A 68,323-nucleotide genomic window follows, 5' to 3' on the forward strand; every position below is an offset into this window, starting at 1 on the left:
TCCTGCCTGGCGGTCGTGGCACGTTCGGTAAAGATGACCAGGCTCCGCACAGTGGTAACACAGTGGTATCCTGTCGGGAGTGCACCAGACATCGCTCTTCCTTAGTCTCCTCTCTGGCGTTGGCTGCAGGGTGCTCGGCGGCATCGGGTACTGCATAGGTGTAGCCGCCGCGACGTCCACACGTCCTGGAGGTCCTCGTAGTAGCACATCAGCATACGTCATTCTCGTCTTCTGTTGTAGTGACAGCCCTGGCTGTGCGTTGCTCGAAGGTTCGCGTACCACCTGCCTGACCTCCTCACGGATAGCATCGGCTAGAGACGAAAGCATTGGAGCGTTCTGGTGAAGACGCTGCTTCTGCAGCTCTTCTCGCACAAGAGACCGCACCAGCCCGCGTAGTGCTTCCATGCCATTACCGAAGACTGGTGGCAACATGTCCTAGGAAGTGACGATCGCATCCCGGTTGTATAACCTTGATCGCTGTTGTAGCGTCCTTTCCATTGTAGTCGCCTCGGAACGAAACTCGGCGACAGTGCGCGGCGGGCTTCGAATTAGTCCGGCAAAGAGTTCTTGCTCCACGCCTCGCATTAGATGGCGCAGCTTTCTGTCTTCGCTCATATTTGAATCCGCTCGGCGGAATAAGCGAGACATGTCTTCCAGATACATGGCGACAGTTTCGTTATTTCGCTGATTTCTTGTCTGGAGCGCAGCTTCAGCTCTCTCTTTGTGGTCTGTGTTCGGGAAAGCAGCGAGCAGCTCCCGTCGAAAATCATTCTATGACCGGAAGGTAGCTTCGTGGTTTTCATACCACGTTTATGCGCTATCTTCCAGTGCGAAGTAAACACTTCCAAGTTTGGGCTCTTCCCCATATCCGTTAGCCTTTGCGACGCGTTCAAAGTGCTCAAGCCAGTCCTCTGCGTCCTCGTAGCTTTCGCCGTGGAAAGGCTTTGGTAGCATTGGCTGGTTTACTACAATGTTGGCTGGAGTGACCTGAGCTGTCATGTCGGTTGCGTACCCGTTCAAAGCCGTTGATGTTCCAAGCGAAGTCGATAAAAGTGAAAATTCAGGACCCTCACCACGTAGGCGTCGACTGCAGCGCTGATGAACAGGCGTCAGCTCGTTGGGTCGAAATCACTGTGGTTCTGGACTGTGCTCCGTCACTCGAGAGGGTCTTGGCATCACAGCCAGCACTTCCACTAGATTTGTAACGCACTATTCAATGAACTCTTTTAATAGGCTAACGTAGGCACGGCGAACTTGTGCCCGAGAGTAATAACACAGCTGATGATGCTGAGGCTGATGACCTCTGATGAATGGCGCTTACCCACAAAGGGGGATGGGCCAAGAACCGGGCGGCAGGATACTTAAATGAAACTAAATTGAAAATGAAGCCAATCTGAAAAAGTAGCTGAAAATATTACTACCAAAAACAAAAATGTTTGCTGAGTAAGCGGTCAAACCATCTTTTGTTTTTGAAAGACATAACTACGAATTATAAACTAAAAATCTGAAAAGGTAGGAAATCACTAGCATGGTAATCTTTTAGTTGCGTTGATGTAATCAAACACAGCGGAGCATACATCCCTGTGGCAGTAACCAAATGAAGTTCCGCCAATTGATAAAATTACTGGTAGATTTACTTGTATTCCTAGCTTTTGTAATGGGGCTGCTAAGAATCTTTTTCTCTGATAAGAATAACGATGACAAAATAAAAAGAAATGTTCAATTGTTTCAATTTCGTTGCACCAAATGCATAACGGTGACGCCTTGAGCCGAGCTTTTTTAAGGTAATAATTTAGTTGTGGAACTGAACAGCGCAATCTGGTATAAGTGACCTCTAACTGGCGAGATACACACCACTGTTTATTCCAGCAATAGCTCAAATGCTCGAAATCTTTGAATATATCCAAATTACCTTTTCCCCATTGCAGGCAAGCATTTCGGAACCTTATCGCGGTTACGTAAGCCGTATCTGGCAAAACTGGGATGGTGGGCCCACCCAGGGATACTGCTGCTAAAGAATCCGCCATTTCGTTCAAATATAATCCGCGGTGGCCTGGTACCCATAGCAAATGCAGTTTTTTTACGTTTTTCGGTACTAAATGCCGAAACGTATTCATCAGCTCTGAATTTACTGCCGCAGAAAGTGCATTACAAACTGATAACGAGTCTGTAATGATAACTGCTAACGATTCGCTTGAGGGTAACTTGCGTAGGGCAAGAACAATGGCCAATAATTCTGCAATGAATACCGGGGTATAATCTGGGAGTCGAATCTAAAAGGACCAGTCCAAAGAAGGAGAGAAGATGCCAACCCCAGCCTTTTCTTTTGACACAGATGCATCAGTCGCTATGATATTGCTTATCTCTAGGTGAGCTAGATAATCTGCTAACTGGTCATTTAAATACCTATATGCCAATTGTTTCGCGTTATGAGGAAATATATCATCGAAATGTATGCTAAGCATTGACTTTAGGTTGTGTATTGGACCAATATGTCTAATTTTTACATTCAGTTGCTTTAGTAGCGCTTGTGCAAATACTATTTGCGGGGTGTGTAGTCGCGACCAATGGGTTTCGAAAAATAAAGTCGGTTCTAGAATGAAAGCGTAAAATGAGAGTCTTTGTTGTGAACTGTATATCTTTAAGAATGCTTGCACAGTAAGAATTTTAAACCTATTTAGCAGAGAAGGTAGGCGAGCTTCCATATACAACACGTTATTTGCAACAAACTTTGGTAGGCCCAGACACAAATGCAGCTCTTCTCTTTCCAGAAGTATTAGGGGTCTCATTTTATAAACTGCGCTGCCAGAAAATAATACACATCCGAATTCCATGATGGGCCGCACATAAAGTTTATATATCATTATTAGCACATCTCTTCTTAAACCTGCTTTACGGTTTGCAAGCTTCTGTAGCCACCCCGTGGCCCGTGTTGCCTTGGAGTACACATCATCAATGTGACTTCTCCAATTTAATGTGTCATTATACATGATATATGTTATTATATATGATATATGATATATTATATATGATATATATGATGCTGTGAGCGTCCACTTCATAACAGGGCGGTGACATGTATGTGACCAGGCTCGCAAGGAAAAATGAAGAGGTAACTATTTTTATGTTGGCCTAATGTCTTATCTACTTCGAAAAAGTTGATCTTATCACAGCAAAAAAAAACATTTGTGTTACATCTGTATCTCTTCAAACAGCCTGACCTCATTTTTCCACAATTTCTGTCCTTTATCTCTACTTTTCTGTCACCAATACTCTAACCATCTCGTACTTGCTTCTGTCGCGGACGTGTTCAGCTTTTCATGTTTGTCCCTAAAACCTAAAGCCTCATGTAAGTTTACCCACACGTATACCTGGGTGTTATCGCCGCATTCCATCAAAACATGTTTCATCGTTTCCATACCTCCCCTACAGCGTGTACATTGTTCTTCCTCTTTATTGAACCTCGCTGTTCTTCATCTTCATTGAACCTCGCTCTATGACTATTGTTGGGCTCGAACTTCGTGCGTTCCCCGAATACCTTATTGTTACCCACCCCGCGGCCGGCGACCCCTCGCCAACAAGGAAGCAGTGCCACCGGAATGCTGAACGATGACTGTCTGCTGGCCACAAAGGACGCAACCAACGTTACTAGATTATTTTCAGTTGTAAAACTGGCCGGCGCTGCCCGGAACCGCCACCGATCTTTCTGTCTGTGGCGCTGCAGTCGCAACCGGCTCGGTTGCCGGGGCGCTCGCAGGCGGTTTTGCTTATGCGCCGCAGTTGCCGGCGCATACGGTGCCCCGGTCTCCGGCGTTTCTTGTTCGCGCGGTCGTTTTCAGAAGTGCTGAATGAGCGATGCCGTTCGAGTGGCACATTTAGTGATTTTCCAGCGACTGTATTTCATTGCTGTGGGCCTCTGCATGTGAGGCTGAGGCCGACAATGCCGACCTGCTTCGTTTCCGGGTGTACCAGTGGCTACAGCAGCAACAAGAACAACACGGACAGGCACTTCTTCTCGGCTCCCAAAGATGCGACGCTTCGCTCGCTTTTGAATAAGGCCATCCCGCGTGTGGATAAGGAGCTTTCACCGGATAAGGAGCTTTTTTTTTTTTTTTGGTGACGCGCATGCATTTCTATTCCAGATTCCTTCAGCGAGAGCGTGCCTTGAATGTGCAGGTCAAGTCGGCGCGCAAACGCGCTAAGCTGCTGTAAGCACGCTGGCAAAGTTGTAGAGTTTGTTGTAAATGAAAAAAAAAACCTTGCATACATGTATCTATTCATTACATTTTTCCTGTCAACATGATTTCGTATTTTGTAGCCATATTCACCGTAGGCAAAAAAGATGTGGAGTTGATTTGTAAATAAAAATGCTTGCATGTATCTATTTATTACTTACTTTGTTTCTCTTAACATGCTTTGGTATATTGTAGCAATATTCACCTCAAGCAAAAAAGGTGTGGAGTTGAGTGTAAATTTAAAAAAAAAACGTTGCATATATTTTTCTACTTCGTGTCTGCCGTAAAGTGTGCACTGTGAAAACCAATAAATTGCTGAAAAGAATATTATGCTTATTGACATGTAAGCTGGTTTAACTTCGTCAGTTAATTGACTCAATAATTCTTTCAATTAAAGCTATTTCGCCTTTTGCAGAAATGTCGCTTCTTGGTGGCGTTTGGTAAAGCTAACTGTTGTCAGGGCAAGACATGGAAAAGGGACTATTCCAAAAAGGACGTCGAGACAATTGGGAAGTTTCGTCTTCGAGTGGCCATAATTACTAGAGCCACTAAATGACGTAGCTCCAATGGTGACCTTGCTTCTTTGGCTGAAAACAAAATGAGCGGTTTCGTGATTTTTTATAAAATTCGGAAGAGACAATCAAAATAAGTTTTAACGGAGGCTTATTCCATGCTACCAGCTTGCGGCAGACCGTTCACGCTCGTGGTTGACTACCGGCGAGCAGCCGACGCAAGCGCGCGCAAACTACGATGCGCTTCGGCTGACCTGTTGTAGAAAGCAATGCAATGAGCCGTAACGGACGGCTTTTCTGCCCCACATTAAGCGATCCTGAGCAGCTACTGGAAAGTACTCTGGCCTAGATGTAGTCTGGACGCGGACAACTTGACGGGTAGCGGGTAATCTTTGATGTTATCGTGCGCTAACGTCATGAGAAGGCCGAAGCGGCGTTGGCAGAAGCGCCGTTGCACGCGATGAGCAGCGGCCGGGCAGAGCAAAATACGGCGGTCCCGCCCTCTCGCGGCACGCCGAGAAACGGAGACGCCGGCGGCGCACGGCGCATGGGGAGAGTTTTACAACTGAAGCTATCTAGTAACGTTGGGACGCGACAACTCCCGAGCCAAAAGGGGTTCAATTATGGCGCTTTACTGGAGACCAAACCAGGCTGCAGGTGGCCGGGCCAAGCTGCAAGGATGGAAGGTGCACGTGCGCGTCCGCCGGACAACCAGAATTAGCGGAGGCGACGGCATTTATGCACTGGCCAATTGTATTGATGGCCTGTCAGCTCGGCATCGCGGGAACTTACTCGGAGGCGATTTCCCACGACCCGGCAACGCCCATCGTCGATCATTCCGGGAACCGGGGTGAAAGAAACCTGAGCGACGGCGCAGAACCGATGAGTGGGCAAGAGGCGGTGGGTCTTCGAGGTTGTGGCGAGGGGAGACACATCCGTGCGTTCCGATTGGACTCTAAGAGTGGTTGAATGGGGAGACAGGGGATAAAACCAGGGGTGCAGGGACAGTGAGAAGAAGAAAAAGAAACGAATAAACATCTCTATATCCAGATGATGTCGGAGCGGTCGTTTCCTCAAGGTGCCAGCAGATGAAAAGTTCTCGTCTCCGGCTTCCTGGGCGGCAGCAGCAAATGTCGCGCAACAAGCGAGAGGCAAGTGGAAAGAACCAAAACGGAACGTAACTGGCGCAGTTGGCAGGATCTGCATGGCTGAACTGAGGAGGACAGCGGGGAGCGACATCGGCCGAGACTGACGACAACCACCTTCAACTCACTACCACGCTGCGGGATCAACGAAGCAAGGCTAGTTCACCAGATTCCGAGGAGGAAGAGCGCACCGCAAGGCTACTTGAGGCGGGTACCTCTTGATTTTCTGTTGGGCGCAGGCGATGACAAAGCATTACAACTTGCGAGACAGAGAAAGGGATAACTCGGAAATGAACGGGGAAGGGGCAGGAAACTAGCAGGCGTTGGGAGTCGCCGACAGCGACACGGGGGGTCATGGTAGTGGCACGTGAGATACGGCGTCGGAACAGCAGCTAGCGCTGCTCCAGCTTCAATTAAAAATTGCTGAGACGGAAACGGAGAAGCAGCGTTTGATGCTGGAAAGCCAGCGGCTACGAGCCCGTAATGGGGCAGAGTCCAACGAGAACGATGACAGCGTAGCGCTTGGCGGAAGGGCAGAGGAAGACAGGCGACTGAAATTCGCAAGCTTGTTAAAGGGTGTACTGGCACCAATGCCGAACCAAGAGGCGCTTGCACCAATGTTGTTCGAGGATGTTGAGGCAACACTCGAGTCGTATGAAGTTCCGAGCGAATGGTGGGCCGGGCTAGTTTTGCCACCGTTGAGTGAAAGGGCATGCGGGATGCTGTGCAGGCTTACAGCAGAGGAGCGCAAAGCTTAGGTTAAGCTTAAGTCAAGCATTTTGGAGGGTCTCAGGCTTTCGGCGGCAGAGTACAAGAGGCTGTTTGCGGGACCGAAAAAGTGGGAAATGGAGTCCTGGGATCAGTTTGCCGTGCGCCTTGAGAATTATTTCAACCATTACGTCCAGAGTTCAAAGGTAGGCACGTTCGAGGAACTCAAGCAGCTAGTCGTCGCTGATCGCTTGAAATAATGTTTGAGCCCGGAAGCGAGAGCGCATGTCATTTGTAAGCAACAGGAGTCCTTTTTCTGCCCGGTGGCATGGCTAGGCTCGCGGAGAGATTCGAGGAGAGCGAAAAGTGCAAGGCAGCACAAAAAAGGCAAATGTAGAGGAGTGGCAAAAGAAAGCTAAAACAGCGGTAGATACACCCACGGACGGAAAAGGGGAATGGCGATGTTTTGAGTGTAAGGGTGCCGACCACATTGCCAGGAATTGCCCGAATAAGGGCTCAGGTGCAAGGCAAGGCACTAGGCCAGCAGGACAACAAAACGGTCCAATGGTCGCGAGGGTGACGGCTTCTGCATTCGGGTCAGAAATAGCAATGACAGACAGTTTGTGGCAGCGTAAAGAGCAGAAACAACCCTCACTGGAAACTGTAACGCTTGAGAGCTCAGGTCGATCAATAAATGCCGTGGTAGACTCAGGAGCGGAGGTGAGCGTCATCAGAAAAGCAGTGGTACCTGAGTACGATGGTATGGGTTCGCAGATAAAGTTGACGGGAGCGTTCGGGCAACAGGTAACCGCTGAGTTGGCTTACGTGCCGCTCATAGCTACTGCCGGAAGTCCTTACGTGATGTCCGAGGCGGTGCAGTCGGCCGTGCTTTGTTCAATCACAGATAAGCTGCTAGACGGCACCGACGCGCTGATCACGCCCAACGATTACGCACAGCTTCTCGAGGAAAGGGTTAAACGTGAGATAGTGTCAGACGAGTGTTCAGCAGTCGAGGAGACCGAAGCTATAGTAGAGCTGTCAGATGAAGCATGCGAGGGGCAACGGGCGATGGCAGGCGTCATAACCGCGGAGAGCAACAGCGAAGGTTCCGAGCCGGTCAAAAGCAAACGACAGAAGTTTCGTGAGGCTCAGGAAGCAGACCCGGCTTTGCGAGATGCTTGGGCACAGGCAAAGGCCGGAACGCATGGTATGCTCGTTCAAGACGAGCTATTGTATCATCAGGAACACCTCGCGGGTCGCATCTGCAAACAGCTAGTGCTGTTTGCAGATGCGATCACACAGGCACAAAGAAGTGCTGAAAATGGCTCACGATTCACCAAGGGCAGGTCATTTAGGAGAGCAGAAAACACTACAACGAGTGAAAAGCTCATTTTACTGGCCGCAGATGTCGCGAGATGTAAAGGAGTACTGTAGGTCGTGCCATGGATGCCAGGTGAAATCGCCGACGAAGCAGATAGATAGGCTTCCGATAAAGCCCCTGGCCAGGCCCAGCGCGCCGTTTCAGACAGTAAATATGGACTGCATCGGTCCTACGGTACCCCCTTCGGCTAGAGGTCACTGCTATGCTCTTTATGTCGCAGACTTACATACCAGATGGCCAGAGGTGGTATGCCTCTGTTCACTAACGGCAAAGGCTACATGTGACGCGTTACTGCAGATATTTTCTCAACACGGGGTGCCAGAGACAATTTGCTCAGATCTGGGCACCAACTTTACGTCGAGGTTGACACAGGAGATGTAAAAACTGGGGGCAACTCCGAGATTTTCCACGCCCGATCACCCGCAAAGCAACGGCTTAGTCGAGCGCTGGAACGGCACGTTCATCAGAATGCTTTCTCACATAGTCAGCGAACATGGACGCGATTGGGAGAGGATGATTCCATTTTTTTATGGGCATATCGTGAGGTTCCACATGTGACTACAGGGTGGTCACCGTTCGAGCTCATGTACGGGCGGGTGCCCAACGGGCCCCTATCCATTCTCAAAAGGACTTGGTCAGGAGACTGGGAAGTGCCGGAATCATTGGGTATGCCAGCAGCGGAATATCTTGCGAAGCTCCGAAGTAGTTTGGAAGAAGCTAGCGAAGGAGCCGCCCGACAAAGTGAAGTCACCCAGAAGGAGTACGTAGGACGCTATAACTTGAGGGCCACAGACAAACAGTTTGTCACAGGGGACCAAGTACTATGACTCTAGAAGGAAGGAGAGGGGAAGCTAGTGGCGAAGTGGAAGAACCGATCACAGTTGTCGAAAAACTGCGCCCGTACAGTTATTTAGTTGAGCTCGAGGACGGTTCACGCACAACCATTCACGCTAACAAGCTTCGCGCATATCACGCCCGAGTAACTGCAGTAGGAGTGATATTCGAAAGCGATCAGGAATTTGGAGAGGTTCCGGTCCCACCATGCGGGCTAGAGGCGCAGGCGACGCTGTAGCTTGATGAGGTAGCACACCTGGAGCCCACACAGAGAGAACAGCTGCGAGACTTAATCGCGAGGCACCCGAGGGTATTCGCAAACAAACCCGGCACCTGCAAAGTGGGAATCCATAAAATACGAATCAAAGCAGGAGAGCAACCGAGGCGCGCATACCCATACAGAGTGCCGGTGAATGAAGTAGAGAGGCAGGTAAATGAGCTCCAGCAGTGGGTATTGATATACCCGGTTGAAAGTCTGCACGCGTATCCACTGGTCTGCGTATCAAAGAAGGACGGTGGCATCCGCATCTGTTGCGATTACAAGAGACTCAGCGAAATAACAGAGCCAGACGCATTTCCCATGAGCGTGGCGACCGACATGTTATACCAAGTGGCAAAGGCTAAGTACATAACTCTGCTAGAGTTGTTCAGGGGTTACTGGCAAATACCTCTCGACGAGGACGCGCAGGTTTGTGCCGCTCTTGCCCTCCCTCAGGCCGGTACGCATGGAGAGTGATGCCCTTTGGGTTAAAGAATGCCGCCAGTACCTATCAGACGGTCATCAATAGTGTACTGGCTCCACATAGACATTATGCTTGCGCTTACATTGACGATGTAGCGATATACTCTGAGAACTGGAACGAACACCTGGAACATTTAGACAAGGTGCTTCTGTCCCTAGCCAAGGCAGGGTTGACGCTCAACGTAAGCAAATGTCGGTTTGCACAACAAGAAGTAAAATTCTTGGGGCATATTGTGGGATCAGGCAAGTACGGGGCCGATCCAGCGAAGGTGAGGGCGATAAAGGACATCCCGGCTCCCGAAACAAAGGGACAACTTCGTAGTTTCTTAGGGCTAGCCAACTATTATAGGGACTACGTGCCCGAGTACTCCAAAGTCGTTCTGCCTCTGACTAACCTAACTGGCCGACGTATTCCGCAGAAATTACCTTAGAATACAGAGGCGCAGGAAGCTTTTGACAAGGTGAAAAACTGTCTAGTTCAGGCGTCGGCGTTGCAGGCACCAGATCCGAGGAAAGAATTTATCCTCGCCACAGATGCATCCGATTACGCCGTTGGTACGTGCCTGACACAGCAGGATCTGGTGCGGAAGGAGCGCTTTATCGCTTTTCTGTGCAAGAAGCTTAGCCCGGCTCAGACCCGACGGGCCACAATAGAAAAGGAAGCTTATGCAATCATTTCGGCACTGGGGAAGTTGGATGTTTGGCTGTTTGGCGCTAAAATCAAGGTGATTACCGATCAAAACCCACTCAATTTTTTTACTTTAAACACTCCGCAGAGTGTTAGGCTGACACGGTGGGCGTTGGCACTACAGAAGTATAACCTGGAAATTGAACACAAAAAGGGGTGTCTAAACGCAAATGCCGACGCAATGTCGCGGTTGGTGACTCCTAACGATGACGCATAAAAGGGACGGCGAGTTAAGGGGGCTGTATGCTTTGTTAGCGCGTGCGCGCGACGGAGTCAACGAGGTACTAGTGACAGTTGGTGCCTCACGTGTCGAGCCAGTGAACATGTGTGCATATGCAGTTGTGTTTGTGTCGCATGTCAAAGATACAGTGCAACACGGTTGGAGGGGAGGTGTTGGGCTCGAACTTCGTGCGTTTCCCGAACACCTTATTGTTACCCACCCCGTGGCCGGCGACGCCTCACCAATAAGGAAGCAGTGCCACCGGAATGCGGGACGATGACTGTCTGCTGGCCACAAAGGACGTGACAACTCCCGTGCCTCAAGGGGTTCAATTATGGCGCTTTACTGGAGACCAATCCAGGCTGCAGGTGGCCGGGCCAGGCTGCAAGGATGGAAGGTGCACGTGCGCGTCTGCCGGACAACCAGAATCAGTGGAGGCGACGGGATTTGTGCACGGGCCAATTGTATTGATGGCCTGTCAGCCCGGCATCGCGGGAACTTACTCGGAGGCGATTTCCCACGACCCGGCAACGCCTGTCGTCGATCATTCCGGGAACCGGGGTGAAAGGAACTTGAGCGACGGCGGAAAACCGATGAGTGGGCAAGAGGCGGTGGGTCTTCGAGGTTGTGGCGAGGGGAGACACATCCGTGCGTTCCGATTGGAAGATAAGAGTGGTGCGTTATGATTGGACTGTAACCGTGGTTGAATGGGGAGACAGCGGATAAAACCAGTGGTGCAGGGACAGTGAGAGGGAGAAAAAGAAACAAATAAACATCTCTATATCCAGATGATGTCGGAGCGGTCGTTTCCTCAAGGTGCCAGCAGATGAAAAGTTCTCGTCTTCGGCTTCCTGGGTGGCAGCAGCAAATGTCGCGCAACAAGCGAGAGCCGAGTGGAAAGAACCAAAACGTAACGTAACTACTATGTATTCTAAATATGGTTGATTTGGTGTTTTGGTGATACATGATTGTTTTGAAATGAGAGCGCACTACTTAGACGCGGACAAAAAGACAGGGACAAGCGCTTGTCCCTGTCTTTCTGTCCACGTCTAAGTAGTGCACTCTCACTTCAAAACAGTCATGTATTCTAAAGCTACCCGAACTCACTTCGAACAGCAAAGCACTTCCCCTTGAATTATCATGAAACCTCTCCCGCCTTATTTCGTTCTAGCCCTTTCGGTATACTAAGCGCCGGCTTCGTTTTCATCACTGTCATGCAATAAATACTCTCCACCTCTCTGACTTTTCGCTTGATACTGCTTGTGGGCATGTCACCCAAACTGCCAGCTGTATATTTACTGGTGAGCCTCCCAGCTATTTTTTTTCACTTAGTGTCCACGCTCTTCTTATACAAATACTATCTACCATCCTTTAATTTCCTAAGTCTCTCTTCAAATCTCACTTCGCACTGAGCTTCCCTTACTTTAAAGCCTGTCCATCCCATATCCCCTTTTAAAGCCTCATTCGTCGTCTTCCGGTGAGCGCCCAACGCGAGGCGTCCCACAGTCCTGTGATTTACATTGAATCTTGATTGCACCTCTGACATCATGCACACCACTGAATTCCCAAAAGTGGGCCCTGGAACCATTACACCTTTCCACAGACTTCAAAGGACTTCGTTCCTATTCCATCCTCATAACGCTCTGTGCTTCATTATTGCAGCATTCCTCTATCCCTTTGCTGTTAATGTTTTTTTCCTCTACCTCCATATATCTATCTCCCTCATTTATCCATACTCCGAGGTACTTGTACTCGCTTACCTTTGTTATTTCTCGGCCTAGTATCAAAACCGCCTGATCTTCGTGATTATTGGATACCATCAATATTTATTTCGTTGCCCTAAATCCTTGGCTTGGAGCCTTACCTTCCCTTCAGCATACATTTGCCAGCCGCTGTATAATGTCGTCACTGTCCGCAAATAATACAATATTGTCGAGTAAAATAGACCTAGAACTTCCGTTCAACCATTGCGCCAGGCTGTTTGGGTGACAGAATAAACCAAACGCTGCTACCTTCCGGCGCTTTTTCATCCGCACCATGTACATCATGAATAACAGCGGAGAAAAAGAGGCATCCCTGTCACAGCCCCTTGTTAATTTTAACGCTTTTGTTGCTACTTATTTCTTCCCATTCTATGCAAACTGTTTTTTCTCGGTATATTTCTCTTAAAAGTTGTACATAGTCGTCACCTGTACTCACTTCTTTCAAAATGTACCACCAAACATTCTGACTAATGTTGTAATACGCCCCAATGATGTCCAGATAAGCTGCGTTTAAGGACCTCTTTTTATTTTGGATATTTTTGTACACTGAGTAAGAACTAAGATGTTATAGTCTAAGCGCCTGTCGAGTCGGAATTCATTCAAAGTTCTCCCAAAATATCATTTCGCACTGCCCACGTTTCTATTTTAAAAAAAATGTTACTGTCTGCATCGCCAACCTCTATACCACAGATATAATGGTTAGCGGTTTCTTCGAGCGAATGTTAACCTTTCCTACCTTGCATTTAGAGATTACGTTCATTCTGCTTTTCCGCCAAGTGTGACGTATTTCCTTCTCCTGTAAGTACTTTTCCACGGATTTCACCAGTGCTTTTCAGTGCTATGTCCTACTTCAATGATGAGGCGGACAGGAATCCCATATAAGCCAGTAGTAGTACGCATAGGAAATTTTACTTAGGCCTTTTTCCAATCGAATTTCTCAATTACTACCTCTTCCTCGGTTGCACTCTTTTTCATACTTTTACACACCGGAGAATCCCTCTGGGTGACCTTTTTAAACAAATCTGCTGTTACCAATCGGATATTAGCTAGTGCTACGTACCCTTCCAATTTATTTTCTTCTTCACATACCATATGTTGTTGCATTGTTACAAACTTCCTACCTAGCGCTTTATGGCGGCTCCAAAGTATTCTAGGTGTAGCCTTCTTCTTTTCACAAATCTCTGTCAACTGACGTTCACTTTCACCTTTATTCTTGCCTCAACCAATTTCTGCAGAGTGACTTTTTCTCTTAATATATTTCCCATATTTGGTTGACTTCATCCTGTGGCCGCTTCTTTTTTTTTTTTGCCTGGCTGTGCTCCCGTGATGCCTCACGTCGCTTCTCGATCACATCCCGGATTTCGCTGTTCCACCAACTTTAAGACTTTCCCTTTCATATCCAGCAAATCGTTTTCTTCTCTCTTTCCATCTCTCATGTCATTACATGCAACAACCCACTATCCTCCCAGTGTTTACCTAGTAGTTATTCTACTTTGTCCTCGACCCTTGCATCTATATTTCTTATATGTGTGTCATTTAAACACGAGCTTCCAAACTTTGACTCCATGTTCGTATTGTCACTTTTATATCCCATCCCTAATGTTCTGCGTTTATAATCACTACACAAGCTGTTAATGCCTGCCTTGTCTATTCTCGTCAATCTACGTTTGCATAGATAACCTCTGTCATAAGACAGTAATCAATGCTCGATTCCGTGTGTGCGACTTCCCACGTAATCTGCCCCTCGCACTTAGGCCCCGCATTAATTATCCAAGACTATGTTGCTCGCAGAGATCTAGCAATATCCTGCTGTTGGTGTCTGAATGTTCGCGAAGGTCCTGCATGTGAGCATTCATGTCCCCTAGAAGGATTATTTCGGCCCATGCCAAAATTTCTTTTATGTCTGTGCTTATACCATTATTTCAGTATCTCCAAATTCGTTTCCTTCCAGTTGTTCCTCGCCTACAAGTAAGCTGCCCAAGGCTTTGGATGGTCCCCCCCTTCAGCAGCGGAAACCCGGTCGCACCCTCGCCACCCATATGGTAAGCTGGGCTAGCATTGCCTCCCAACCTGCTCCTATACATAATACAGGACCTACAACTACACACACGACCAGATCTAATAAGGAAACCATGTTAAGTACTCTCACACTGGAGCTGCGTTCACTCCGTGCGTTAGTACAAGAACTTCACGTTGAAAACGCTGCTCTTCGGAAACAACTTGCCCAGCAACCGCCATTCTCTTCTCTGTTTTACTCTGCTAGCCCCCACGCCAATTCCGCCCCCACCCCCACCCCCTAAACGAAAGGCTCCACCCACAGAAGAACCAGCCACACCATCGTCGCAACCACCTGCGGCCTCAGCACCAATTTGGCCTCTAGAGTCTGTACCGCAGCAGCAGGTCCATGACACGATTCGAAACGTACTTGAATGGCAGTTACTGCTAATGCTTGAACAAACCATTGTGCAAACGCTAGAGCAATCCCTCGATTCAATCCTCACAGCAAAGTTAGAGCACCACCTCACCTAATGCTCGACGGAAAGCTAGAAGCCCGAGCGACAATTATCCAGCACAACCTTGAAGCCACACTTTCGAGTCTTCTCGCCAGCTACAATCAGAGCCACGGAGCTTGAGTGGTGTACACATCGCTCAGACTCGCGCCAGAAGCCTTATGGACGCAATAACCAAGATGGATTTGAATAATCCACACACTCAGTTTAGCATCTAGCAGTGGAACTGCCGTGGCTACCGCCGTAAGAGGAGCGTGCTACAACAATTTCTATCGACACTCAAAGAAACAGAAACACCAGATATTATTGCTTTAAAGAAATTGGGCGGACAGGCTAAGCTAGTCGGATACGCCTTCTTTATGGCTGCTCAAGCCCATGATGGTCGCGAAGTCCTTACCACCCTCGTGAAACAAAATATCTCTGTTATTCAACACCCCTCGCTCTCTGATACAGTGTCACACAATATATTGGAAATCCTCTCTTCATCTCGCCGGGCACCCACCAATATGTTCTTGGTCAATATTTACAGCAGCCCACAACAACCACGTCGCTTTCACAAGCTTCTCTCTTATGTCAAGAAGTCGGCAAGAATTTCCACCCTGCTCATAGTAGGGGATTTTAACGCTTCCTCACCCGCTTGGGGATACATCCATGACACCAGAAAAGGACGAATGCTGTGGCAAGACACCCGCAATCTTGGCTACACCCTTATCACAGACCCGCAATACCCTACCTGGTTGGACCACAGCGTTGCTAGAGACACCACTCCTGACCTCACTTTCACTGCGAACATTACGCATGCAGAGTGGTCCAACCTTCATGAACATTTAGGCAGCGACCACTATATAATACAAACGATCGTCAAGGCTGGCCCGCAGAGCAGAAAATCTAAACAGCCTGCCTGGTTGACCAGAATGTCTTCCGCGAATTGGGGGCAACGGTCTCTCCAGAATCTGCCACCACAATCGACCAATGAACAGCTTCCTTACTACGAGGCGTTAAGCGTGCTACAAAGACTCTCCTAGAAGATGCCGTAGGCGACACGGTAGACACCAAGCTGCTGCACATGTGGGATGCCCTCACTGGTCTGCGCAAGTGCTATAACTCCAACAAATTTAACCGCTAATTACGCAAGCGCATTGCTATACTGACACGTCAAATAAACATTACGCTCTTCAACTCTCCCGCCAGAACTGGCATCAGCTTTGTAACGCTATGGAACGCTTACCAAATGTGCCCAAAACGTGGAATATTCTTCGTCGTATGATAGAACCAACATTGACAAAAGCTGCTCAGCGCCCCTTCTTAATCACTGCTCTGCACAATTATCCAGGTACGGATGAGGACCTTATCCAGGACCTATTTAGTTGGTACATTGTCAGTGCTACTTTGGTTGATCTCCCATGCTACACTGGGGGGGATAATCTAACGCTAGATTCCCGGATTACAAAAGTGGAAGTAAGGTTCGCAGTTTCACAACTGCGACCCCAATCAGCGCCTGGCTCGGATAAATTTACAAATAAAATCTTACAATACTTTCACGAAAATCACTTAAAACACTCACATCTTATCTGCAAATGGTTTGCGGCCGGGAGAAATGCTAACAGTATGAAAAACCACAACAGTCATTCTGATACTTAAACCAGCAAAAGCACTCACTATCGAGAACTTTCGGCCGATATCTCTCGCATCTTGTGTCGGCAAGGTACTCGAGCACGTTCTTCACACTCGACTACAATGGTACATGGAATAGCGTGCCTTCTACCTGCATACAATGTTCGGATTCTGCACTAAACTTTCGACACAAGACGTAATGCTGCAACTGAAGAGACATTATCGACAGTGAAGACGGCTCTCGGTATGGGACACGTGCTGTTCCAGGGCTAGACCTCTCCAAGGCATTTGACAATGTGCTACATTCATCTATCCTTGAGGCCCTGGCCACGCTCAACGTAGGCGCTCATACCTACCGCTACATTCACAGCTTTTTAACGGACAGGACAGCCACACTCTCGGTCAACGATTAACTTGCACCTTCCGTCACTCTCGGTGAGAAAGGGACATCACAGGGGTCGGTCCTCTCTCCATTTCTTTTCAACCTGGCCATGCTTCACCTTCCGCCACTTCTAGACGATATCCCTGACCTCCACCATAGCATATACGCCGACGATATCACCTTGTATCACTGATCTCCACTAGGGTTGCTGGATGGCGCTTCGCCGCTGTCGCGGCCTGGCGCGCGCACGGCCACCGGAAGTTCAATGGCTCGTCCCGGAAGTTGAGCGTCTGCTACGCTTCTCAACCGCTGATCAGCATTCCCATTGACGCATTTTGCATTTTGTTCTCACTTAATTGCATTTTGGTGATACACATCGCGTTCAGATCACAACTTATGCTATACCGAAACATGCGACGTTAATATGAAGCAGTTTATAATTGCGAAGGAGAACAAAAATGTCACTTAGGTATCGGTTCGAGAGGAGACGACGCAGCTCGAACGGAATTTATGCTGGCGAGTGGACTTTATGATTCGTGTTAGGATGCACGTCTTACAATAAATTAACAGTCATGAAGGGGCTTGTATTAGTCGAAAACAATAAATCAACAGCCGTGAAAGGCCTTGGATTATCGGAAAATCAACTAGCTAAGCGAGTTCGATAACAACGCGGAGGAAGCTGCCTGAAACAGAATAACCGATTTGATGTTTGCTACGTGCCGGCCAAAAAAAAAAAATCCTGAATTGGCTGTGCGCAGCTTGCTCCTGTTTTACCTTTGAAGGTTAGTACATCGGAACCCTTTACAATATGAATTCAAGCATATATGTGTAACCAGCAGGTCAAAGTAAATTCTTTTAAAACGCGCTTTCTCATCATTGCCTGACAAAAAGTATCGCCCTTTCTCTTGAAAGAAAATTTCTAGCTTATGAACACATTTATTGCTAGTTTTCAGGGACGCCCACCCATTGCGCACACGCAGTGCCTAATGCAAACTGGTCTATCCAGATTTAGATTTGCCTATTGGTTACGGCTTCAATTGGACATTTTAGTGTAACCCTTAAAGAATGATAAAGGAGGACGCGTGGAACTGCTTCATTCGAATTGAGAGGCCTGCAATTGTACGAAAAACTCATTTACTCAGAACGTTTGTGCACGTGTCCTTGTTACTGACAATGCAGTGCCTGGAGATGGTTGGCAATAGTGCATGCAGGTTAATATTTAAGTATGCTTGCTGCCTCGCCATTGAAAACAAAACAGGCATACATGTACAAAGATGGATTTCACGTGTTTATTGTACTCGAAGCACTTAAGAACTGCCACGTCACGTCACTTCACTGGTGACTGAAAATAATCAACTCTGCAAGTCGCTTGAAGCACTTAAGAAATGCCACGTCACATCACTTCACTGGTGACTGAAAATAATCAACTCCGCAAGTCGCTTGCGGATGTTTGGTCCTGTTATCTTTGCAGTAGCTTGCTTCGCGGCATGGTGCATCCTGATCTTCACGTAGCAGCCGATGACACATTTAACAAGACGCACAAAGTGGTTGGAGTCAACTGCTGATTCGAACATATGGCCATGCAGTTCCGGATAGAGCTTGTTCGTGCTCAGCACTCCCGAAAGTTCTGCCATAACCTTGGCTGTCACAGTGTCAGCTGCATTCTTTTTGGGAAGGCCTCCGTCGTGAACCTTCTCCTGCAGTCGAACAGCTTTTTCAGTCAGCTGACAGATGTACGTTGTCGATGACGACGGCTTGGAAAGACCTCCACGGTTTTTTCTGTTCAGGAGTGCCGAACCACATGTCTCGGCAATGGTGGCCGAGTAGCATACTGCGCAAGGTATTTTACGTTTGACCATTCGGCAAACGAACCCTGCGATGTAACCAACGACGTTTCCAAGGTACGGAGACAGTGCAGGGAGATCCTCAACTATGACATCTAGCTCGCTCTCGTCGGGTAGGTCTATGCCTTGCATGAGGTCTTGTGTGCTGCTTCGCTTTGCTGTGGCCATGTCGAGCTCATCGTTGGAGCAAAACTGACTGCTCACGTACAGTATGCGCGTATTGTCAAGAGACTCACAGTTCCCTCGCCCACCCTTCACCTGGTTGTGTGTGACAAGTCGCTTGTATGCCGCCACAAATTGTGAGACTGTGGGATTGTTATTCCAGCCACCTTTAGAACGCACAGCGGCAAAGAACAGTTCAATATGGTCTTGTGAAAGCTTGTAAGTAAGAAAGTAACGGAGTGGAGCATTGTCCGAGAGGAGGAGCGCTGATGCCAGACCGATGACACTTTCAATGGTCACCAGAAATCCTAGAAATGGAGTTCTTCTGGGCGTCCTGAAAATGGGAACACCTGATCCGTCAGTCAGCCCCCTAATGTACTCCTTGGCTTCTTCGAAGAAGTTCATCCAGGTTCCCTTGTTGCTAGGTCGGAGCGGCGCTTTGAAACCATTGGCCACTGGGTTGCGTGAATTGAGGAAATCAAACAGTTTATCGAACATTCGAATAAATTTCACAGTTCCTTCTGAATTTTTGAACTGTGGGAGTTCCAAGTCTTCACGACAAAAATCTATGGCGTCAGCCACACTAGTGCTTAAAGTCTGGACAGCAAGGTTGACTTTCATCTTCTGTTTCTGCCACTGAATGTGTGCAGCACGTAGTTTTGTTGCTGCATGCAGGCCTTCTTTTTCTTGAAGTTCTTGTAGCTGGACAATGTAGTCCCAGCTCACCGATGCGCCTGATGCGTCCCTGAGGCACCCAAGAGCAGAAAGAGCATTTCTAACTAACTTGACCATGTGACATGCGTCTAAAAGGCAGTACACCTTTTCTTGTGTTACAGGGTGAGGGAATGATGTTGACATCACTGATGCATCTTCAACGGAAGCCCCCAGGTCTTTGAACATTGTAAAGTTACAATGGAGACCATCACATGTCAATGATGTCACGTGCACTCCTGTCTCATGCAACTTTGTCAGACAGAGCTTCACAATGTTCGCACGCTCTTTTCCTGAAAGACCATTGATCAAAAAATAGCCACACGGTACCTTCCAGTGGGAGTCCAGAGATACGAGCATGAAAACAAGGGCTTCAGACGCAACTGCGTTACTGTCATCGTCCACTTCATTGCCAATATCCACGTAGCCTCGAAATTTTTTGTTCAAGGTGCTTTCTAATGGCCATTTCATCAACAACAAGGTTGCAGAGAAGCTGTTTGTTGTTCTTCTTAGCCTCATTGGCTTTTGCTCGGATGGCGTTGATTGCTTCGCTTGTGAATCCAGGTTCTCCGTTAATGGAGCTATACCATTTAGTTATAGTCGATGGATGTGGCAAGGAACATTGAAATGTTTCTCTGACATAGTTATATGCCTTTGTCGAGTAAAACTGTAGCGTGAGTGCAAATGCACGCAGTGCAGGAGAATATTTGTCTCGGATTAACTTAACAGACGACTTGTCGCCTTCACTGGATGTTTGCTTGAGCAACCGTTTCGTAACTTCCAAGGGGATCCCCATGAAGTTCCTTTCAAGCATTGCCGAGGCATCTTCTGAAATGAGCTGCTTGTGCTTGAGGTCATCAATTATTTCATTAAATGAGCTGACCTTCCTTCTTAACCGACGTTCTCGTTCAAGGCTGAGCTTCAGCTTTCTTTTCACTGTCGCCGCTGAATCTGTGCAAGCATCCAGTTTCCTCTTCAGTGTTTTTGGCGTGTCAAGGACTGCATAGCTGTGCTCGGCGACCTGAAAACAAAACAGTGAAAGTTAAAGCTGTTGAAAAAGACACCTTTCACAAAAACCACTCATCATATGACAGTCTTTGTAAAGCAGGCATCTGTTCGTAGCTTACGTGGTTTAACGCAGAAAATAAGCAACCAGGTGCACAGGGGAGTTTAGAAATTAACTTTGTCCCCTTCATTTACCGGTGCACTCGAGAAATGCCACATCAGACAGGAATTTCAATATTTTCCCTGGATTAGAAAAACTGGTGCTGCAGCCATGAATGAAACCAATGTTCTGCTATGACTACAGAACATACTAGGACTACTAACTTGATTGAAATTGGATGCTATCCTAGTGTGCGTAATGTATACAAAGTTATCGTGTTGGTTACCACGAGATTACAAGAAAGTGGCCTGACTAACATCGGACTAGTTACATTCAACCGAGGACGGACCAAGTAGCTGCACTCGGGCAGCGTAGTACAAAAAAAGGCAACTTGCATGGGCTGAGTTCTCTTGCACCGTGGTTGGAGTGTTGTCGTTTGGCTGTTCCACTGGGGTCACATCCACAATGGCAGTTCTCTGCTTAGGCGGCTTTCTCTCAGCAGTCCTCTGAAACAGCCGTGTTTCATTCACAGTTATGCTAATTTATTACTGCGAGTGCAAAATGCTGTAAGTAAAAAAATATGCTGGCGTTAAGCATATTATAGCAGTCTAGCAGTTTCTGAATTATACCACTAGCATCTTAGACAGCTATCATAGCACCACTGAGATATATAACGCAGATAGGAGCATTTCAGAAATTGAAAGAAAAAATTGGCACTTAAAATTCAAGACCTCGTGCTTTGTAACGTAATGGACATGTTTTTCCAATTCCGTTTCATTGCTTACAGTACATGGTTTTCAGAGTAAGTGTGCCAAACAATTTCTCAACCACAGTTTCTCACAGCTACATGTAGATTTTATTGTGCTCCGAGCTAATTTGTAGGGCGTCATTTTTAAAGTGACTCAGCAGATGAACTACAAAAGAAGGTAGCGCCCATTCAGGCGATTTCAGTGTCTAATAAACGTAGCATCAACTAGTTATACGAACGCTAAACGAGCGAACTGCGATGGCCGAACAGTATGCTTTTTTTTTTCCGGGCCGCTATACCAAAATGCCGAGATGTCGTACTATACCTTTTCCAGGTGCTTCGGGAAAGAAAACAAGGTGGGCACGGCGTCAGGCTGTAGCCGAGTTCGTGCGCCCGTTCTGTCAAAACAGTTGTCAGTAAAGTGGTCACTGCAGAGTCTGCTACCTGGGGATGGAGTCCATTTGTCCCTTCTTAAGTTTACCACCCAACGCCGGTATAAATCCGGCTTAGAGCGTGGGAACCTGCGTAACAAGAGCCACAGCTTAACAACGACACTGATATGACGTTTGCGTTTCGCTGCGTATCACGCACGTCGCGCAGAATATTGTAATACTTACAAGTGAAACGTCTTCCCAGACGACTTCTCTGGTCTGCTGGTGCAGTTGACGGCGCAACAAGCAGGCATATTTAGCGGAATGCGCGCGAAACCAGCCCATACGTAGCACGCGCTATGCTGGAACGGCGGCCATTTGTCCGACTTCCGGGACAAGCGCTCGAACTTCCGGCGGCCGCGCGCCGGAGAGCTCGAAGCGCCATCCAGCAACCCTAGTGGAGATCAGTGCCTTGTATATTGCCAGAGGTAGCGACGGAGAGATACAGGATGCACTTCAATTGGCTATTGATAGAATCAAAACTTACGCTGAAGAGCGAGGATTGTCCTGCTCGCTCCAAAAGTCGAAGCTTCTCTCTTATCGTCCTATACGAACAGTTCCTACCATTCGCGTATTGGTCTTCCGCATTCAGCATAACAGCGGCAATTCGGAAACAATGCAACTGCTACACCGTCATGTCTATCAGACTAATAGGCTCATCTTCCGCATCGCCGATAAAAAGCAAGGCATGTAAGAGGCCATTTTCATACGACTGGTGACCGCCTCTCCATAAGCAGCATTCTTTACGTTGCTCCAATAATGAAACTTACGCTCACCGACAAGAAAAAACTAAACATAATAATCAGGTGCTGCTACAAGTGCGCACTGCGTGTCCCTATGTCTACGCCCAATGCGAAACTCAATGACCTAGGACTTCAAAATACTACAGACGAATTCATTGAATCCTAATGTATGTTGCACTACGAACGATAAGGCCAAACTCCTACAGGACGTAATGTCATGTGCACACTCGGCAGACCTTACGTCTCCCAGTCTAGCCAGAACCTCCTAATTCCTTCGGACATTCGCGACACCTTCGTGATTCCCCCCATACCATGCAATATGCACCCTGAATATAACCCGGAAAGACGAGTACACCGCGCCAAGCAACTAGGTAAGCGCTGTGTGAAAGCCACGCACGTGGCGTATGTAGACGCACCGGAATATCCTATGCATGGGGCCGTGGCCCTCGCTGTTGCCACCAGGCCGCAGTACATAATTATCGCAACAGGCACCATTCGCGTAAACAGACCAGAAGAAGGCGTAGCCGCAGCCATCGCACTCGCCTACGCTTCAACCCAAGCCTCCTGCATCACCAGCGACTCCATGACTGCCATCCGCAACATTACCAAAGATTTCATCCAACGAGCACTCCGAATTTTCACAAGTACACCTCCATTACGTCGCCGCCGCGTTGCGTTCATCTGGACTCCAGGCCGCTTGGGGCTCGCGGGGAACGAACACGCTCATGACGCCACCCGAGCTCTCGTACACCGGGCGCGTCATCCAGCAGAGCACCACCCTTAGCGACCTGACGTGGCTGAGTGAGAGATGGTGGTGTTCTTGTTTCGCGACAATGGGAAGGATAGAATGGTTACCTTTGGAGAAATCCTAATGTATCACTGCAAGGCCCGACTTAAATACCACTACCAGATTGCTGCTTTGGTATGCAGCAGTTTACTACCTGGCGTTTACTACAGACACGCACTTTCCCCTGTGCGTCACTGTACAGCCGTATTTACCCCGCTGTTCACACGCCACAGTGAAAAGCGCGTGGTGCACCTAACGCCGAGCTCAACCATATTGTAAGGGCCTGCCCCGCAGCTACTCACTCAGTTAAACACAGCACGGACCCTACATTCACAATCACCGCGGCCGAGAAGTGGGGGGGCTTTGCTACTTAGCACAGGCCCGGAGGACAAGCTCTGGGCTGTCCGGTTGGTGAAGACGCCACCAGGATTCAAGGCCTGGCCGCCACCTGAGAAGGGCGGTTACAGAGGGGCCCATCAGCAGGCCCTCCGCCACCTTTGAGCCCAGCAGGGACACTTCAATAATGTTTCTTCTCTCTCGGAAGAAATAATGAAAACAGAAGTTTCTTTTTATGTTGGCCTATAATGTCTTATCTAAATGGATGGATGGATGTATGGATGGATGGATGGATGGATGGATGGATGGATGGATGGATGGATGGATGGATGGATGGATGGATGGATGGATGGATGGATGGATGGATGGACGCGTGGGCGGATGGACGGATGGATGGATGGGCGGATGCTGTGAGCGTCCACTTCATAACAGGGCGGTGACATGTGTGTGACCAGGCTCGCAAGGAAAAATGAAGAGGTAACTATTTTTATGTTGGCCTAATGTCTTATCTACTTCGAAAAAGTTGATCTTATCACAGCAAAAAAAACATTTGTGTTACATCTGTATCTCTTCAAACAGCCTGACCTCATTTTTCCACAATTTCTGTCCTTTATCTCTACTTTTCTGTCACCAATACTCTAACCATCTCGTACTTGCTTCTGTCGCGGACGTGTTCAGCTTTTCATGTTTGTCCCTAAAACCTAAAGCCTCATGTAAGTTTACCCACACGTATACCTGGGTGTTATCGCCGCATTCCATCAAAACATGTTTCATCGTTTCCTTACCTCCCCTACAGCGTGTACATTGTTCTTCCTCTTTATTGAACCTCGCTGTTCTTCCTCTTCATTGAACCTCGCTCTATGACTATTGTTGGGCTCGAACTTCGTGCGTTCCCCGAATACCTTATTGTTACCCACCCCACGGCCGGCGACCCCTCGCCAACAAGGAAGCAGTGCCACCGGAATGCGGAATGATGACTGTCTGCTGGCCACAAAGGACGCGACCAACGTTACTAGATTATCTAGTAAACGTTGGTTTCGTCATCTTGGCCTGAAAAAAATCTCTGGAAATGGTGCTAATGCCATATTTCCATGTGCGTGCACAACTTGCTTCACCGTGGTGAAAGGATCATAGTTCCAAGTAGCGTTACTCGTCGTTTGATGGAAGTTGCACATGAATCCCATCCGGGGATCAGTCGTACGAAAAGTAGACTGCGAGAGATGTACTGGTGGCCTCAAACGAATGACCATGTAGAAGAACTGGTTAAAACATATCTTGTTTGCCAGTCATGTGACAAATCTGCACGGCATACTGCAGCACCTATGCACCTAGTAACTTTCCTCGACAAGCCGTGGGGGAAAATAGCCATTGATTATTGGCCCCTTTGGGCAAGCTCCCATCAATTCCCGGAATTTATCCCTGGGGCATCCCCGGAATTTATCCCCGGGATTTGATGGGCAAACTCCCATCAAATCGCGGAAATTTAGATCACCTGGGGTTCTTTAATGTGCACGGAAATCTGAGCACATGGTTCACAACATTTCCGCCTTTATCGGAAATGCAGCCACCGCAGCCTGGATTCGATCCCGCGAACTGCGGGTCAGCAGCCGAGTACCTTAGCCACTAGAGCATCGCGGCGGGGCTTCTTGTTAGAAGTGTTTGCTCGTTATGGCTACCCAAATGAAACAGTTCCGGATCACGGTCCACGATTCAGCTCAGCTGAATTTGAGGAGTTCATTCGGGAATGCGGCATACGCCATTGCTTTTCTTCTGTCTACCACCCGCAAGCAAACAGTCTTGTAGAAAGGTTCAACAGAGTCCTTAAGTTTGTTGTCCATATGGCAGTATACGAGCGGCATGATATCCGTGTCGCCGTGACAGACTTTTGGGCGTCTACCGCTGCACACCTCATGCCGCAACGGGAGTGGCACCTGCCGATCTCCTGTACTGACTCGCTTGAGCATTGTTGGATTACCAGATTCTTCATCTCACGAAAATCCAGCAGAGTTGATGAAACGGCTGCGTCAGCGTGTCCGACAAAAACAAGCTTCTCCCCAATTTTACACCGACTGCCGTCGTGGAGCTCGGACCAGAAACTTTGCCGTCGGTGACTACGTCCGTATGGGAAAGCCATCTGTTCACGGGAAAATATCCTCGCACTTTTCGAAACCGGAGAAAATCGTTAAGCAACGAGGGCCAGCCTCATTTCTTTCGGAAGACGGTCACGTATGGAACTCTTCAAAATTTCAAGCTGTACACCTAGAAGCCGTGGGGAAGCTGATAAACAGATGGCCTGGAATTCTAAATTGGAATCTGCTCTCATCCGACCAACCTTTTCAAGGTAGCGCACCTGCGAGTGAACAACACGACGACTGTCCCCCTATGCCAGGGCAAAGGACCCAAACCAAGGAACCATTTTCACTGCAGTCGGAATCATCTTAACTGCAGAACAAAATGTCCGGCCAAGCATCACGGAAAAGCTGACGAGTGAAAAAAACTCCATCGAAGCTCAGAGACTATGTGCAACGCAGGCGATAGTTTTTTTTTTTTTTTTAACAGCCGGGGAAATGATGTACACAGGAAAGAAAAGGAGGATGAGCGCGTTGGATTGGAGAATAAAGAGAATGATGTCAAGGCATCGGATGCATCGTTTCTGTACGATATAAATACAACAATGGGATCTGCAATTTTTTCAAGCTGTGGCTAACGAAAAAGAAAAATTATGTCTGATGGTTTCGTATTCGACTGGATCAATCGGTGCCCTACTATATACGCAATTTGCACTGTGTTCTGCCTGGTTGTTGATATGCTGCTCTAAATTGCTTCATATTACTCATTTTATTTCGATTCCTTTCCCGGCATAAAGCCTGCCTAAGGTCAGTTTGCAATAGAACTTCAAACACCGGAATGGCTCCTTGGTAGTATGCTGGTCTGGCACGCGCAAGACTGTGTCCTTTGCCTTCTCCATTTATGCAGCTATTTTTAGGGGCGAAGCTCCCTATAGTCTAACTCTGTGACTAGTCACGCATAACCAAGAGAAGGAGAGGCAAGGAAAAAAAGAAGGCAAAGAAATGAATGCCCATATCTCGTCTAATTTCCTAGATGGCGTTACCCTGCCGCTACTCCACACTACCACTACTCTCTGATTAGCTGCTGCACACACTTTGCCAACGAGTGGCTCTCTTAATCTCCTGGATAGTCGCCCTACATGGTGGATCATTGGTGGGGCGTGGACGGAGCAGAGCGACGGGCGCGTTGAAGACGCTTGCACTCGGCTTCTTTGGCTCGGGTCTCTTCAGTGTTACCCACGCGCTGTCTGCATTCTCGAACGCAATCGGACGCATGCACGGATGAATAGACGTTTCGCCCTACTTATTATCATTCACTCCATAGATATGCTGTCACTTTTTTGTTATTTCGCGCGAGAATGGTTACCGATACCGGCGATGTTCAACAATGGTGTACCCGACTGTTATAATGCCGTAACAGCTGTCGCTGTAAAAAAAAAAAACAGGGCAGAATAATATGGACAAGAAATACAAAATAGATGTAATGCTATTTTGGGCGTCCTCAATTTGCGCACATTTTTGCTTAATTTTTAATCGTGGATACGCACCAAGAAGCTCGATTTTACAAGCTTCTTGAATCGCCCTTTTTTTAAAAGCAAGTCTGGGTTCCAACTGTACCTTGGTGTCCCAACCTTCTCGTCACGTGCTTACGCAAGATATCGTGATGCCAATAGCAATGCCCGCTTCACACGTTTGGAGCGGGCTCGGCACTAGTAGGCAGAGAATAGACGGACGGATGTTGTTCAGAAAAAGTTTATTTTACACTATACAAGAACAAACAATAAAAGTTTCATAATATTCCAGCAATAAGGGCACATACACTTGGGCACATCTATGTACAAGGACAAACACCACTACGCTGCAATAAAGACATTGCTCTAGTATACATGACAATGTTGGCATACATGTACACAAGAACTAATTGTAATTAATGGTATAACGATTAGATAGGTGCAATTAGCATAACTGTTTACAAACGAAATCATGAATAACTACTCAACGAGAGCTGCTTAGCACCACATCATTCGTAAAAAAGAGTTGACGAAAGGCCACAAGCAAAAGCCTGCTTCACACTACTCCGCAGGGGCTTTCTGAGTGATTGTGAATACAAGTGCTATGGCTTTCATGCATGAAATTTTCATTTTCGCAACTTTTTCAATTATTGCGTTTTTCTCAAATACAGATTTTTGCACATTTTGAATTTTGAAACGAGCACTGTGTCGCTAATACTGATTTGATTTTCTTGATCTTTTTTTTTTTGTTCGAATGCTAGGGTATTGAAGTGTGCAAGAAAACCTTGATAAAATGTTCAAGGACATTGTAAAATTTTGAAATTTTCCAGAAATCCCCAGTGAAAATTCAGAGCTAAGAGACTGCGACATAAAAACTTCATAACTTTGTGTAAAACTTAGATACTAGCATGAAATTGCATATTTGCACTATTTGAATATACAGCAATATACAGGTTCGATTATTGCTCTTTTGATGCATTACTTTTCATGCAAGTCACATCCCGAATTCATAAAATAAGAATAGTAACGTTTTTACGGAGTGATGTAAAGAAAATGTAATTACATGTTTTCAATCAGTGCACAAAGCTGAGTATTCCCTGAAAAAAATCATGTCTCTAGGCCTAATACTAATACATTTCACTATCGGGTCCCATGTCCCCTTTCAAAGGCTGTTACAAATTTTTCTCATAAACCTACGATGCATCGAAGCATGCAGTCGCAGTGAGCAGTGGGCTAAGCATGTTCTTTTCATCGTACACATCCAAGTTTTTCCCTGCCTGGGCATATATGTACCAAAAGTTGCGGACTCTTTGACTGGGCACACCGCTAGGTTGCATTTCCTAGCTTTTGGTTGCTCCACGGCCCACTGCCGCCTTCCTGTTTCAATTCTATGTTGCACCCTGTCAGCGTTTCCATTGCTCTGCAAAGCAGCCAGTTCTGACCTGTGCAAACAAACACAGAATATCAGAAGTGCAAATCACTGCCTCAACACTTACTACAGAGAACATGCTTGCTATTTCCTGAAAAATCATGTCTACATGCATGCTGCAATGAGAACACACATTTGAACACTACATAAGACAGAATAGATGAAACACCTCATTTATTGCAGTATTGCAGCCTTGTGCTTCAGCCTAGTCCAATTGGTATGTTAACTACATCCCAATTTTTTGTTATTGTTGTCGAGAGTATCGATGTCGATATGAGGCCACCAAACAGCATCACGCGCATGGGCCTTGCATCGGTTCACACCCTGATGATCCTCGTGAAGTGAATCCAAGACGTCCTTCTGCAGAGCCTCCAGAATCATCAGACGCCCTCCTTTGAGTAGCAGTCCATTGCACACGGTCAGCTCCACTTGGTACTTCCAATACTTGGAAAGGTTTGATGGCACATTGTTTTTTCGAGGCCAACTTTGCCTGCAGTACTTCACGAGGGTAACGCACTCGCCATCCATCATCTGGTGCTGACGAACCGCTTTAAGGCTAACTGGTGAGCCTTGCGTGATGTTGCCGACGGCTTCGCTGACATACAACTTCACTTGGTTTTCTTCTGCTGGAGACGCTGATGTGATGGGGGCTCATGAAAGGGTATCAGCTGTTGCCAGCAGCTTCCCTAAACGTACAATACTATGTACTGGTACCTCATGAGTTTCAGTCGAATCCTTTGGATCCTTGGTGGTAAAGCATCGACATACATAGAACCTAAGCTAACATCCAGCACCCAAGCCAAACGAACTGGAATCTGCGGATACGATGGTCGGGTACAGTGGATGGTAGTTAGCCATGCAGATGTTGGAGGACATCATGTCTTTCAACTTTTGGAAGGCGACCTGCTGGGCCAGTCCCCACGCCCAGTCACTTCTTTTGTTGAGCAGTCCTCAAGTGGGTGTCGTCACCTCTGACAGATGAGGTAAGAACCGCCCCACGTGGTTTGCCATGCCCAATAGTCTGCGGATGCCACTGACGTCGACAGGAGGTTCCATGCTCTTGACAGCGGCAATCTTGTGTGGGTCCGGCGAAATACCGCTGCCGCAGATAACTACGCCGAGGAACTTGACACTTGTGACGCTGAATTGAAATTTTGACTTGTTCAGTGCCAGCCCGGCGTTTCTCAGTCGAGCCAGCACTGATTGGAACCGGCTGTCATGTTCTGCACGGTCGCGGCCAAAAACCAAAACGTCGTCAATCATGTTTACGACGCCGTCTTGACCCTCGAGAATGTAACTCATTTGGCGTTGAAAGTATTCGGGGGGCGGACGTTATCCCGAATGGCAGTCGACGGTAGCAATAACGTACGAATGGTGTTATATATGTTGTTAATTCTTCAGATTCTTCTGCCAGTTTTACTTGATGAAAACTTGATGTAGCGTCAAGCTTCGAGAACACCTGAGCATTACCCAGTAATCCCAAAACTTGGTCTACGGTGGGCAAGATATGGCGCTCACGCAACACTACCTGGTTCAACTTGGTGAGGTCGATGCAGACGCGGTATGAACCGGATGCCTTTGGTACGACGACCATACCGGCACACCACGGTGTAGGCTTTGTCACGCGTCTGATCACGCCCTCCGCTTCAAGTCTATCCAGCTCCGCCTTCACGACGCCGTGTGAAGGGATGGGCACACGCCTTGGGACCAGCAGCGAATAGGGGACAGCATCTGGTTTTAGGCATATAGTGTACGATTCTTGCAGCTCGCCCAAGCCACAGAACAGCTTGTCTGATGCCGCCTGGCTGCCTTGCGTCTCGACCACCAGGTCCACGAACTTGACCACACCCAGCTCTTGGATAGCAGGAAATCCCAGAAGTGGCATGGCCTGTGACCGAAGTACGTAAAGTCGTTGCGTTGCGGACTTGTTCTTCCATTGCAGAGTGGCGGTAAACGTTCCCAGCACGTTCAGCGGTTGTCCCGCCGGTCCTGAAAGCTCCCCTTCCGGCGGCTCAAGATATGGCGGAATTCCAGAAAAAGTACTGGGGACGACTGTGACCTCGACGCCACTGTCAACTTTGAAGCGTAGAGGTATTCCGTCCACTTTTACATCCACGAACTTGGGCTGCTGTTCGCTGTTCGAACCGACAGTACCCAATTCCACAACAAAAAGTTGCTTGCTAGCCGCCCGGCAAACCACTGCGAAATGGCCCTTCCTTCCGCATTTGTTGCAGGTTGCTCGGCGTGCGGGACATTCTGATCGTAAATGTAAGGACCGGCCACAAAATCCACAAGGCGAAGAAACATGCATCCATGGGGCAGCTGCGCTGCGCATCTCTCGCTGCTGTGGGCGGTTCTGCATGACTTTTGCCGCCGCGTCCACGATTATCAACTCGTGATGCGTTATCACTGCTGGCAAACATGCTGCTGAAAAATTTGCCCTTTCCTTCTCTGCGTCTTTTGCTTGACGGACACAAATGCGCGCCACTTCTAACGTAAGCTTAGGATTGTGGCAGAGCTTGTCGGATAGCTTCGTGCCACGAAGGCCAACGATACAACAGTCGCGGACAAGTCGCTCCTCGGTGTCCCGTGAAGAGTAATAGCATCGTTTCACCATGTTTCCCAGTGCTGTGAAGAATGCGTCAGCTGTCTCGCCTGCCTGTTGAACACGTCGGTGGAACCGTGCGCTCTCGAACACCTCGTTGACGGGGCGTAAGAAGTAACCGTCCAGCTTGCCAACGATGACGCTGCACTTTGAATAGTCTTCGTCCCGTACTTGCAATGAACACAAGATGTCCCGTGACCTGGTGCCCATGCAGTATAGCAGCATTCTGAAGCGAACTTCATCGTCCACCGCATGAAGACCCGTTGCAAAACTGCAGTCGTCGTACTGCTGACGCCACCTTTGCCAAGCCGCTGGGTTCTCGAAGTCGAAATGGGGTGGCGGTTGTAAGTTAGGCCCAGCGACCACGGCCACTATGGCCGTGGTCGCTGCAGGTAGCTCGCTGTCCTTGTTCTCGCCCAGAGGCATTTTTACTATGATGCAGATCCCACTTCTGGCACCATGTCGAGAGTATCGATATGACGATGCGACGTTGGGTTGGGCCGGCGACTAACTGCCCCGCCATGTTTATTGATACCATATATATATACACCTGTAACCCCTTAGTGGCGCCGTCTGTTAGTGTGTTAGGGTAAGTGACGCCACCTAGGATCAATACAACAAAATACAACACTACAGTTGTGAGACTAGCCAATGAGGTCAGATTATTAAAAGAGCAGTGACAGAGCATTTGTGCGCCTTTGTTTTTTTGCTTTAGGTCAGAGGTTCGTGGCTCATCATTCATGGCAATAAATACCGATTTGCTCTAATACGAGATGAACGTTTTATAACATGCTCTTATGTTACAACCAGAAGCAGGTTTGGTTTCGAAAAGTATTCCGGAGCCTCGAATGTAGATGGCATACTTGTCAACAAATGCTGTATTGTGTGACCACGAGAGCCTCTGACGTCACTCTCCAGCTGCTGCTATTTTGTCAGCGATGTTTTTTCGTCCCTTGTGTTGAGCACTGCGAGTGCCTATTTTCTTGATCATCAAACTATGTTACTTATCTAAGGCAGCGATGAACAAAGGAGCTGGGAGGAATGTCAAAAATCAGTCAGAGAAAAGAAATCGATTTACTTCGCCAATCTTGCTGGTGGCAGTGATTTTGTTTTTATCTTCGTTCAACTGACGCAACGTTTTCTGCGAGGCTTGGAACAGCAGAAGCATTAGGTGTGCTGAAATATTTTCTCTCAGATCATTTGCAAAGTAGTGGGTTGAAAAGTAACGAAAAAAGTGTAGTAAAATCACCAAATTGGCGCTCTGACAGTGTACATGTGTAACACATAAGTTGCATGATGTACGCTTAACTGATTCGTATGTAGATCGGGCAATCCTGCGTTCGAAAGGCATGCCAATCCCATGTATCATACGTATATGGCCACGTGCATTTCTCATTTTCAGTTTGGTTTCACTCGGTTCTTGCTCACAAAGCCTGTCAGGAATGCTCAGTGCAAACTGTGCCTCATTGTTCAAGAAGTGTGGATTATCAGGCCGGTGTTGCTCCATGTGCTTGCACACCTGGACATGCCAGTCGATAACAAGCTCGTGCACACAATTTCCTTGTGTCCAGACCCTTTAGTGCCTTCTTCAATCCTTCTAGTTCCACAGCACAACTGCTGCTGACCTCATTTGAGTGTAATAGAAGGTCAAAACAAAGGTTTGATCTCTCTGATGCAAATATGCTATACATGTGTAAACAACAAAAACATTTTCTTACCTGCACAAGCTGCAAGTCACATTTTATTGATGGGTCCAGCAGCAAATAGGTAACATACTTTGTGCTGTACCTCAGTGAGTCAGCACGCCTGTGACCTGCGAGCTAGGTGCCAATCCTTGTGAGCGAGTTGCCGGAAATGTTTATGTTCCCACAGCTGAAATGAAGAAGTATATAATTGATAACGCTAATAACTGTGGCAGCTTTTATCTCTCAAAACAACAATATTATTACAAAAGATGGGATAATGAACAGCTCCAAAGATTTCGATCACATCGGGTTGTTTCACGTACATCAATCAGTGCATAGACACCTAGCATTCTGAAGCTTCCATAAAGTATGCCTGCTGCGATTGGAATTCAATCTCACGACCTTTGTGTCTGCAGTAGACCACAGTGGTGGCTACGTAAATCCAGGGTTTGCCTGTAAAGTAATGAGACTAGGTCTCGTAAAATATATTCATAGCTCCTTTTTTTTTATTGGGACATATACTTGCCTATAAGGCGTAACACCGTATAAATGCGTGTAAGGGCAGCACTTTTTTTTCAGGAAATGAGGGCCAATTTTCAGGGTGCAACCCATACACGGAACTTTTTTTTTTGTGAACCAAAAACAACGTACCAGTTAGCGAATGAAGAGCGTTTATTGCGGTATGCCGCGTGTGCGCTAAATCGTCGTCACTCGACAAGTCTTCTAACTCGGAGTCCGAGATGGTGTGTTGCGGAGCACCATCATTCCACAAACAGTCATCTTCGGTGCCATCCAGGCTGTTGGATATCCTGACCTTAAAACTTCGGGACACAATGTCGTCGACACCGAGCTCCACGCCGACAATACCCAACCGAGAACAGTAGCAAGCGGCACCCTCTTCAGCCATCCTGTCGGCGTCTGCTCATCGTTGCCGTTGCGGTTGCCATCCATTCCGTGTAGAGTCTTCGGAATTCAACTTTGAACAGTCGATTCACGCTCACATCCAATGGTTGCAACATTCCTGTGAGGCTGCCTGGAATCACGGCCATGTCTGTGCCGACACGGCGCAGCTCCTCCTTCACCTTATCGGTAAGGTGGCCGCGGAAACTATCCAACACTAAAAGTGAATGTTTGGCCAACAAAGCTACCGGTCTGTTCTGCCAAACACTTTTCACCCAGTCAAGCACCACATCATCGTTCATCCATCCCTTTTCTTGGGCTCTAACTATGATGCCCTTGGAGAATACTTCATTGGGAATTCTTTTCCTTTTCAGAACAACATACGGGGGTAGCTTCCACCTGTTCGCGGTCCCACAAAGCATCACGGTGCAGCGTTGGCGCTCAGTGCCGGTTGTCCGCACGGTGACACTTTTCTTGCCTTTTACTTCGACTGCGTAGTTCTCGGGAGAGTCAAACCACACAGGAGTTTGATCTCGTTGGCTATTTGCGACAACAGATAATTGTGCTCATGGCGCAGGCCGATGACGTGCTTGTGAAAACTAAGCATCTTGTCGGTATAGTCTTCTGGCAGCCGCTGGCACAGCGTGGTCCTTCGTCGAAAGGAGAGTCCCTTCCTTTTTCAGAAACCTTCGCACACAGCCAGCACTAGCCTTGAAATCCCCGGCCGGTACATTTTAGCACGTGCCAAGGCTAGTGCCTTGATGCGCAGCATATCTGTAGTGAGCACAAAACCACTGTTTCTCACCTCAGTCACATAGCGGAGCAACTCCTTTTCCAAATCGGGATACTTGCACTGTTTTCCTCGGAAAGCGCGCTTTTTGATATTGGTGTTCTGCAAGGCTTTCTTCTGAGCGCACCAACGTCGAACACACTACTCGTCAACGTCGAATTTTCTGCCGGCGGCCCGATTCCCGTGCTCGAGAGCAAACTCGATTACCTTCAACTTATAGCCAGCTGTATAGCTATTCAGCTGCTTGCCTATCGTGCCAAAACGAAAACGTCCCGCAGAAAAATAGCTAGAGTCCCAAAGTCATTCAACGGTGCGCAAAACTCGAGCACATGGCAGGCTGAACAGCACAATAACCGAACAGCGCACAAATACCAAAGTTGGTGATGCTAATGCCGATATGGATAGCGCGTTTGTATAGAAGTGTCAGAAGTTAAAGATAAAATCCTGCTTTAACATTTAGTTGGTGGGTGTATGAACACTACTGAAAAAACTTGAAATTTTTAGCCAACTTCATGAACATATTAGCATGAAAAAAAAACAAATTATTCTAATGACGTACCATATGGTGATGATGATAATTGCGTTCTCTAACGCCATATACTGACAACGCCTAGTAGCTCAGACACGCGCGCCATTTGGATTACGTATGGGTCAAGGAAAGTGCGGATGTGGCCCTTACATGCAACTTTTTTATTTTAATATGTGCTTCTTAAAAAAGGGATGTGGCCCTTACACGGGTGCGGCCCTTACACGCGTGTATACGGTATTTTTGTTTGTATGTGTATTAAATGTGCACCATTAGGCCAGTGTTGTGTATGAAGTTCGTGACACTTGTCCGTATTGTACCACTCCAGTGATGCAAGCAGATGCATACCACCTTATATAGACATGTCAAGGGTTACAGACGGCCTTCGCTACAGCGACACAACCAGTTACAACCGGTGCACATACGACAAATTCCACAAGACACTACTTCGCTTCATATTTAGAGATCTGATCAGTACTTATTATTTTCATTCCCAAATTAGTTGTCTTGGATGTCGGTAGATCATTTCAATGCAATTCAAATGCTGCAAAGGCATTCTGAAAGTCAGCTGCCATGACGAGAGGCTATGACAGCCAGGTGCACGGTTGGAACACTACTGGAGACATTATTTTTCTGTCTTCCCAAGGTTTTGCGGCTTGAAGAAGCTTTCCAGCTCTCACATCAGGGCTCTGTCAAAACACGCAAGTTCACTTTTTAGGCCCATTTCTCCATTTCTTGGTGTGGATTACACACGAGAAGATACAGTATGCCCCAATTTGATCAATAAAGATTGCTACATGCATGCATATTGACATTCTCTGCGACTATGCGCGTGTGTGCCGGACAAAGAGAAGGAAAAGCTAGCCCCGTTCGGTCGCTGATTAATCGGTCACCCGGAACTGCTTGGTACAACATATTTTATCTACAGCCTCGTCGATCCGGCGTTTCTTCTCTGCCGTAATAATATTTTTAGCCAAACCCACTCTTAGTTTTTTACAGACAGACCTGCATATAGTAAAAGAAAAATGATACCAATGAAAAAACGACACGAAGACAGCAAAGACGAACAACCTCACAGGACAAGCGCTGGACTTAAAACTGAATGTTTATTGAAGAACTGCAGACACCTGAACACATGAATCAGCATCGCATGTAAAAAGGCCACCTGAGCCAAACACATAAATCAGCATCGTGCGTAAAAAGGCCACCTTAGCCATGTCAAACTTGCGCACCTAGCTGTACAGAGCATGAAACATGTGAAACTGATAAAATTAAACACGAAGCTTACTAGCTATCTGGAAATGCAAATTCTTTCTTTGTGATAAAAACTGAGGGTTCGCTCACACATGACATTTTGCCTTCCTTCCCGATTTCGAAGGCCTCACAGCTCTCGCATTCATTCTTCTTCTACTTTTGCCAATTACGGTCCTTGATTTCGTTATTTCCGTTATATCCAGTTTTATAACATCGAGGTCTGAGTGTACTTCTAATAACATTTCCTATACTTTCTTTGCCATCATTGTCTGTTAGTTCTCATTAGTACCGTTAACGTTGCATCATTGGAAAGCTACCTGGTAGAGATCTGTCCATAAGTCACCGGTGTCCACATGATTTTGATGTCCACAATAATCACACGGTCATTGTCAAGTATCTTAATCCTGGATGTGGTATGTAAGCCTAGACCATTCACATATACTGAATGAGTTGTAGCAAAGGATCAGACGCCACTCAGAAATGGTTGATTTTAGCGAAACGTGCCATCAGCTTTGAACAACAAAAATTATTTCCATACCTGTAGAGACGACTAAAGAACGGATTAAAGGCAAATGCCTATTTTATTCCTTGCATTCCTATCATGGCACTTGGGATACATTAGCATGAATTAGAGGTTATGGAGGGCTTTTGAAGTGTTTTTATATAGTGCCTGTAGATGCCCATTTTTGGCAATTGTGCCTAAAAGCCTATAAGTGCCTATAATAATAATAGTACTAATAATAATAATATTACCTTTCCTTCCAACAAAAAAAAAAGCAGTATATATGGCTACGCCTACCAAAGCCAATCGGAGGCTTGAGGGGCAGAGCCTGACAGGCAGAAAAGAAACCGCACACGTCACATGATGGCAGTTAAAGGCACAATAGAGATGATAAGACAAAATAACATGCACATCAGATTAGAAGCACAGGGCATATAAACTGTAATCATCCCCATAATACAGTAGTTACAAAAATTGAAAGTGAACGAAAAGCAGAAAGTCGGCTATGTTTCACGAACAAAGTGCCACACTAAATGATTGTTCAAAAGTACGCTTGCAAATCGGTGCATATAAAAGAACACGAGATGCACATTGCACGTATAGACAAATACGCGATGCACATTACACGTATAGACAAATACGCCATTGCAGTTTCCTTGATTTCCATTTTGTTTTTATGCAAAAAATGCTAGGGGGCAGAACATTGAAATAGGTTAGAATATAATGTGCTCGTCTCCTAGCTCCATGCCTTGTTTAACATCTTGGTCTCTAATAACGGATTGTTTGCCTTAATGAACGGAAAGTGACGTATGAACGTAAATGTCTATTTTCAAAATCGACGCCTACATGAACCCTATTTAAGCACAAATTTAGCTTTCAAGTGTGGTTTCAAACAGTTATTCATGTCAGGCGGCAGCATTGACCTTTCCAAATATTATGGGGTTCAACCAAGTTCTATTGGTCGGCCAATCAAAACAACCGCTAGCAGTAGTGAAATGGGATCCAGTGGCCAACATACACCACAGAGCTCAAATGGGGTGAGTGGTTGGAAAAGGAGGCGGAGATGTTGAGAAGAGGAAAAGATGCTATTTTTCTAGCCCTATGTGGGAGCACACATCTCAGCGTCTACAGGGCAAGAGAGAGAAGCAAGGAATGGAGAAAGAGAGGAGACTGGTGTCCTTGGAATAGAAGGAATAAAAGAAACACCCCAAAGACCTCAGTGTAGCGGTGTGAAGAGGGCAGGAGGTTCTTCTGTATAGTACCGTATATACTTGCATAATGATCGCACTTGTTTTTCAAAAAAATTGACTCCAACTTCAGGGTGCGATCATCATGCGGGGTAAATTTTCCGTGAAAAAATATTCTGAGCCCCGGAAATGCAAAAAGTCGCTGATCAGAATTGTTACGGTAGCTATCATGAACACAACCAAAACTAAATGTAAATTAAGGCTTACTTCGTAATAAAATGCTTGCATTACGCAGGAGCTACATGCATGGCACACTGCCCTTTTATTTTTTACCTCTCTGACCCCCTAACGTTCATTCAGACTCCGAAGCATCACTTGCGTCAGTGTCGTCTCCGCACGATTCCCTGTCGGAACCGGCAGTGTCCTCACTGTCCCACAGAGGGTCATATTCCATTTCGTCGAGCACGTTGGAAATGCCAGCGACAGTCCATTCCACTGCATGAAGCGTGTCGTCCAGTCGAAACTGGCGCGGAAATCCTTTGTGGCCACGCCCAGCCTCCGGGAAAATATGCACGCCTGCGTCCGTATCATGTCTAATGACACTGCATAACCGTCCTTGCGCATGTCCTTCACGCATTTGAGGACTGCCTTTTCAATGTCAGGGAACTTGCCAGATTTTGGTCCGCGGAAAGCCCATCGCGCGCTGTTAGTAGCCATGAGCATGTTGCACTGTTTTTCCAATATCGTATCCGGATTTCCGCGACGCCAAAATGTCTGCCGGCAGCGCGGTTGCCGTGCTCAAGCACGTAGTCAAGCGGCTTCAGCTCGAATGCGGCAGTAAAGCTCGCATACTGCCCCATGGTGAAATGGCGCTTTAACAGACCATCACAAAGCACACAAAAAAAAACGTGGTCTCAGGAAAAAAAAAACGTTGCTACGGGATGAACACAGGTCGACCAACAGGTGGCCGCCGCTGTAACAGTGCGGAATGTCAAAACAAACATGGTGGGTGACAGAGCGAAGCACTCCTTGGAGCGAAGCCACCGCATTTTTTTTCTTCTTTGCTTCAGTTATGGAGGTTGCGAGTACATCACGCGAGTCAAAACAGTTTCTTCCATCTAAATAAGGAATGCTTTCATTTAAATCAATAAATTTACGGCATTGTGACGTCCCCGCAAACACGGACTGAACCCCGGTCCTTTCAAGATGTTTACGCTCATTTCTAAAACCCACGCATTAAAAAAAAGGAAAAGAAAACCTTCGGTGTAACGAATGGGCATTCCGGAGTGGAGTACCTGGAAGGATTATTTCTACTGTTCTCGCACCCCCCCCCCCCCCCGCGCAAACACGAGGACCGGGCGGCGCCTTGTCGTCTACAGACAGTGTGACAGTGTACCGTGGAAATAATCCGCGCGCACCTTTCAGATTTGTGGCATGGGAGAGCAGCAGAGCACCTTTTGTTGGTTCAGGGAATGCGACCCTGCCGCAGCGCCTGTGCCAGGTCCGACCTGACTTTCCGTCAGCCTCCGTGGCTCCAGGGCTCATTACTGCCTTTTGCGCGGATGGCCAACCGCGGCAATGAATGACGAAGAAGCGGTGGCTACGGAGAATTTCGCGGGAGACACTGAGCTGCATGGAAACGTTGACACTTGGTCTGGACATCGGCTCATCAAGTACCGAAAGCATCGGGACCATTGTTCGCCCGTAATTAAAGCATCTTGGGACAGCTCGCCCATCTCTCTCTCTGAGGCTTGAGTTTGTACATTGTTACTTGCTCGGCTTTGTTTAGGAGAGGGTTTTTTACTGGTGTGGGCCGCGGAGGCGGCCGTCGAAGATGATACACTCCGACTGACAAGAAAATATGCCGCGTCGATAGTGGCGATTGCTTTGGTGCCCCGGTAGGGCGGAGTCGGGCCCTACAAAAAGGGACAACGAGACGATACGAGCGAGTCAGAGAGACGATGCGATGAACTCGAGATGGTAGAGAGACGGAATGGAAAAGGAAGATAACGGTGTGAAGAGATAGCAAGGAGAGTCGATGAGATGATGACTGACGCAGAGATGATATGACGAGGAATGAAAGTTAGAGATGGAAAACGAGGAAGTGAGTGATTGCGGGACGTTATGGAAGAAGATTAAAATGGAAATCGCCAAGAAAGACAACGAAGACGACGAAGACGATGAAGACTGACAACACCGACCATTTGTGAGACGAACTTCACGCACCCTATTTAGATTAACTGTGCGGGAAAGGAGGTGGCGTGTTGAGACATTGCGTGGTTTTATTCATTGATAACTTCATCATTTGTGTCGTCGTGTGTTTTTTCATATGCATACCCTTGTATTGTTACAGTTACTTTCTCTAGGTGCCTGCCCTGTGTCGAACGTCGCGAGTGTCTAAATCATGTGTTATGATTTTGTGTAATGGTTGATGTACGCGGGTATACGATGTTTGCAGTTAGTAATAAATTAAATAAATCAGTAAACAGAAACAGGTCGTTGCGTCTCTTATTTCCCGGCCCCAGCACGAATCCCTGTATGTAAGAAGTGATTGAGACACATAGCCAAGTGGGAACCGGATAGACAAGGGGTTAAGTGGTCTTCCCTCTCTTTGGTAATCGGTGGTGTAACGGGAGACGTCTTAGCATTAACATAGTGACGCTCACTTTCAGATCACAGAAACAATGATACACGCGTCCAGCTAGACTTGGTACATGACATGTCGATGCGGCAAGTTCAGGGTGCGATCATTACGTAGGGAAAAAAAAAGTCGAATTTAGACGACAAAATTCAGGAGTGATCATTATGCGAGTGCTGTCATTACGCGAGTAAATACAGTAGCTGGAAGGTGGTGAATGAATGCGGAACCGTGGTGAGCCATTAAGAAAAAGGAGAGTGTGCATCAGAAGGAAGAAAAACGTGATGTGTATGCGGCTTTTGTTTCGCTTCTAATTTGCTTCTTGATGGGGCCCTCGCCAGGTTACATAAGAAGTTATAGTTAGACACTGGAAGTTGTTTTGTGCCCAATGAAGAGCATTGTACCACAAAAATTTTTTAAACAGGCTCGTCATGGGCCACGAAACCATGTTGCGAGGAGGCAAGGTTGACACCATTGCTACTTGCCCCTTGTAGCTAATGCAAGCTCAATCACCTCTCTGCCATTTTCATTATCAGAGCAGGATGATCACATGTTGCACACGCATCAGCACGTCATGTGCATGCAAGGTCACATGCACACAACGTGTCTGAGGCTGCCCATGCACAATCACCCTTAAAGGAGCACTGAAATCCAATTTCAAGATCAAGATGTGCTCATGATTCGATCGCTTGGTATGCATAGGTCTTCTTGAGCAAATTTAAGCAGCATCCGTCACGTGGAAGTTATTTTAATTCAATGCCAACAGCGCAGAAAAGCTAAGGAGAAAAAACTGAAAATAGACTGCCCTGTGACATCGACACTAGTGCTACGTGTTCAGTGTGATACGTTCCACAAATACCATTCTGAGTGACGATGCCCTAGTAGCAATGTAGCAATGACGTGTACGATCCGAGTGTTTTTATCCTGGCGCCGAAGCGCAGAAACGCACTCGCTCGTCATGTCTGATGTTCGTCGTACTTTAGAAGTGTGGCAGCTTGGGCTAGTTGGTATGACATGACAATTGTTATAGTGCAAGAACAGAACGACACAGACACAAGAAGGACACGAAGGACACGATAGGACTTCTCTCTGTGTCGTCGTACCGGTTTGAATGCTTTCGTGAAATTATCAAAATAGAAACTACCTTTAAAAGAACGGTGAAAAAAAAGAGCATGATTAAACGTGTGCTTGTCGGTCAGCAAGTCTGGGAATCGTGAGCTTCAGTCGTCTAGTTCGAAGCACGGAAAAAGCGCAATGAGGGTGTCTTTTCATATCACGTATGTGTTACACATCAACATGACCACAAGCTATCAAAAGTAGAACAGCGTACAGTCAGATATCATCGCTAACAAGTAAAACGCAGGTATCGTTGAATTTTAGTTCATCTGTAGATTTTGTGTCCACGTAAAAGTGGTAATACCGTGTTGACCGCGAAAGGCTGGGTAGGTGGGGCCATCTGGAGGCGCGAAAAGGAACCTGGCAAGCAGAAAACATATTTTATTTCTCCACTGATGCTCATTCACGATAGCTATATTCCATTGAGCCCTCTTTGTATACCTGAATGCTTTGCACGCCAGGCCACACCAATATAGCTAACTGAGACACACGAGTGAACATGGCTGAAACGTGCATCCTCGGGCAGCTCTGCAGTGCTGCTTGGAACAGCGTCCATTTCGGAATCACTGTTCTGCAAAAGGTCGATCGAAGTAAAAATACTTTGCAACGTCGCGAATCGCAGAGATTCGAAGCTCCAGACTATCGTGTTGAACCCGAGTCGACACTTTGTACGGCGACGACAGCAATGCAGGTGACAAGGCATGATTGAATGTGTCGGCCTAGCAGACGAAATGTTTGCGGGGCAGCTCAGCCTGACATCACTTTTTTCTGTGGAGAAGTGGTCAGCTGTGGTGTGATCTAGAGGTGACCGCAAGGTAGCGCCACTGCTGGTGTTCTTAGCGCTAGAAATGGTGGGATTGCCGGCTGTTTTTTAATAGTGCAAGATCCCAGTAATATAAATCAATAAATGTGATAGTTATTCATCCCTCAGTTGCGTTTTAGGTCGCGAATCGCTGCTACGGGGTCCATAGCTACTCGCTGACGCAAAAATCTTGGCATGAGTAAATTTGTGTCAGTGCTCCTTTAATGTTTTGTCAATTCGGTGCTCTCGGTAGTGTATTTCCTGTTTCTAAGGGACAGATCCCTCAGTTCGTGTACGCTTAGAAAAGCTGGCACGGTTCATGCATCCTTACTGCTCTACACCACGTTGCACCACTGGTACTGCTGTCAGAGACGATTCCCCAAAAGCTTGCAAAGCATCACAAGGGTTGGCGCCGGCACAATGCAGGAACGGCGAGAAGACGAACGCATGCGAAATGCAGGCTGATTAGTGTATAACATCTCGCGACAATTCTAAATTAATAATAAAAATAAAAACACCCCACATTCTATTTGTATGTGTATTATTTCTTTCAGGTTTCGTTCATCTGCTCAAGAATAAATTACACATGTCGCCTCGAATGGTTCTCGCAATCTCACGTGCATGCTCCCAATCAAGTGCTGCTTAAAGTGATGATAATGGCGAAAAAATGGGACATTTCTTATCTGCTTTTATGACTATAGGCAGCATTTAACCAGGACCCGATGAAGAGTGTACGGTGAGAAAAATCAGGGTACCAATGTCTATCTAAAAGAGTGATGTAAGAGAAGGCGCATTTTTTGTCGTACACCACCCATTCCATCTTAGGGCGTACGCTTACGAAAAGGGGAAGCAGCGTTCATCTGGAAATTTCATGTCCTTCTGCGACACGTAGCAATGCAAATATTGGCAGGCGTGATCATGAGCACCCAGCGCATGCATTGCACTTGTCAGCTCTGAAAGCTCAAATCTGGTGAGGGGCCCTGCTCACAGATAGGTTAGAAATGGACACGATTAAACACAGTTAATACAAGACATCTCTCCCTTCTGGTCTTTTAGCGGTCTGCCTATCTGGTCCTGTGCTGCCCTTCTCAGCCATGATGAAAAGAGAGACCCAGGAATGCATTGATTAGACAGTGGACACTAGACTCCCCATGCTAGACAATAAAAGCGGAGACCGTGTTCTGCCAACCGTGCAGCAAATTCATGGTTATGTTCAACCATTGGCACAATTCTTTTGCTTCCTGTTGTTGATACACTGTGCACATGTTCTTATTTAAAATTATGTGAACTTACGAAAAAATTTATTGCGCCTATATTTATGACATTGAAACCCTAAAACCGCAGTTTACTTGCCTGTTTTTGGCGCTTAGAACATGCTTTTTTAGTGTCTCAGAATCCGGTCTCCAGTGATGACTCCTTGGCGAGGTGGCATTTTCTGAAAACTTTCCAAGATCAAGCAGGCTTTCTTCACACAAGATGATCTTCTGAGGACATGATGCGATGGGAACACTATAAAGCAAATCAATGTTTCTTTTGACACAAGTACTTTGTTTCTGCGCAGTATCCTTTGCACTTGGCCCACAGATGACAGAGCTTTTAAAAGGGTTAGGACACTTAAACCATAAGGCTACAAAGAGCCTGCTGTACGCTTCCTCTGTACGCAAGGATGCTGAACGCAAAGTGTTGGACACAGCCACAGCCAGGCTAGATTGCACCTGCATGCTCCCTTTTTACGGCCTTCACATCGGGTGCAGTACATGCTCCTCACCACCGCTGTGAGGGGGGCGCTGCAACCCTGACCTTCCTCCACCGCTCAGTGCAGCGCACGCAACGCTGGCACGAGTTCGAGCACGCTTCTCCACTCACCACACGTTGAAAAACGAGTTGCCTAATCGTTGAAGACGCACAAATGGTTTACGGCATTGCTCATACCTGATGATGCTGGGATTGGACCTATATACCTCTGAAGCATGCACTTTGCTGACAGTGTCACAAGCCCCAAAGTGTGCGCATGATCGTAGCCTCTTTGTGACAGAAAGCACCATATCACACACCTCTTACAAGTTCGTCTGGGTGCACTGAATGCTTTCTTCTGTCACATTCTAGTTGATGCAAAAGAAACACGCCTTTATTCTCTTCTCTCTGTGCATCTCTTGTGATTTTCTTGACACATGTGTGGTGCTCGCTTTCACGATGATATTGGGATGCCTTTTTCTCTTCTTTCAGCAATTGCTGCACCTTCTCGCATTCTGAACGATTGTGCGACACTTGGGAGCGCAATTGTCCTATCATAGCCTGTTATGGACCCGCGTGATGAGCATTGCTGTTTATTGTTTGCGTGCAAACACTTGCTGCTTCTTGTTCAGTGAAACCGTCTTGTGAAGTCGCAACATCGAAATCTGTTTCCTTGGTCTCCGCTTTTCCCTTCCTTGATGTTTGATGTAGGGACAAAGCCCATGAAGCAGGATCTTTGCGAGGTTTCTATGCACTTGAAATCAAGTAGGAAGAACAGTCCTCGAAAAGAGTAGGAGCGGAGTCAGGAATAAGTTTTCTGATGCGAAACGCAGGCACATAATCTACATCGTGCAAGTGTCTACTGCATACGACAGTCGATGTAGACTTGTCGTTAATAATGAAGTTGTCTCTCACAATATTCTTTTGTCACTTGGCGCATAGCTCCGCATTGTTTGGGAAGTGGTGAGAAGAAACGCTGGGTGTTTTCCCCGAATAGAACTCGCAACACGGAACACAGAAACACACTTTCACACAGCTAATATATATCCATGTGCGTAATGTCTGTAGTGAAGGTTGTGCAACTGCCTTCTCGACTCGAGAAATCACTGTAGACTGAACACTGACAAAGCACCGAATGAAATGCAGCCATGGTGAGTGAATCTCAGAATAAAGCAAGCCACACTAAAGATAAAAGGAAACTGACGACAACCTGCTTGTAACACTAAGCCACAAGAGAATTCATACAGATTTTTTATTAGAAAAAAAGCTGCTTACTTGCCGAAAAGTTGCAATGTTGTCAGTTTCTATTTTTAAACATGCTCTTCTACGAACCCGAAGGATAACCCAGAACTAATTTGCACTAGAGTTTCAGTTTCGGAGCAAGCTGGCTTGCGAGCGTAAGCAACTGCGTACTCTGCATTCTTCATGAACCTGGCTTGCAGTACAAAGCAATGCAAAATGGCTTGGGGTCTTCGGAATCATTATGTCCAGGTAGTGATAACACCTTGAAAATGCACACCACCACTCTCTGTACGTGCCGTTCGAAGGGGTTATTCAGCAGCGAAGGCCCTCCCTTGGTTTTTTTTTTTTTTTTTTTTTTTTTTTTTTTTTTTTTCTTTATCTCTATATGCAGGTTTTTTAGCCATTAGATATACAACATATGTACATGCTTCAAAGAGTTGTCAGGCAGCAGACCGCAGCTTTTAGCCCTGAAAACCACTCCAAATGTATTTGGAAAAATACAGAAAAATAGAAAATAGCTAGCTTTTTGCTCGTTATTCTGTGAGCAACTACTCTTAATTGTGATGCCATTGTCCAACGGGACCAAGGGCTAAAATATTTGGTGCGCTCTGCTTGCAGAACAGGTGCAGCATTATTTATCTTTCTCTCTGATCATTACCAGTGCTTTATGCCTCCTGAATTATGCCTCTCATTAGCCGATTCTTCTACATTTTTACTGAGTTGCAGCTTGTATTATCCACGAGCGCATTCATACCTACATTAAGCAGCAAGCCGTCTGGTAAGATTAGTTTTTCTTTTTTTAAAGAAGATGATCCTCCCACTTTTCCCGATTTCTTTAATAATTCCCCTCCCCCTCTCCGTCGACAACCTTCATTCCACGGTTTCACATTGACAAGCACCCCTGTGCCGTGTGCGCGGCGCAGAAAATACAAAGTCAGGGTCGCTGCGCCCCTACCACCGACGGGAGGCGAAACATACTCCGAAACTCTACCACTGTATTTGAGACGGGTGAGAAAAGCCGTGAGGAAAGAAGCGCACGCATGCACTGTCTGCCCGGCCGTGACGCAGCAAGCATGTAAGGTACATTTAAATTTGCTTCCCAAAAGATGCCCAAATGCTCACTTTTGCGATTGAGACCTGTCCATGGCTAGCACAACTGGTGCCGATGTCACTATGCTGGAAGCATAATGAAAGATTTAGTGACATCACACATTACAGTAATGTGTAGAGAGCAATGACCCACAGTGCCACTGCACTAGACCAGCCTACAGGGATCATTGCCCGCAAACCCGCACTTAGAGGACTAGGCATGTTCACCGGTATTTCGCAAAGTGCTTTGCATGGCCACTCGTACCAGCTAAGACGACATACAGCGTGCCCGAATGAAGGTATCTGGATGTTTGGTTACACGTGTGCAAGAGCAGACGCTGCAGCGCTGTGTGGCACAGATTTCTGGGGTGAAGTGACCAAGCTTTTTATAAAGTGATGTCCCTGTGACACCCACAACCATAAACGAAAAGTCATTTACAATATTAATGACATAAGAAATCATTTATCAAGAATTTCTTTTTTTAGCATAGTCATAACGACTCTTGGAGCTATAGCATAAGCTCTAAACAAAAAATTTCAAAGCAATATAGTCTGTTTCTCATCTATTTTACGAAGTGCAAATGAACTTTATACTTAAAACTTTAACATAAAAATATAAACTTTCTCAAGAAACATCTTATGCTTTACGACTTGTATAGGCTGACCAGCTATATCTCACTATAGTCAGTTGCTGGGCTAGTTGGTACGACATCTCGCCTAGGGGAGCACGGATTTGGTTAAGAAAAGAACACAAGACAGGAAGGATGCTCCAAAAATCAGCATTACTTGTATGCTAGGAGTTGGTAGAGTTTGTTGTATGCCTGTGAGCAATGCATTGAAAAAAATGTTTACTTAGATATACCTTACACACTTACGCTTCCATGTTTTCATAACTTGGTTCTTGAGTAATGGCCATTGATTGGATCACCCAGAAAACTCAGTGAGGGTTCTGGTTGTGGTTCCGGTGTTGAGCACTTACGCTGCCTGTATTAGGCTGCTTGTCCACGCAACCACACTCAGTCTGGCATTCTGTGAGAGAAGTGGGCTGTAGATGAGTACAAGGTCTTCCAAATCTAAGGTGAACAACTCATTAGTAACTAAAATGTCTCATTAAGCAATGTAATATGTGATTTAGAAAATTGTTGTGTTTATCGGCACCGTTATTAGACATGACACAATGGACATCTTGAGAGATAACTACAATAAACTTTCTCGTTTTGCAGGCTTCAATACTAACTCATGAGATGTTCCCTTTAAAGGGGCCCTGCGGTACAATTTGAGCATGTCTTTTCCATTGGTGGTTCTGGTGCTGTGAAATTCACCGATACTATTCCAAAAGTGGTAATGCCGAAATTGAAGCTCTTATAACTTTAATTGTTGGGATAGACTACATTGAATTCGGACTGTGGCAATCAATACACATGGGAAATGACGTTATGTGACAGTGACGCAACTGACAACATAGACTGTTTGTTTTTGATTGGCTTGACGCGACAAGTAGCGTGCAAAAGGGCTGCCACAAAAGTGTCGCAGGGCCCCTTTGAATGACCCCATACATAATACGGAGGCTGAAACTAAACAATCAAGGACATAGGAACACAACAGCGCAGCAAAAAACATGTACTCAGTAACAAGTATAGTTGTGGCACTGCTTCTTCAGCACTTGCCACAAAAAAAAAATTGTTTTATAAAAGTGTCGCCCCTTCTGCATTAGGTCTGCTGTTTAGGAGCACCACGCAACAAAACAATAGTGTCTGCATGCACATTAAAAAAGAAACCTATCATTCGAGTCATCAGTTCATCGTTATGTATGAAACATACCCAAGATAAGTTTTAAAGTGCATGCCATGCCACTGCGGCCAGTTGATGATTCATGATCTTACTACAAGGCACAGAAGAAAACCAGGTCGAGCAGACGGAGGCAAGCGCAGTCCTCACCCACTTGTTTTCTTCCACACAGTATACCTATATACTGCCATACCCCTTCTTTTAGTGTAAACAACCAACGACCAGTGATGTCACGAATTTCTATCTACGCTCCTTTCGTGCTCACATGAACGTGAGGCGGCACAAGGCCAGCGTGCATTACTCTTTTGCTGAGTCATGGGCCGACTATGCTTGCCAACATACCACGTTAGATTTTCTCAGCACTTGATGAAACAGCCACTGGACACTATAAGAACGTCTCAAAATAATTAACTGCCATGTGCTAAAGAGACACTAAAGTGTGAAATGATTTCTCCCATATTAGTAAAGTACAATTTCACAATCTCGAAAACACCACTCTTACTACGACATGACAGTATGCGAGAAAGCGTGCAAAAAAAAATGTGGTTGGAGACGCCACCTTGAGATACCTGCACAAACACTGTGACGTGAGAAATTTTGAAGGCTTCTTCTCGTACAAAGGTAGCTTTCAATCTGTAAAAATGAAGTGCGTTGCGATCTGTCGGTGCCTTGGACTTAGCATAAGAAGTTTCAGAAAATTTCCTGGAGCCAATGCTACGAAAATAACGAAAATACATTTTGAAATTTCGTATGTCATGCACAGAGCTTATGGAGTGAAACTTTAAAATTAAACTTAGTCCTTGATTTTCTCCACTAATAATTAACTTGTGGAAATAGAGTTCTCAGAATGCAGTTTATGAATTTAGACCAAGTCACTCTTTCTCTTTAGTTTCCCCTTTAAGCAAACGACGTTTACAGCTGTAATAAGTGGGTTCTTAGCAGCAAAAGTTGCATTTTTGGGTCAGTACTCTTTCAAATTTGCACGAATAACCCGAAGAACTAAAACAAAGCTCCATACAATATAACATGCTGAAGATGCTATAGCGAATGAATTTTTTTTGTCAATAATGCTGTCTGTCATGAAATTCCAAGGCAGGCATGGGACTTCTCTTCTTGTTGCACATCATACGTGCCCATCCGTTGCACAGCACCGCGTTTAAACAAAATGGTCATAGCCAAGTCTTTGGCAAAGAAGCTGCTATTTTTATTTTAAGCTCGTACACCTCTGCACTAAGTGTGCCTGCCTGCTGCTTTACACCAGTGCCGTACCATAAATTTTTTTTGTCTTCTTGGGTGCTCGTTTACAAAACAATGCTCATCAAGTGGCAATCACATTTTTTGGGAAGCCACATGTTGCTTGGGCAATAGGTTGTGAGTCACACTATGAGAGATACCACAACAAAAGGAAAACATGCAATAATTTCAAAAAGCTGGTGTTTTTTCAACACTGGGCAGTACATGGGTCTCGTGTATTTTGCCTCCTATGAAAAGTAGCCGTTACCGCTGGGACCGAACTCGTGTCTTTTGGTCAAGCATCCAAACGCCATAAGCATTAGACCATCAAGGTGGCAGGAGTCTCACCCTGACAAGCACGTCCGGGCTGTCACTCACACGACAAACTCGACAACAATGAGTTGCTCCAGCCCCTCATATCCAAACTCATCAATGCACACTATGCGTGCGTGCCTGCTTCTTTTGCATTTTAAAGGGACACTAAAGCCCAACAACAGTTTATGTCAGAGTGAAAGCTCAATGTATGACGTCTAAAACAAGAGTATTATCAACAGCAGCGCCCTACTTACAAGGAAATTAAGGCAAATGCACGAGAACACATGCACTATGTGTAGGACATTTGCAAAATGGTACTGATTACGTCAGAGTCACCGTCTACAATTCATCACTAGTAATCGAACTAGCTGCATTTTAAAAAATCTTCCGTACATCAAGAGACGTAAAAAAATGCTGCTTGTTTGTTTCTGTTTGATCCAAGGAAAGAAAAATGCCAGTGACTACTATGGCGAATGGCAAGAGTAGTTCAAAAGTTCCATTTTCCCCTGGTTAAATTTGCCAGGTTGTGTCATCTAGCGGGGCCCCTTTGAACCAAGCACATCTGCTATTTCGGAGGTCGTGGCAGGAAAGTGTAGAATGAATGTTGTTGCTGCTGCGGCTCCCGCTACGTTAGCTCTGCTGCTACTAGTATCAGCGGTCGCGCAGTAAAGCCGGGTAACATTATGCACAGAAATAGTGACGTGAAAGTTTCCACTTTGAGGAGGGTCATTTCAAGTGTGCTAATGTGATTTCATTTCAAAATAAGCAGTTTTTAGGCAGAAAAGTAGCACTACGAGGTTTCTAGCCTGTTATTTTAACAATCAACATTGACTTAATATTTGCCTTTAGTGTCCCTTAAAGCGAATTCAAGATATGTTAGAGCATTCCATACGCACCCAAGGTCTGGTTTGAACTCTCAGTCTGCGAGCCAAAGCTGGGCATCTTTGGACGTAGTGACACTTGTGTTGACTTGAGGGATACCTGCACAGTGCACTGCGTCTGGCCGTCACGTGTACTGCGTCCAGTCGTTGCCGAGGCTGCGCATGCTGATGATGTGTTGGGGTGATAATCACACGCTGAATCATGAGGGGATGATAAGAGGAATCAGTCTTGATGGCAAGTTTAGTTCATCACATGTACAGTCAAGAGGACAAGGCCATATGTGGCATGGTTCCCACTATAATGTTAGCAAGTTGTCCATCAGATGCCCTGTTTTATTAATTTGCATGGGTATAAACCAACAATCGAAATTGTCATGACAACAAATTTCAAGATTATGACAAAATACTCGTCTGTAAGAGGCTAATTCTGGTGGGTTAATCAAAGCATGCCTATCACCCAAAGGCTGCCTTGAATTTCTAATTTTTGTCACTTATAATCTACACTATTGAGGCTTATATCAAAACAGATAAATTAAACTCAAATACCTGTGCTCGATGATGTTTTTTTTATGACCACGTAGAGATTAACCTCGTCGCTGCCAGCCACGCACTGCACACACCATCAAATACGCCAGCATTAGCGCCACTGTCAACAAACATGCCTCCAGCTAACACACTAGGTCGTAATACAAACCTGACGCTCCGGCGCAGCTGCTCCACTTTCACGCGCCAGTGAAGCTAGCGCAGCAGCAGGGTACATCGTCGGCACGGCACCGGGCGCCAACAAACGCTTGATCGGAATTCCGAAGCTCGCCGCGTACATAGACTGATAAGCGTCCGAGCTGAAGTGCAATGAACACAGCATGCTCGTCTTTCTCGGTGTCCAGTGACGCCGCCCGGCAGCCCGAACGAAGTCCGTCCAGGCGTTTCTTTGTTGTTCGTCTCGGGGAAACTTGTGAAAACTCACCGGGTCTCCGAATTTGCTAGGGCAGAAGTCTAGCACACAATAGTATAAAGGCATGCCCACTGCGCGGGCCACCGACCGGACGCCTTCAGCACTCAAGCACGCTTAGTGCCGTTGTCAGAGCGTGCTTAGTGCCTTCGCAGGTTCTCCCGAAAATGCGACGCGAAATCAAACCTTGGCGAGTGAAGTAGTAACCAATGCTTTGCCAGCGCACAGAACACCTTTGTACGCACGTTTTGGAGGTGGTGAGCGCACGTCACTACATATCTAGTGTGACGTCACTACAATTTTTGCTGCTTGCTTCTCCTATACTGCTACGTCAGTGTTGCTGCGCAAGCGATGGGCTTCGATCGCGAGAGAGCTTTTAGGTACACGTGAATTAATGTGTTCTACGCGTTTGCTGTGTCCAACCCTTCGAGTGGCGTGTACTTGAATCCTGAAGAACCCATAACAGGTTTGGCATAGCCTTTAAATTTGATGGCAACACCCCTTTACTAGCCGCTCGACTTTGTGAAGTCTCCAAAGCGACAGGGGCTCAACAATGATACTTCGCAAAATCACTCAGGAGCTGCCTCAAGTCGTCGGTTTATTGGCGCATAGATTTCAAACGCGCAAGGAACCTTATGCCTCACATTTGATTTCACAATTTGAATTGACCCTCGCTAATCCTCCTCCCCCGGTGCGAGATAAACGACGTAGGTGCACTGTGTTTGGTGCGTCGGTTTCGGTTTCGCCTGCTAAGTTATCACGATTTCATCACCACGCGGTGGTTATACCAATGGCCGCCTTTCAGAAATTTCAATGTAGCTATAAACCATCCGAAGGCAGGACTTGAATTCGCCCGTTGAACTCAATCAGCCTATTTCCACGTAGATGGTCCCAACGCTAATAGATACGTTGGGATGGGCCAACCATTTAACGTTGGGGCCAACAGCATGAACGACCATGGAGAAACGATGCACGACGATAAATCACGCAGTACATGACGGAAGGAAAAATAGGGTTTTTCCTTCCTCCATTTCTTTCCTCCATGCACTTTGATGCACTTGAAGCGGCACTTTGTCGCTCCCACGACCTACTCTGTGTTCGCTCCACGTTGTGTTCTAGAATATTTTACCACAGATACGACCACAGAACACTTACACGGCACTCTCCCGCTCTATCTCGCAATCGCACTACCCGCTTTTCCGTATTCATGCGGGAAACATCCTTTGCGTGAGGAAAACCCAAACGTTTGTGAGGAAAAGCCAACCTCTTGGGGAGTTTCGCACTTGCCGATTGTTCGGGCTCGATTTCTTCAATGTAGCCATATATTTTCCAATGCAATTACGTGAAAGCATTGCCGCGGTTGAAGGTAGCTCGATAAAAAATATAACTCGATTTAACCCGTTCGACCACTTTGAATTGCCGGCATCTTTTTCATAACACCGTCTGGCAACCATATCGCAGACAGAATACAAAATAGAAGCGCCAGCAGTGATTGAGCAGCGCGGTCTTGAGAAAGAAGAGCCTGACGCCGCATTTGACGTGCCTGACGACGTCTTTCGGCAACACTATCGCTTGACGAAAGAAACAATGTGGTTGCTGTGCGACGAGTTGGCCGGGGAACTCGGAGACGCGCGAACGACGACGCTGTCAGCGGAGCAGCAAGTGCTCTGCGATTCTTCGCGACAGGGAGCTCTCAGGTCTCCTCAGTTGAAAGCGACCAGACGACTGGCGTAACTCAGCCCGCGGACAGCAAGTGCGTGCGACGTGTGGCCGAGGCGATCATCCACGCTGGGACCTGCAGTCGGTGGCTGCACTTTCCGCGGAGGACAAGGCGCCCATCAAGCAAGCTTTTCGACGGCGCGGTGCCTTTCCCGGCGTAGTCGGGTGCGTGGACGCCAGCCTCATCGCACCGAAGGGTGACCGCAAGACGTGGTTCATGTCCCCAGAAGGCTATTACGCCCTCAACGTCATGTTCGTATCAAGTGTTCTTTTCCACCTGTGTTTTATCAAAGTACTTTCAGTGCAGGTGAGAAACGACACTCGGAAAAGGGCGCGTTTGACAGTGCACATAATTCTGGTTGTTCTCAGGTATGCTGCTGCGCATGATTTGTTGGTTGGATTTCTTCGTGCGAAATCTCGGAAACTTCGTAAAATAGCGCCGTGGATGAATTGATAAAGTTGTATTCATTAGATCGGGCGGCGGCCAACGCCACCTAGCCGTAATGCATAGTGAACAAAAACTAAATTCATTTTTTTCTGCTGTGGTGCTCAGAACGCTTGCTGTGTGTTAAAATAGAATAGAAATAGCTAATTTGCTTACTTGAGTTAAGGCTGAAATGAATTCCCAGCCAAGCCCGGTTTCCTAAAAAGAAGTAAAATTCAACCCGTCTGGAGATCCCTCTCATTCCCATAATTATGCCCAGTCGGACAGGTATGGTGGCCTTTAAATTGTGCAGTTAGGGACTGGCACTTTGCTGTGAAAGATTTAATTTTCACTCGTGCCTTGATTGTAGCCACCAATCAGATAACCTCCTACTAGTTATTTCTACCTACTTATAGTCTATTTTGCCCTCCCTGTCCCTAAACCCCAGTGCTTTGAAAAACTCAGCGCCATCATCCTGAACTTAAGGATGAAGCCCTTTGCAGAACATTACCAAGTGTGCAGCAGTTTCCTCCTCTCCACACACACTGCATACCGTGTCTACGCCTTCATATTTGACCCGATAAGTCTTGGTTCGCAATACTCCCGTCCTGGCCTCAAAAAGTAGAGAAGTACCCCAAGAATTATCATAAATCCTTTCCTTGGTAATTTTCTTCTTAAAATTTCGATAGATTTCTAGTGCCAACTTCTTCATAATGCCTATTTTCCACGTCAATGCCCGTTTTCTTCACCTTTTTATTAACCAATAGTTCTTTTTAATTTGGCCTCCTGCTGTTTTCCAAGTATTTACCCATCACTTTTCTGGCTCGCTTCCTCCGTTTTCTATCAACATTCCTTATGTACAAATAGCTGAAGACCTTCTTAGCCCAACGCACCTCCCCCATTTCTCTCAATTTCTCCTCAAATTTTATCTTGCTGCTAGCTTCCCTACCCTTGAATGATGTCCATCCTTTATGACTTGGTGTATGACTCCCTGATTTGGTGTATTCCCGTGAGTTCCTAAAGCAAGCATACCTATTACACGTTGCATAACTTTTAATCTTGCTTCAATCTCTTGTCTCATGCACAAGACCGCATTGCCGAATGTCAGACCAGAAACCATGACCCTTTTTCGAATTCCTCTCACACCATTGTACCTATTGTAATTCCACAGTGCCCTATTTTTCATCACCGCTGCATTCCTGTTACCTCCGGTCGTTTCATATCTTTCGTGTTCTTTTAGGTACTCGGCCCCATTGCTTATCTATACGCCCAGATATTTGTTTTTATCCGTTATCTATAGCGTGACCTCCTGTTTCCTATGCTCGCTACCTTCATTATCATTAAAAATCATGAATGCTGAATTTTTCTTACTGAATCTCAAATCTAACCTATCTCTCTCATTACTGCAGATGTTTGTCGATCCCTGCAAACCTTCCTTGTTGTCGGCCATTAGTACTATATCATCTGTGTACATCAATGCTGGTAGTGCCTGTTCAATGAGTTTTCCTGGTTTGACGAAAGAGAGGATGAAGCTAAGTCCATTTCCCTCTAATTTGGCCTCTAATCCTTGAAGCTACATCATGAATAACAAGGGTAAAAGAGGACACCTCTGCCTATGCCCCCGTTTGACCTCTGCAGGCTCGGATACTTGTTTTTCTCATTTTATAACTACCTTGTTACTTGTAAAGATATCCTTTAAAAGATTAGTCACTCCATATTTCACACCAAGTGTGTTCAGTATTCCCCAGAAGTCCTCTTGAACCACACTATCGTATGCTCCCTTGATATCCAAAAATGCTAGCCACAGGGACCTGTGTTCCTTTTCTGCTATTTCAATGCACTGCATCAGTGAGAACAGATTGTTTTCCAAGCTGCTGTGTTTCTGAAACCCATTCTGCAGTTCCCCCAGCATCCCCTCATCCTCTATCCATGCCTGCAGTCTTTCCTTTATAATCTGCATCGCCAGCCTGTAGATTACTGACGTCACTGTTATAGAACGGTAGTTGTTTATGTCAGCTTTGTCCCCATTTCCTTTATAGATCATGCTCATCCTGCTAAGTTTACATCCATAGGGGACTTCCCCATCGATTATTGTTTTGCTCGCTGCCTCTCTCAAAGTCTGCTTACACTTGGGACCCAATGTCTTTATCAGCATAATTGGTATGCCATCCGAGCCTGCTGATGTACAACTAGGAACCCTCTTCTCAGCCCTTTCCGACTCTCAAAGCGAAAATGGAGCCAATGTGCCACTTGATCCATCCTTGTCTATTAAGGTGCTCAAGGCACTTCTTCGTTGAAATTTTTCTGTCATTCTTGTTCTTATATATTCAATAGCTTCGTCCCCTTCTAGCCTAACACCTTGAGCTGTAGTTATAAACCTCTGCTCTAGGCTTAGTAGGCGTAATGCGCAAAAGTAACAGGTTTTAAAACGAAATTTCTAGAAGCATAGCAAAAACGTAAAACAATCAAAGGTGTAAAACAAACACTGATGTTAACTTCACATGAAGCTCTGAAGAGTGATTTCGAAGTTATTGGTGTTAGTTATGCTTGAGTGTTGCAGGTAGGTTATTTCAATCTCTTGTTGTTTTGGGGAAAAATGAATGTGAAAAACCAATGGTGTTTCTGTGTGCAATGTTTACTTTTTGGCGATGGTCGATGCGCAGTGAAATGTATGGCAGTGGCTGAAACAGAGTCGAGACTGTTTTTTGTGATGCGACAGCGGTGGAAAGTGTAGGATGTCTTTCATGTTTGTAACACTGACAGTTCTTTGGTAGTTGTTGTGAATGAAACGGACTGAGCGATACGGTATTTTTTCCAGTAGTTTTTTGTGGTTCTCATATCTGGTGTCCCATACTGACGATGCATAACAAATGAAAGTTGTGTACAGTAGTAGTTTTAGTAATGATAGAGCTTGAGAAAACTTGCGGCGAAAGTATCCTAATGTGCTAGTGGCCTTGGTGGCTATGTGATCAATATGAGTTTTCTATGATAAGTTGTTAGTAATATGAACACCCAAGTTTATGCATTCAAGTGGAATGTTATTAAATGCGTAAATAGGTGAAATCATTACAGTGTGCAGGAAATTCTCATACTTTCATAATTTTTAATGTTTAAATCCATCTGCCATAACTAACACCACTTAGTTATGTTATTAAGATCTTTCTGAATTAGTGAAATGTCTGCAACATTAGTTATTGTTCTGTACAGGATGCAATCATCTGCAAACAAACATATTTTCGAGGATACATTATTAGGCAAGTCATTAATGAGGAATAGCAATGGCTCAAGCACAGACACTTGCGGGACACAGGAATCAACAGGAACCATTGAAAAGTTAGCGTAATTAGTGGTGACAAATTGAACACATGATGTCAGAAAGGCACAAATTCAATTAATTATAGCTTGGTAGATGTTTAGTGCATGGTTCACTTAAAGAAGTTTCAGAGGCTTTAGCTTCCTGTCTGTAGAAGGGATATTTTCTTGATAGGGCTAGATTTGAACATGAGTGCCCCACTTCCAAGGTGAGTGTCCTGGTCACTGAGCTGACTACTGACATCAATTATCCACGTTTAGCCAAATTCGTCGGACCATGTTTTATTTTGACTGCTGCCACGATACTGTGCTTTGGCATCAACACATGTCTCATTTCACGCATACTTTTCATTGCCAAATCTGCGATTCAGACATGAGGATCCTGGCTGTGGACCCACTGCGACCGGGGTCGGACTATGACGTCCGCGTTTGGAGGACCAACTGGTTGCGGCGTCGGTTCCGGGAGGGACACATTATCGCCGGCGGGACACCTCTATGTCTTAGAGGCCATCGCCTCAACGCCAACTGTTTGGTGCTTCCCTTTTTCTTCCCTCGTTTTTTATGTATGCTATGCACTGTGATTTTCTTGGTGCTTGACCAGATAACCTATTGTGGTGGATTCAACACATTTTTTGTTAATGCGAGCAGCAAAGTTTGGCGTTTCTGATCAAGTTGGCAATATGTGTACGTGTAATCACTTCCACAGCAAAAGAAGAGACTAAATTCATTGATGAATGTCTAGTTTTACTCGCACTAGTTCAAGTGTTATTTACATGCTTGAACGTTCACTTTGTCACAAGAAGTATGTTGGCAAAACACGGCGCCCAAATAATGTTAGATGAAACGGGCAATGTACAGACATGGCAATGAAGTTAGGAAAAGCGTTTGCACAGCATTCGCAGACTTTATATTGTTCAATCAAGCTTTCTGCCTCCAACAGACAGAAAATATAGAGTTGTATCTGAAACACAAATTTTATATCCTTGAACCAATAGGCATAAAGGTTTTAAAAGGAGCTCTAGGGTATATGCCATAAAGTAGGTACACAAATACAACCAAGCAGAAGTGGTTTTAGAATTTGGTAATGATTCATCAGTAACAAGGATAGATATTGTTGTTGATTTTGTTTTAACGGCTTCCACGGTTGTTACAGCAGGAGTTTTGAAATGCGCAAAAGAAAAGCTTGTCTTGCTCCGCCTGTGAGCCCAGCAAAAGCGTTGACATGGAAATAAATTAAATGGAACTACATCACCTTCGGTTCTATTGGCAGAGCCGCGCTGCACTTCGACCGGAGATTCCCATCACTCGATGATGCAAGCTAAATGCGAGAGTGCTGTTTATGCATCACAGGTGCAAGTAAGCATAAAGATGCTAACAGTTCTGCAGCTGGATTACAATACACAATTTTAGTTTAGTATATACAAAGCTGTTCGCGCACATCGTGCTGCGTACTCTGCATTTGAGGCTGTCCCCTACAGCATTAGTTTACTGCATGGAACATACGAACCGTGTACCGCATCTGGGCTTCAACAAGCTTGCCTTTCAGTGTTGCTTCGCGCCATTGTGTGGCAAAGCAGTAAGCTGTTTTAACCAATATTGTTCAGTGCAGCACACAAATTACTGCACAGGACAAACCGAGCTTTTCCAATGATCAATACTAGTGGTTTTGGGGCAGGGCTACTAGTTGAATTACCATTTTTGTTAAAGTGGTGCAGCAAAAAAGCAGTGGGAGGAATAGGAACAACGAACGAAACGAGCGCTTACTGACAACTGCAAGTTTATTGTTTCCCACAGACATCCACATTGACATTGTAGGAGGAGAAAAAAAAGAAATAACAAAACAAGGATCGCTGGAAGCTAAATACAAAAAGACCTTCCTCTCTCTCCCTTTGCATCGGCGTCTTCCAGGAATGCCAGCTTTCTTACTTATGCATGGGCATTCATCACTAGCCATGCAGGCGGCTTCGACTTGGCGATGGTTTGTCTGAGTGCAAAAAAAATCATCTTGGCTTGCTTGAACATGGTGGTGCATCCACATGCACGGTGATTCATTGCAAGAACTATCCCTTTCATTTCTAACATTAGGCATGCTTTTGTAGGCGATCCGACGAACATCTGCCAGTTTGGCCCATGTAGCAACCACCACAGTTCAAAGTGGTTACCAAATACCCGTGCAGTATAATCCTGTTACAATACAGTATAATCCTATTACAATAGACCTCCACAGTTAAGAGGATTTTGTTCTATTGTAAAAGGAGTATGTAAAGTCCAACTACTGTTACAGCAGACTTTTATGGAAACTTTGAATGGCTCTGTTATAACCGGAGAGAATAGCGAGTCATGTAGAATTTATTCTCAATGGGGCATAAAAAGTTGATTTCTTGGGAATCATTCTTCAGTGTCCGTAGCCTTTTTTTCTAGCTGATTCCAAAATATTTTCACTGTATACTACATAGAAGAGCTGTAAAAAGTTCTTGTGCCTGCTTAGGTGGTGAAAATCATTGTGTAAGTCGCATGAAAACAATGGTGTTATTAAAGAATTATGGCTTTGCGATGCCACAACTGCCGACCACCATATTGGGCTCTTGCTAAAAGTATTTCGTAAAGATCATTCTGTGTTCAAAAAGCAGATGTTTAAAATTCATTTGGAGGATTCCGATTGGCTGCTGCTGCTGTATTGCTCCAGTACGCCTCGCGAGTCTAATGCTTGTTCCGGATACGCCTCCAGGATAGCGTCGTCTGCTTCTACTGCGTCGCGAGGTCGCGGCTTTGTAATATCGCGCTACTTTGACATTATCGCGCTAGTTATGTGTTCATGGGTTGTTAAGGCAGCTGCAAGCGGATGTTCAATCTTCAGGTTACGATCGTGCGTCGTACTCGTCGCGAAAATCGCTCGCGCACGTCTCGAACCGATTATCATAGCTCTGACTCATTGGCGAGAAGGTTCTGCTTATCAGCACATCAGACCTTGCGACTAAGACCATCGTGGGACAGATCTTTGTACTTGCGATCGAGCATGTCTTAATTTCAAGCATCGGGCACCACAGCCATGCACTTCACAGCTGCGCTTTCTGCTGGAAGTCGGCGCTAGGCCTAACTCTGCCTCGAAGTTGGTGGGAAAAACCGTCGCGCTAGCAGATATGCGAAAAGGAAAAAACTGTGTGTTTTGTCGCAAGCAACAAATCACATCGGCCACTGGCTCATTAGAACTGTGAATCTTGTGCATCGGTCGCAGACCCCAGTCATACTCGCCACGCAGCGACCGCTTGGAACAGTTGTTGCAGTGGCCAGCAATTTTGCTCGTCAGCGCTCCAGCACACAAAATCAAGCACATTGCGCGCCGATTATTCGTTGCCGTAGCTAGGCATAACTCATCATTAACAGACCGGAGATACGCAGCTGTTGTTCTTAAATCGGAATGTTGATATCCGTAGCCCCATTCTCGTCTCGAAAGTATGCCAAGCGATGTTTGAAGACAAATGTTCAGATGTCCGCGGTAGAAAACTCCGCTGTAAAGGTGTCCTAACCACCTTGCTGGCCTCACATTTTAGTCAATTATATTGAAAAGTTCGTTGTACCAGAATCTGTAATAAACTAAGCTCAATCAATAGAACAAATAGGAAGGTCAGCATAACGCCGCAAATTAGTATGTAGTAACCGAATGTCTGTTGTAAACAGATCCGTTGTAACGAGGTTATACCGTACGACAAATCTGGCGCAGCGCTTCATGGCGCAATTGCGTTCTTGTTTCCCCATAGGAATGCTTTTCTGACTAAATAGCTGGTGCACAGAAACTGACGGTGTCCAGATCTAGTATTTCATTGTTCTTCAGTTTAGCAGTGATCATAATCCATTGTATCTTTTATCCAATTGGGTTCCAGCTACTTATTCAAGCTCCGGATGAACGACAATGCCGAAATTCACACAGATATCATTTGCTGTCGTGACCATTGTGCTCATGTCAGGCACGGCTGTCCTATCTGTCCTGCTCTCGGCATGTCAAGATCTCGCGAGAGAGCCACCGATAAGTTATGCAACGGCTGTTGCAGGCACAACGTAAGTGCCAAGATCTACTGCATGCATGCCCTGTGTGCGTAAATGCACGCATCTCTCATTGGTTCAACGCATGTGCAGTCTTGCTCCCTCTCTGGCGTGTGCTGTGCAAGCCCGTTGCAGCTGCTTGGTTGAAATTGTGTAATATCTGCCATACCAACAAACAGTTGAGTGCACTGTGAACAAGCTTCTCTGGTAACTGCAATCTTGGCTTCCTGGACTAGGTTCGGCATCGCACCTTTGCTGGAGCCATTCGCAGCGTTAATCACTTCAAGGGCGCTTCTGTTGTCGATGATGCAACGAAGATGACATCACTGTATTTGCTCAGCATCTCAAGATGCCTTGCAGCAGCAGCAGCCGCTGTTCTTTGCCAAAAAAATGCTGTTTGCCTTGACTTTTCAGAACCCTCACATCTGGTCTGCTGCGGGGACATAGCAGTTACGGTGCTTAGCTGCTAATCTGAAGGTCGCAGGTTCGATCCCGGCCGGGGTGGTCGCAATTCGGTGGAGGTGAACTGGTAGAGGGCTGTGTACTGTGCGATGTCAGTGCACGGTAAAGAACACCAAATGGTCGAAATTTTTGAAGCCCTTCACTACGGTGTCTCTCGTAATTATATTGTGCTTTTGGGATGTTAAACCTCTGATATTTTCAACTCTCACATCTGTCGTTTAACCCAGCAGGGATTAAACTGCGAATATGCACTTCAAAGTTTTTTTTTAATAAGTGCTTTACCTGTCCTTAAGCCTCATGAGACTTTAACCATTCTGACTATGGAATTTTTATGTTCACTTACTCCTCATGTGCCGTGCATTTCCTGCAAAATACAGTGGCACAATTCATTTGAAAGCTAGCAAATACATGACTTGGCATTATCCACTCGTGTAATAATCATAATACCACGCATTCTTCCTTAATTTTCCAATGGAAAGTGTTTTTCATATTATTGCATAATGCTCAAAGTTTGAACTTGTGAAATAAAAGCACGATCCTTATGTGAGTAGATGTGGTTTGTTCAAATGGCGAGTGATTTAGCCAGAAGTGGTAAACGTTGCTGTCTGTGCAACGTATTGTGCGGCTGCAACATTACTACACAGCTGGGATAAGCCAATGAAGCGAGCTTGTGTGCAGGCAGGCAGCTACAATGCCGTCTATAATTTTGCGCAGGTGACAGCAACTATCCTTTGGAACCATGGCTCCTAACTCCTATCCCAGGCCATCCTCCCACACACAGCTCCAAAGGCAGGTACAACGGTGCGCACACTGCCACGTGGAGTGTTGTGCAACGTTGCATCAGGCTCCTGAAGAGCCGTTTCCGCTGCCTTCAACAATGCCACCCTTTTCACTATGATCCGGAAAGTGCGGCTAACATTGTCACAGCGTGTACAGTGTTGCACAATCTGCGTCTCGACGAAGGTTACAGCACGTTTGAAGACGAGTTCAACATCGGTGCTGCTGACAGTAGTGGTGTTTTCTGCCCACTAGAAATTCCGCGACGCTGGTCGTCGCTTGTAACTTATCATCTTGGACAAGCTGTCCCGGATGGTGTTGTCAGCTCATTTGGCACAACGCCGATGCAGCATCAGTTGTTTGTGAGAAAGATACGGAGGAAGCTGCGCCGACAGCAGTACGTGTATGCCTGTCTAGCTCCTTCTTCAGAACACAGGTGCCCAATAGAAAAGAAGCAGCAACAATAAGTGTGAGTGAACTGTGCACACCTGCTGCTGTTCATCACACATTGCTAATGTACTGCCAGATTTTTCATGCAGTCTTTGACAGTAAGTAGTGCTTATCACAGGCACCTGTGCCCCTCCAGTGTGACAATGTTATCCATTTAGCGGCAGCAGATAGACCATGTTTCATGTGCAGCAGTGGAATACCACAGCCACTTCGCTAGCAAGCTGCGCCACGCCAGTGTGTGTGCTGCTGTCATCATCACCGACAATGACACCTTCAATTCATTATCCATAACAGAATGTTCATTTTCATCTCCTTGTGTCCTTTCCTGTGTAGAAAAATGCACACCACCTTTTGCACCATCATCTGAACTGTTTTGTGCACAAGCCCTCCGCGGTGACCTAATGGCTATGCTGTTCCACTGCTACCCCGCGGATCGCAGGATCGAATCTCCATCGGTGGCGGCTGAATATTCGGTGGAGGCAAAAATGCTTTAGGCCAGGTGCTTAGATTTACCTTATATACTCGCGTAGTTAACACTTTTTTTTTTAATTGAAGCAATACTGGGAGGTGCACTCATTATAAGTGGCAAATTTTATGACAACTTTTTTGGGATGAGCAAAAAAATGCAGTAATGTAAAAAAAAAAAGTTAGGTAGCTTAACCTTTCCCAATTGATGTACGCTGTTTGGAAACAGCTTTTTATTGCGATAGAAATTACAGTACATGGACACTCTCAGCTGAATTTTTCTACTGAGGTTGCAGTCTGCTGTCATTCACCGTATAATTATTTATAAATAAATACTGCGATCCTTTAGTTGAAAGATCGTGGCAGGGTGGAAAAAATGTTAGAGAATCCGTACATGCAAAGAAATAATGAAAACACAATAAATCGTAAGATGTGAGTATACAAGGCGCAAGTTCAAAAACGCTTATTTCAACAACTTTTTCGAGTAACATAACACATAATAACGTAACACGTAGAATACGAGTTACAGACTAACACAATAATTACAGTAAAACAGGTAATACAATGCAATGTGTAGTGATGGTTTAGGCGATGCTGTTTTCAAACAATGACAGTTTCTTGTGTAAAATGACATCATTTGTCAGGCTCTTCTAGTCATTAATAGTTCTAGGGAAGAATGAATACTTGTAGCACTTAATCCATGAAGGTAAAGGAGTTATCGCATATGTATACCTATCTATATATGAAAACGCAAGAAAAAAAACATTTACAAAAAGACTCCGGTGCACGGAATCATCGAACGTCCACCCTTTCCTTCGTGAGCGCGCAACGTTAGCCACTGAGCCACGAAAAATCCCCTCCAACGTTAATACGGCAAGCTATTTATACCTATCACTTTGCACTGGCGGTGCCTGTCTTGGGGGAAATAGTGTGTCTTTAGCACTACCAGCAAGATGGCACAATGAGCGTGCTAGGCGTAAAGGTCCGAACCCAGCTCGTCACGATGCACTCATGAGCGCTCCACGAAAGGAGAGGCCCTTATCGGCACACTTATTCTGTGGTAGGGAAGATCGCGGGCCTTCGGTTTTCACTCGAACGATTGCATTTAGTTGCCAGGTGCACAAAGATCACTTCGCTTGCTGCACAGGCCTTTTTTGAGAAAAGAGCGCACTTTTCAAACAGCGAAGTAGCAACTGGGGCACCTGTGAGTTCACACTCATATCTGTACATGTCATTACGTTTCGTGCATCGTTTTTGTTTCAACAGCGCGCTAAGTGTCGAGCTGTGAATATTGTTAGTTAGCTCTTGTCCTGTGTGTGTTGTTTTTGTGCGTCATTTGTGCATGAGCAGCGCACTGCACATTTCAATCTGCTTGCCATTCTCAGCGTTACATTCCAAGTTGTGGCTATCGCATTCATTGCTTCGCCTTTGCGACAAAACTATGACTTTTTAAAAATTTGTTGCACTTCACTCATCTTCGGTGGTTGATGGTATTATCTTCTCCAAGCTGTCCCTATGCACTCTATAAAAGCTGATTGCAACCTTCTCTTTCTTGCAATCTCTCGTTTATCTGCAACAGTAGTACTGCTGTGATCTCGAAGGGCACCTAGAAGTGTGCGCATAGTGCGTCGTAGTGTCAACGCTATGACGTACTTTGCAAACTTCTTGACAAACTCGCACGATGATGACACTGACATTGCAGCAAACTACCCCCAAAGCATTTAAACAAATCGTTCATAACAAGATTAATGACAGAATGCAGCTGCTGCCTTACCCTCTGCGTGAGATGTGACTGCGAAAAAAGGTAGCCTACATCTGTGCCCCAGATTCTAGAAGTCCTGGGCAATGAACTCGGGCAAGACTTGGAATGAGGAACGAAAGCATTCATCAAAGAAAATGCACTCTAAAATATGTACAAATACGCAAAAAAAGAATTGTCACTGCACACTGACTCCCACTAGAAGTAAACACACTAACTTCAGCTAGTGGTTCGATAGTTCGGCAACTCTCGTCTTAATCCAGCTGATGAATTGGGCTGACGTTACTTTGTACCGTTGACTTGCTTCAGCGTCCAAGTCTCCTCTGCTGCTAAACTCATCCAGTCGTTCACCGTGGCTCCTGACATCATTAATTGGTGTCTTTTTTCCAAACCGGTGAGCCAGCCATTGCGTGTACACAAGCGGGCAGTCTGCTCTGCTGCGTCTCTGACTCGTTAGGTCTAACGTAGCCGTCTGCTTGTTGACCTGACGTGTTTCATCGGTGATGTGGCGCTCCGGGGATGGCCTTCAGTGGTTTGCTGCAGAAGGGGGCTCACTTAAAAAACGTCCAGTAAAACCTCATTAATTCGAACTTGGTTGTTTTGAAATCCCGCTTCATTCGAAATATTTTCACGGGCCCGTATTTTGAATTGTATGTCGGAGCGGAAAATTTGAAGCGGCGGTCAGTACCATTCCGGTTAATTAGAAAACTTAGGGTGCCATGTGCCAATTCTCGATCCCTATTTCGCTGCAAATCCGCGGAAACTATTGCCTTTAAGAGCCATGAGGCAATGCAACGTAGCGATAATAATGAGGGGCAGCTCAAAACACCCCAGCCCCGCGACTTATAGCACGAAAAGGGGAGGGGGGGGGGAGACGGTCTCGTGATCAACCAATGCGTGCGCCTGCGAAAAACAAGACATGCTTCACTGCAATACAGCGATGACGCGTGGGCAGCATATCGCATGTTTCTCGCTACGTCAGTGTGTCAGTCATGATTTACCCATTCTTTCTGTTATTGTAAAGAAATTTAATAAAGGACAGTTTGGCGGGATTGACAGTGTATGCAAACCTCCGATTTCCGCAAGAACTTGCGCACTTGTACTGCTGACAAAGTTCTTGCCTGCAACGCCTACTTCGAAAACTAAGTTTGAAGGCTTCAATGATCATGTTGTCCAGCTAAATCATATCGTGAATTTCGTCGCACGAGCCATTATTAAATTCTCTATTTTACCAGAAACAATGGGCGAATGGTCACATCATGACATGCTGACACAGTGAGGAGCAAGCGACATGCTGCCCGGGTGTCACTACTGCATTGCGGTGAAGCACATCCTGTTTTCCGCAGGCGCACATTCAAGTTGATTACGACAGCATTACGATTTTTTTTTTTCCTGATGCCAGCTGTGAGGCCCGTCGTTCCTCCATATTTGCGGCAAAAAATAAGATCAGGCATTGCGGAAAACATAACTGTTAGAAGCCACAAACTAGCCGGCACAGCAAACGATCAGCCCTAATTACTTTGAATGATTGCAAGTTCCTTGCCTCCCATTTTTTGGGTGTTCTGTAAATTCGAAAAGCTACTTAATTGGAAGATTTCTCATGGGCCCAGTGACTTCAAATTAGTGAGGTTTTACTTTACTTGTTGGGTGCGTTAGATGCTTCCCTGCGAAGCCTTACTCGAATGCTGACCACACCTCGGAGCGCTGGCATCTCCAGTAGCAGGCTGGAATGTCCGCCTCTCCCGTCACCAGTGCATCAGCTGGCAATCTAACCTTTCGCTTCTCAGTCCACACTGACAATGCCAGCGTGTTCTTGCTTGCCTCCTGATTACGACTTGGGTTATGGTGTGCGCACCCCTGCAGTTTCCAACGATTGCAAAGTTTTGTTGTCTTCTTCTGAAGGGCTCTTACTCATGACAATGTTGGTGTCTTGAACTGCGTAGGGATAACAAGATTGAAGAGTGAATTGTAACTGAAGCAAGGATCAGGGGCGCCACCGGGTAATTGAAATCGTCCCGTTCATTCTCTGGGCGACAAGCAGTTTTTTTTCTCTAGTTTTTTGGAAACCTTCGACGTAATAGAAATGGATGGCCCTTCGCGACAGCAAATTATATTGCAGGAAACGACTGTTGGTTAGCGCCGGCAGTTTCGTGACCTTCGCTCACTGTGTGCTTTAGTGCCCCGTCGTCTTGCACTCGCATCGTTCATGAATCTCGTTGTGGCGCACTAATAACTCAAAGAGACAGGATGCACTGAGCATAGGCGAAAAGAAAAATTAAGAACTTCGCGCGGCAGCGGGCGAAGAAATGTTGGAGCGAAAGGGCCTATCATAATAAATAAAATAAAAAAACGGGAGAAATCAACGTGCACGAAGGCGCCACAACTTTCTTTGCAAGACAAGAGTGAATGTATGGAGCGGGTGCATTTATTACGCGGGAGAAAAGGAAAAACATCAAAATAGGCTCGCAACTAGGCTTGCAGCTGTCAAAGGTACAGTGTGTTATCACACTACATAGGATTCAGTGCACTGTAATAGGTGAGTAGTGAATATCGAGACACAAATCTGGCTTGCGTAATGTGTAACTAATATTTTGCAGAACCATAATTGAGCACCCACACTGGGCAAAAGTTGTGTACCCTGTCAAATAGCTATGCACTTAACATGTTTGTAGTGCAAAATTAAATCTTCATTCAGTAACCAGTGTGATGTCAAGTCTCTGCAATCCAACATTAGCACACAGGGTCTTTGTAGTGAACAAAAAATGCGAGAGAAAACTTTGCCCTTTGACGATCTTACATGTGTGTCACAGCGCCTGGATAGAAACATGCTGGCAGTTAGTACAATAAAAAAATATAAACGTGTGACTGGTTGAATAATATCAGACTGCGATGTACACCTATCGTTGTTAAGAGTCTCAGCACCATCCTTAGAGCATGGCTTCACAACACTGTTGATGAACAGTTAAGGCTTCTGCGGACACACGAGCGAAGCGTTATGCTGTGCGTTTTAGTCTGCCTACAAATTTATGCTGAAGGTAGCAAAAATGTTGTTCATCCTTCGACAA

The 68,323-nt window shown here is 46.1% G+C and overlaps 1 protein-coding gene and 1 long non-coding RNA gene across 2 annotated transcripts; both read right to left on the reverse strand.

Annotated features, from left to right (window-relative positions):
* Nucleotides 1-20,261: 20,261 nt before the first annotated feature.
* On the reverse strand, nt 20,262-21,896 carry LOC142768786 (uncharacterized). Its single transcript, XR_012885460.1, has 3 exons — nt 21,630-21,896; nt 20,952-21,062; nt 20,262-20,472 (listed from the first exon to the last, which is right to left on the reverse strand). It is a non-coding gene; the product is annotated as an uncharacterized LOC142768786 (long non-coding RNA).
* A 5,510-nt stretch (nt 21,897-27,406) lies between these two features.
* On the reverse strand, nt 27,407-53,206 carry LOC119178266 (uncharacterized). The gene is made up of 6 exons (XM_075887312.1): nt 51,592-53,206; nt 51,444-51,507; nt 50,913-51,092; nt 47,660-47,709; nt 32,934-33,087; nt 27,407-28,623 (listed from the first exon to the last, which is right to left on the reverse strand). The coding sequence occupies exons 1-5, from the start codon at nt 51,916-51,918 to the stop codon at nt 33,013-33,015; spliced, it is 696 nt and encodes a 231-aa protein (XP_075743427.1). The 5' UTR covers nt 51,919-53,206; the 3' UTR covers nt 27,407-28,623; nt 32,934-33,012.
* Between the last annotated feature and the right edge of the window lie 15,117 nt (nt 53,207-68,323).

Source organism: Rhipicephalus microplus, chromosome 1, assembly GCF_043290135.1.
Source record: "Rhipicephalus microplus isolate Deutch F79 chromosome 1, USDA_Rmic, whole genome shotgun sequence".
Classification (NCBI taxonomy): Eukaryota; Metazoa; Arthropoda; class Arachnida; order Ixodida; family Ixodidae; genus Rhipicephalus; species Rhipicephalus microplus.

Coding starts and splice junctions, on each gene's coding strand:
- LOC119178266 (XM_075887312.1), bottom strand. CDS start 51,918: ATGCCTTTATACTATTGTGTGCTAGACTTCTGCCCTAGCAAATTCGGA. Junction 47,710..50,912: donor GAGTTCAAACCAGACCTTGG/GTGCGTATGGAA, acceptor CTTCTCTCACAG/AATGCCAGACTGAGTGTGGT. Junction 33,088..47,659: donor AGCAGCCTAATACAGGCAGC/GTAAGTGCTCAA, acceptor TCTTCATTTCAG/CTGTGGGAACATAAACATTT.